A 72,089-nucleotide genomic window follows, 5' to 3' on the forward strand; every position below is an offset into this window, starting at 1 on the left:
CATCAATTAACGTCATGAAATATTTCTTTCCACCTTTTGTCAAACACCATTCATTTCACATAGAACTGAATGTATGAGCTCTAGTGGTGCAAGATTTCTCGTTTTCGCAGTCGTGTGAGACTTACGAGGTTGCTTAGCTTGCACACAAACTTGACACGTAGATCCCTTGACAGTGGTGAAACTAGGGATTAAGTTCAACTTCGCTAGTCGCGACATGCAACCAAAATTAACATGACAGAGACGTGAATGCCACACATTGGATTCACTATTGTTGCAAATATGATTAACAACTTTATTGCAAACGTCTGATAAGGATAAACGAAACAGACCTCCTGACTCATAGCCTTTACCAACAAAGGTCCATACTTGGATATTACAAATTTATTCGACTCAAAGACAAGCTCGTAGCCATCTCTACACAAAAGAGATCCCCTAACAAGATTTTTATTGACGGAGGGGACATAATGCACGTTCTTCAGCCGCACGATCTTCCCCGAAGTAAACTTCAGATCGACCGTGCCAACACCACGAACAGAAGCACTTGAACCGTTGCCCATCAGCACGGTTGAAGTCCCTGCAGTCTGATAAGACGAAAACATGGAAATATCACCGCATACATGCACATTAGCACCCGTGTTAATCAACCAATCAGGAGAATGACATACTGAAAGAATAGTGGGAAATATACCATACCCATCATCCTTCATGTCAGTGTCTCCAATGACAACATTAGCGGTCTTGCCACCTTTCCCAGGGTGACGCTTGTCATAGCGATTAGGGCAACTAGGAGCCCAATGATCAGGATCGCCACACACATGACAAGCACCTTTCTTCATGTCATTCTTCTTCTTGAAGTTCGTGTGCTTCACAGCCTTGTTCTTCCCATCAAACTTTGCTTTACCATCAAACTTGCCCTTGTTCTTGAACTTGTGGGGCTGGAAGTTCTTCTTTTGTACCAGACTGGCACTAGATCCTCCCTCAATACCTCGAGCACGTGTATCCTTTGCTCTCGCCTTTTCTTCCACATCAAGAGTGCCAATGAGATCCAGGACGAAAAACTCCTGTCTCTTATGCTTCAGTAAGGTAGCAAAGTTCCTCCACGAAGGAGGAAGCTTAGTGATGATACCTCCGGCAACAAACTTGTCCGGTAGCATACAACTGAAGTGCTCAAGTTCTCTAGCAAATGACTGTATCTCATGAGCTTGCTCAACCACGGAGCGCTCTTCAGTCATCCTGTAATCATAGAATTGCTCCATGATGTACAGCTCAGTGCCAGCATCCGAGACCCCAAACTTGGCCTTGAGTGCATCCCACATATCTTTTCCATTATCAATTGACGCATAAGCATCAACTATGTTCTCACCAGGAACACTCAAGAGAGCAGCCTTAAATAGAGTATCCATTTTCTGAAAAGCTTGTGCCTGTTGAGCATCAAGCTCTCCTTCAGGTTTGCCGAGAGTGGCGTCATAGCAACTCATGGTTTGAAACCATAAGACTGCTCTCACGCGCCACCTCTTATAGTGGATACCCTCAAACATAGGAGGTCTCATGGAAGCAGCAAAACCACTCGGGGTAAATTACCTATAATAAGGTTCTTGGATTGTTGGAAATATGAGCAATTTACCGAATGATTTTATTAACAGAAATACTAGATAAAGCATGACCAGAATAGTAGAGATAAAACAAGCCATGCGATTTGACAAAGAGAAGGTAAAACAGCATCTTCATATATGAACTATAACTAAACATATCTAGAGCAGACAATATAGCAAGTTGCATATATGAAATAGTCTAACATATCTAGGGAAAATACTAGAACAAGGAACTGTAGCAGGACCTCTAATAGAAAGGAGAAGAACACGTACGGGACAGCAGCAGCAGAAGCGCTGGACTTGGGGTCGATGTCCTCGCCTACCATGTCGTCGAGGAGGTCGTGGACGCCGGGGAAGAAGTCGTCGTCGGGGAAGTAGTCGTCAGCGACCGGATCATCCGTGATGAAGCAGCCAGTAGTCGCGCTGAGCGCTCCCCAAAAACCATATCACCCTTCTCCCGTACGTGACTCAAAAGGTGCGGTTTCGGAGGCCTACTGTCCGAACGCGCGGTGCACGCCGCAAGCCGGGATGAGGAAGACCGCAGCAGCTCAGAGATGGAACCGATGGCGAGAGAAGGAGTAGTTCTGGTGCGTCTCACTGGGAGGAGGGACCTCCCTTTTATAGGCGCAAGAGAAGGAGGCGAGAGGGCATCGACGGGAGGCGCAATGAAGAGACGAAGATGAAGCAAACAGCCAGCAGCCGAAGGGCTGCACCGTTCGCATTCGAACTCCACTTTCACAAAAATCTTTTCAGCTTCCGTGTGACCTTTCGTTTACCCGTAGTGCGTGGCAAAAATTTAGACATCGGCTCGGCTCATTCCCGCAGCCCGCGGCGTGGCACGTCGTGACGAGGCGTGGCGTGGCGAGGCGGGCGGCGGAGGAGGAGCGCGCGTGGATGTCCCTCTTGTTCTCATGCTCATACAAGTGGGGAAAGAACCTCCCTTATAAAGACGTCCAACTCCCTCTAAACTAGCAATGTGGGACTAAACTTTAGTACCACCTCTTGCCTTGCACGAATGGGCTGCGTGGGCCTCTAGGATTTATTAAGAATTTCTGAAACTGCTATTGGGCTAGGCCCAAAATAGACAAAATTCCAGCAATCCCCCACCAGATCCCAGAGGCACACAAAAATTGCCTTTGGTTCCAAAACACTGTTTTATATACCGGTACTGCAGTGGAGACTGTTAAGTTGAACTTCCACCTAGAACTCTATGCTACACTTGTAAGCAACTTGAACAGTGGACTGGGCCTTGAACTGCAAGTTTTCTACGAATCTAGCTTCACATAAAGCCTTGACCGATACGTGGCTACCGTGGGTCTTCCCCGCAGGTGGAGCTTATGCGTCATACTCCTTGACCTTTCATGAGTTTACTAGAGAGAACCCTACTGTCATAGAATTCGACGTTTGACAATCAGACTCATATAGGTGTGTTCTTCAGAAGATGTTCTGCAGGATAACATCTCTGCTTAAATGAGCCATTTAGAACACATTAAGATATACATCAACCTGCCATGCAGATTAGGAGAGTATTGCATCAAATGGAGTGGTATTGTGAATAGTAAGGATACTCTCCTCTCAGTTGACCAACAGATTGTCTTCCACATCTAATTCACGGGATCTCCGATCACAAAGAATAGGTTACCACTGTGAACAACTCATATATTGGGTCTCATACTCATCTCCCTCGATGCATTATCTATCACATTACGTGATAGACCCTTAGTAAACGGATCTGCCAGATTTTTAGACGTTTGGATATAATCCAATGCAATAACTCCGGAGTTTTTCATTTTCCTGACAGACTTTAACCTTCTCTGAACGTGTCTTGATGACTTCATGTTATCCTTTGAGCTGCTCACTTTCATGATCACAGTTTGATTGTCGCAGTTCATAAGGATACCCGGTACAGGTTTCTCAACAACCGGCAAGTCATTCAAGAGCCGACGAAGCCAATCAGCTTCGACCGTAGCTGTATCTAGTGATGTGAGTTCTGCTTCCATTGTTGACCTCGTTAAGATGGTCTACTTGCAAGACTTCCAAGAAACAACGCCACCTCCATGAGTGAATACATATCCGCTCGTGGCCTTTATCTCATCAGCATCTGAGATCCAGTTTGAGTCACTATACCCTTCAAGCACCTTTGGGTGCCCGGTGTAGTGAATTCCGTAATTTGCAGTGCCTTTCAAATAACGCAAAACTCTCTCTAGAGCTTTCCAGTGCACATCTCCTGGTTTTGAGACAAACCGACTCAGTTTGCTAACAGCAAAAGAGATGTCAGGTCTTGTAGCACTTGCAAAGTACATAAGCGAGCCAATAATCTGAGAATATTTCAATTGATCTCTAGCAATTCTTCGATTCATTCGAAGTAACACACTTGCATCATAAGGTGTTGGAGAGGGCTTGCAGTCACTATAGCCAAAGCGACTCAAGATCTTTTCCACATAGTGAGATTGAAGCAATGTAATCCCACCATCATCGTCTCTCAACAACTTGATGTTCAGAATGAAATCAGCCACTCCTAAATCCTTCATCTCAAAATAGCGAGATAGGAAGTTCTTGACCTCCTTAATAACATTCAGATTTGTTCCGAAAATCAGTATGTCATCAACATACAAGCAAAGAATAACTCCCTCGCCCCCACCATGGCGATAGTACACACATTTGTCAGCTTCGTTCACAACAAAGCCTGCAGGTGTTAAAGTTCTTTCAAACTTCTCATGCCACTGTTTGGGTGCTTGCTTGAGTCCATACAAAGACTTCAGCAACTTGCACACTTTTCCTTCCCGACCATCTAGTACAAACCCATCTGGTTGTTCCATATATATTTCCTCATCCAACTCTCCATTTAGGAAACCGTCTTAACATCCATTTGATGAACGAGAAGACCATGCGAGGCAGCTAGTGAAAGTAGAACTTGAATAGTGGTCAGTCGAGCCACAGGTGAGTAAGTATCAAAGAAGTCTTCACCTTCCTTTTGGGTATAACCCTTAGCCACGAGCCGAGCCTTGTACTTTTCAATAGTACGATCAGGCCTAAGCTTCTTCTTGAATACCCATTTGCATCCTATAGGTTTGCACCCATAAGGAAGATCAGTTATCTCCCAAGTTTCATTCGCCAAGATGGAATCCATCTCGCTACGAACTGCTTCCTTCCAATAGTCATCATCTTCAGATGCATAGGCCTCTGAAATAGAACTGGGAGTGTCATCTATGAGATACACAAGAAAATCATCACCAAAGGACTTTGCAGTCCTCTGTCTCTTGCTCCTAGTAGGAACTTCATTGTTCTCCTCCACAGGACTTTCAAAGTGTTCCATCAAAATGGAAGGTTTGGTAATTGTAACTGGTTCCTGATTCGATGAACTAGGCATCTCCTGATTAGATGAGGTAGCCATATCCTTCATGGGAAAGATATCTTCGAAGAAAGTCGCATCATTCGACTCCATGATCGTACCGACATGCATGTCAGGTACCTCAGATTTTACAACCAAGAATCTATAGCCAATGCTATGAAAAGCATATCCCAGGAAAACACAATCCACAGTCTTTGGTCCAAGCTTCCGCTTCTTTGGAATTGGAACATTGACTTTCGCCAAACAACCCCATGTTCGTAGATAAGAGAGTTTTAACCTTTTCTTCTCCCATTCCTCGAATGGAGTTATCTCTTTGTTCTTTATGGGAACTCGGTTTAGGACATGACATGCCGTCAGTATCGCCTCCCCCCCACCATGCCTTGGAGAGACCCGATGTGTCTAACATGGCGTTAACCAAATCAGTTAGAGTACGGTTCTTTCTTTCGGCCACCCCATTTGACTGAGGTGAATAGGGAGGCGTCCTCTCATGGATTATACCATGTTCCACACAAAAAGCATCAAATTCATTGGAAAAGTACTCTCCACCACAGTCGGACCTAAGCCTCTTGATTTTCCGATCAAGTTGATTTTCCACTTCAGCTTTATAGATCTTGAAAAAGTTCAAAGCCTCATCCTTAGATTTCAGAAGATACACATGGTAGTATCTAGTGGAGTCATCAATTAACGTCGTGAAATATTTCTTCCCACCTTTTGTCAAAACACCATTCATTTCACATAGATCCGAGTGGTGCAAGATTTCTCGTTTCCGCAGTCGTGTGAGACTTACGAGGTTGCTTAGCTTGCACACAAACTTGACACTTAGATCCCTTGATAGTGGTGAAACTAGGGATTAAGTTCAACTTTGCTAGTCGCGACATGCAACCAAAATTAACATGACGGAGACGTAAATGCCACACATTGGATTCACAATTGTTGCAAATATCATTAACAACTTTATTGCAAACGTCTGATAAGGATAAACGAAACAGACCTCCTGACTCATAGCCTTTACCAACAAAGGTCCATACTTGGATATTACAAATTTATTCGACTCAAAGACAAGCTTGTAGCCATCTCTACACAAAAGAGATCCGCTAACAAGATTTTTATTGACGGAGGGGACATAATGCACGTTCTTCAGCCGCACGATCTTCCCCGAAGTAAACTTCAGATCGACTGTGCCAACACCACGAACAGAAGCACTTGAACCGTTGCCCATCAGCACGGTTGAAGTCCCTGCGGTATGATAAGACGAAAACATGGAAATATCACCGCATACATGCACATTAGCACCCGTGTCAATCAAGCAATCAGGAGAATGACATACTGAAAGAATAGTGGGAAATATACCATACCCATCATCCTTCATGTCAGTGTCTCCAATGACAACATTAGCGGTCTTGCCGCCTTTCCCAGGGTGACGCTTGTCATAGCGATTAGGGCAACTAGGAGCCCAATGATCAGGATCGCCACACACATGACAAGCACCTTTCTTCTTGGCATTCTTCGTCTTGAAGTTCGTGTGCTGCACAGCCTTGTTCTTCCCATCAAACTTGCCCTTGTTCTTGAACTTGTGGGGCTGGAAATTCTTCTTTTGTACCAGATTGGCACTAGATCCTCCCTCAATACCTCGAGCACGTGTATCCTTTGCTCTCGCCTTTTCTTCCACATCAAGAGTGCCAATGAGATCCGGGATGGAAAACTCATGTCTCTTATGCTTCAGTAAGGTAGCAAAGTTCCTCCACGAAGGAGGAAGCTTAGTGATGATACCTCCGGCAACAAACTTGTCCGGTAGCATACAAATGAAGTGCTCAAGTTCTCTAGCAAATGACAGTATCTCATGAGCTTGCTCAACCACGGAGCACTCTTCAGTCATCCTGTAATCATAGAATTGCTCCATGATGTACAGCTCAGTGTCAGCATCCGAGACCCCAAACTTGGCCTTGAGTGCATCCCACATATCTTTTCCATTATCAATTGACGCATAAGCATCAACTATGTTCTCACCAGGAACACTCAAGAGAGCAGCCTTAAACAGAGTATCCATTTTCTGAAAAGCTTGTGCCTGTTGAGCATCAAGCTCTCCTTCAGGTTTGCCGAGAGTGGCGTCATAGCAACTCATGGTTTGAAACCATAAGACTGCTCTCACGTGCCACCTCTTATAGTCGATACCCTCAAACATAGGAGGTCTCATGGAAGCAGCAAAACCACTCGGGGTAAATTGCCTAGAATAAGGTTTTTGGATTGTTGGAAATATGAGCAATTTACCGAATGATTTTATTAACAGAAATACTAGATAAAGCATGACCAGAATAGTAGAGATAAAACAAGCCATGCGATTTGACAAAGAGAAGGTAAAACAACATCTTCATATATGAACTATAACTAAACATATCTAGAGCAGACAATATAGCAAGTTGCATATATGAAATAGTCTAACATATCTAGGGAAGATACTAGAACAAGGAACTGTAGCAGGACCTCTAATAGAAAGGAGAAGAACACGTACGGGACAGCAGCAGCAGAAGCGCTGGACTTGGGGTCGATGTCCTCGCCTGCCATGTCGTCGAGGAGGTCGTGGACGCCGGGGAAGAAGTCGTCGTCGGGGAAGTAGTCATCAGCGACCGGATCGTCCGTGATGAAGCAGCCAGTAGTCGCGCTGAGCGCTCCCCAAAAACCATATCACCCTTCTCCCGTACGTGACTCAAAAGGTGCGGTTTCGGAGGCCTACTGTCCCGACGTGCGGTGCACGCCGTAAGCCGGGATGAGGAAGACCGCAGCAGCTCAGAGATGGAACCGATGGCGAGAGAAGGAGTAGTTCTGGTGCGTCTCACTGGGAGGAGGGACCTCCCTTCTATAGGCGCAAGAGAAGGAGGCGAGAGGGCATCGACGGGAGGCGCAATGAAGAGATGAAGATGAAGCAAACAGCCAGCAGCCGAAGGGCTGCACCGTTTGCATTTGAACTCCACTTTCACAAAAATCTTTTCAGCTTCCGTGTGACCTTTCGTTTACCCGTAGTGCGTGGCAAAAATTTAGACATCGGCTCGGCTCATTCCCGCAGCCCGCGGCGTGGCACGTCGTGACGAGGCGTGGCGTGGCGAGGCGGGCGGCGGAGGAGGAGCGTGCGTGGATGTCCCTCTTGTTCTCATGCTCATACAAGTGGGGAAAGAACCTCCCTTATAAAGACGTCCAACTCCCTCTAAACTAGCAATGTGGGACTAAACTTTAGTACCACCTCTTGCCTTGCACGAATGGGCTGCGTGGGCCTCTAGGATTTATTAAGAATTTCTGAAACTGCTATTGGGCTAGGCCCAAAATAGACAAAATTCCAGCAATCCCCCACCAGATCCCAGAGGCACACAAAAATTGCCTTTGGTTCCAAAACACTGTTTTATATACCGGTACTGCAGTGGAGACTGTTAAGTTGAACTTCCACCTAGAACTCTATGCTACACTAGTAAGCAACTTGAACAGTGGACTGGGCCTTGAACTGCAAGTTTTCTACGAATCTAGCTTCACATAAAGCCTTGACCGATACGTGGCTACCGTGGGTCTTCCCCGCAGGTGGAGCTTATGCGTCATACTCCTTGACCTTTCATGAGTTTACTAGAGAGAACCCTACTGTCATAGAATTCGACGTTTGACAATCAGACTCATATAGGTGTGTTCTTCAGAAGATGTTCTGCAGGATAACATCTCTGCTTAAATGAGCCATTTAGAACACATTAAGATATACATCAACCTGCCATGCAGATTAGGAGAGTATTGCATCAAATGGAGTGGTATTGTGAATAGTAAGGATACTCTCCTCTCAGTTGACCAACAGATTGTCTTCCACATCTAATTCACGGGATCTCCGATCACAAAGAATAGGTTACCACTGTGGGGCTGGAAGTTCTTCTTTTGTACCAGATTGGCACTAGATCCTCCCTCAATACCTCGAGCATGTGTATCCTTTGCTCTCGCCTTTTCTTCCACATCAAGAGTGCCAATGAGATCCGGGATGGAAAACTCATGTCTCTTATGCTTCAGTAAGGTAGCAAAGTTCCTCCACGAAGGAGGAAGCTTAGTGATGATACCTCCGGCAACAAACTTGTCCGGTAGCATACAACTGAAGTGCTCAAGTTCTCTAGCAAATGACTGTATCTCATGAGCTTGCTCAACCACGGAGCGCCCTTCAGTCATCCTGTAATCATAGAATTGCTCCATGATGTACAGCTCAGTGCCAGCATCCGAGACCCCAAACTTGGCCTCGAGTGCATCCCACATATCTTTTCCATTATCAATTGACGCATAAGCATCAACTATGTTCTCACCAAGAACACTCAAGAGAGCAGCTTTAAACAGAGTATCCATTTTCTGAAAAGCTTGTGCCTTTTGAGCATCAAGCTCTCCTTCAGGTTTGCCGAGAGTGGCGTCATAGCAACTCATGGTTTGAAACCATAAGACTGCTCTCACGCGCCACCTCTTATAGTGGATACCCTCAAACATAGGAGGTCTCATGGAAGCAGCAAAACCACTCGGGGTAAATTGCCTATAATAAGGTTTTTGAATTGTTGGAAATATGAGCAATTTACCGAATGATTTTATTAACAGAAATAGTAGATAAAGCATGACCAGAATAGTAGAGATAAAACAAGCCATGTGATTTGACAAAGAGAAGGTAAACAGCATCTTCATATATGAACTGTAACTAAACATATCTAGAGCAGACAATATAGCAAGTTGCATATATGAAATAGAGTCTAACATATCTAGGGCAAATACTAGAACAAGGAACTGTAGAAGCACCTCTAATAGAAAGGAGAAGAACACGTACGGGACAGTAGCAGCAGAAGCGCTGGACTTGGGGTCGGTGTCCTCTCCTGCCATGTCGTCGATGAGGTCGTGGACGTCGGGGAAGAAGTCGTCGTCGGGGAAGTAGTCGTCAGCGACCGGATCATCCGTGATGAAGCAGCCAGTAGTCGCGCTGAGCGCTCCCCAAAAACCTCATCACCCTTCTCCCGTACAGGACTCAAAAGGTGCGATTTCGGAGGCCTACTGTCCCGACGTGCGGTGCACGCTGCAAGCCGGGATGAGGAAGACAGCAGCAGCTCAGAGATGGAACCGATGGCAATGGAAGGAGTAGTTCTGGTGCGTCTCTCTGGGAGGAACGACCTCCCTTTTATAGGCGCAAGAGAAGGAGGCGAGAGGGCAGCGACGGGAGGCGAAACGAAGAGATGAAGATGAAGCAAACAGCCAGCAGCCGAAGGGCTGCACCGTTCGCATTCGAACTCCACTTTCGCAAAAATCTTTTCAGCTTCCGTGTGACCTTTCGTATACCCATAGTGTGTGGCAAAAATTTAGACATCGGCTCGGCTCATTCCCGCAACCCGCGGCGCGGCGCGTCGTGACGAGGCGTGGCGGGCAGCGGAGGAGGAGCGCGCGTGGATGTCCCTCTTGTTCTCATGCTCATACAAGTGGGGAAAGAACCTCGCTTATAAAGAGGTCCAACTCCCTCTAAACTAGCAATGTGGGACTAAACTTTAGTACCACCTCTTGCCTTGCACGAATGGGCTGCGTGGGCCTCTAGGATTTATTAAGAATTTCTGAAACTGCTATTGGGCTAGGCCCAAAATAGACAAAATTCCAGCAATAATGAGCTAGGATATTCTCTCGAGTGTAGGATCACAAGGTTCTGTCAAAAGAATGCTTATAATGATGAATTGGTTGTGCAATACGAAGGGCCAAAGGAGGAACCTATACCTCCTAAAATTGATCTTGGGGACTTTTGTCCCATTAAATTTAGCCCTTTTGATTACTTTTGCTTGCCTCAAAGGAAACTTGCTGCTGAACGTAGAGAATATGAAATGAGTTTTAATGATCTATCCTATTACTATGGCACTACCTAGATCTATCCTTGCTTTTATGCCTAGCTAGGGGCGTTAAACGATAGCGCTTGTTGGGAGGCAACCCAATTTATATTTTTTGTTTTTTGTTTTTTGCTTCTGTTTAGGAATAAATCTTTGATCTAGCCTCTGGTTAGATGTGTTTTTATGTTTTAGTTAGTGTTTGTGCCAAGTTAAACCTATAGGATCTTCTTGGATGATAGTTATTTGATCTTGCAGAAAATTCCAGAAACTTTCTGTTCACGAAAATAATTGTTAAAAATCACCAGAACGTGATAAAATATTGATTCCAATTGCTTCTGATCAATAAACAAATTGTCTAGGTAGTCCTATTTTTTCTGCATTTTTGGAGTTCCATAAGTTTGGGTTAGTTATAGATTACTACAGACTGTTCTGTTTTTGACAGATTCTGTTTTTCGTGTGTTGTTTGCTTATTTTGATGAATCTATGGCTAGTAAAATAGTTTATAAACCATAGAGAATTTGGAATACAGTAGGTTTAACACCAATATAAATAAATAATGAGTTCATTACAGTACCTTGAAGTGGTCTTTTGTTTTGTTTCGCTAACGGAGCTTACGAGATTTTCTGCTGAGTTTTGTGTTGTGAAGTTTTCAAGTTTTGGGTCAAAGATTTGATGGATTATGGAACAAGGAGTGGCAAGAGCCTAAGCTTGGGGATGCCCACGGCACCCCAAGATAATCTAAGGACACCAAAAAGCCAAAGCTTGGGGATGCCCCGGAAGGCATCCCCTCTTTCGTGTACTTCCATTGGTAACTTTACTTGGAGCTATATTTTTATTCACCACATGATATGTGTTTTGCTTGGAGCGTCTTGCATTATTTGAGTCTTTGCTTTTTAGTTTACCACAATCATCCTTGCTGTACACACCTTTTTAGAGAGTCACACTTGATTCGGAATTTATTAGAATACTCTATGTGCTTCACTTATATTTTTTGAGCTAAATAGTTTTGCTCTAGTGCTTCACTTATATCTTTTAGAGCACGGTGGTGGATTTTTTTTATAGAAACTATTGATCTCTCATGCTTCACTTATATTATTTTGAGAGTCTTAAAATAGCATGGCAATTTGCTTTAACTAATATCATGAGAAATTTGATGCTTGATAATTGTTTTGAGATATAAAGATAGTAATATCATAGTTGTGCTAATTGAGTAATTGTGGAATTGAAAAATACATGTGTTGGAGTTTGTGATTCCCGTAGCATGCACGTATGGTGAACCGTTATGTAACGAAGTCAGAGCATGAAGTATTTGTTGATTGTCTTCCTTTGTGTGGCGGTCTGGATCGTGCGATGGTTAACTCCTACCAACCCTTCCCCTAGGAGCATGCGTAGTAGTACTTTGCTTCGAGGGCTAATAAATTTTTGCAATAAGTATATGAGTTCTTTATGACTAATGTGAGTGCATGGATTATACGCACACTAGCCTCTTCGGTACCGCGCATTGCCCTTTCTCACCTTGAGAGTTGGTGAAAACTTCGCCGGTGCATCCAAACCCCGTGATATGATACGCTCTTTCACACATAAACCTCCTTATATCTTCCTCAAACAGCCACCATACCTACCTATCATGGCATTTCCATAGCCATTCCGAGATATATTGCCATGCAACTTTCCACCGTTTCATTTATCATGACATACTCCATCATTGTCATATTGCTTTGCATGATCATGTAGTTGACATTGTATTTGTGGCAAAGCCACCGTTCATAATTCTTTCATACATGTCGCTCTTGATTCATTGCATATCCCGGTACACCGCCGAAGGCATTCATATTGAGTCATATTTTGCTCTAAGTATTGAGTTGTAATTCATGAGTTGTAAGTAAATAAAAGTGTGATGATCATCATTATTAGAGCATTGTCCCAAGTGAGGAAAGGATGATGGAGACTATGATTCCCCCACAAGTCGGGATGAGACTCCGGACTAAATAAAAAAATAGGCCAAAAAAAAGAGAAAAGGCCAAAAAAATGATGAGAGAAAAAGAGAGAAGGGACAATGTTACTATCCTTTTACCACACTTGTGCTTCAAAGTAGCACCGTGATCTTCATAATAGAGAGTCTCTCATTTTGTCACTTTCATATACTAGTGGGAAATTTCATTATAAGAACTTGGCTTGTATATTCCAATGATGGGCTTCCCCAAATGCCCGAGGTCTTCGTGAGCAAGCAAGTTGGATGCACACCCACTTAGTTTCTTTTGTTGAGCTTTCATACACTTATAGCTCTAGTGCATCCGTTGCATGGTAATCCCTACTCCTCGCATTAACATCAATTGATGGGCATCTCCATAGCCCGTTGATTAGCCTCGTTGATGTGAGACTTTCTCCTTTTTTGTCTTCCCACGTAACCCCTACCATTATACCTTATTCCACCATAGTGCTATATCCATGGTTTGCGCTCATGTATTGCGTGAAAGTTGAAAAGGCTGAAGCGCGTTAAAAGTATGAACCAATTGCTTGGCTAAAACTGGGGTCGTACATGATATGAATATTTTGTGTGGGGAAGATGGAGCATAGCCAGACTATATGATTTTGTAGGGATAACTTGCTTTGGCCATGTTATTTTGATAAGACATAATTGCTTAGTTAGTATGCTTGAAGTATTATTGTTTTTATGTCAACATTAAACTTTTATCTTGAATCATATCAAATCTGAAAATTCATGCCACAATTAAGAAGAATTACATTGAAATTATGCCAAGTAGCACTCCGCATCAAATATTCTGTTTTTATCATTTACCTACTCGAGGATGAGCAGGAATTAAGCTTGGGGATGCTTGATACGTCTCCAACGTATCTATAATTTTTGATTGCTCCATGCTATATTATATTCTGTTTTGGACATTATTGGGCTTTATTATACACTTTTATATTATTTTTGGGACTAACCTATTAACCGGAGGCCCAGCCCAGAATTGTTGTTTTTTGCCTATTTCAGAGTTTCGCAGAAAAAGAATATCAAACGGAGTCCAAACGGAATGAAACCTTCCGGAACGTGATTTTCGGAACGAACGTGATCTAGAGGACTTGGACCCTACGTCAAGAAAGCTACCAGGAGGCCACGAGGTAGGGGGCGCGCCTAGCCCCCTGGGCGCGCCCTCCACCCTCGTGGGCCCCACGTTGCTCCACCGACGTACTTCTTCCTCCTATATATACCTACGTACCCCCAAACTACCAGATACAGAGCCAAAAACCTAATTCCACCGCCGCAACCTTCTGTACCCGTGAGATCCCATCTTGGGGCCTTTTCCGAAGCTCCGCCGGAGGGGGCATCGATCACGGAGAGCTTCTACATCAACACCATAGCCTCTCCGATGATGTGTGAGTAGTTTACCTCAGACCTTCGCGTCCATAGTTATTAGCTAGATGGCTTCTTCTCTCTTTTTGGATCTCAATACAATGTTCTCCCCCTCTCTCGTGGAGATCTATTCGATGTAATCTTCTTCTGCGGTGTGTTTGTTGAGACCGATGAATTGTGGGTTTATGATCAAGTTTATCTATGAACAATATTTGAATCTTCTTCGAATTCTTTTATGTATGATTGGTTATCTTTGCAAGTCTCTTCGAATTATCAGTTTGGTTTGGCCTACTAGATTGATCTTTCTTGCAATGGGAGAAGTGCTTAGCTTTGGGTTCAACCTTGCGGTGTCCTTTCCCAGTGACAGTAGGGGCAGCAAGGCACGTATTGTATTGTTGCCATCGAGGATAACAAGATGGGGTTTGTATCATATTGCATGAATTTATCCCTCTACATCATGTCATCTTGCTTAAAGCGTTACTCTGTTCTTTCGAACTTAATACTCTAGATGCATGCTGGATAGCGGTCGATGTGTGGAGTAATAGTAGTAGATGTAGGCAGGAGTCGGTCTACTTGTCTCGGACGTGATGCCTATATACATGATCATACCTAGATATTCTCATAACTATGCTCAATTCTGTCAATTGCTCAACAGTAATTTGTTCACCCACCGTAATACTTATGCTCATGAGAGAAGCCACTAGTGAAACCTATGGCCCCCGGGTCTATTTTCCATCATATTAATCTTCCAACAACAAGCTATTTCCATTGCTTTTTATTTTGCTTTTATTTTACTATGCATCTTTATCATAAAAATACCAAAAATATTATCTTATCATATCTATCAGATCTCACTCTCGTAAGTGACAGTGTAGGGATTGACAACCCCTTATCGCATTGGTTGCGAGGATTTATTTGTTTGTGTAGGTGCTAGGGACTTGTGCGTGACCTCCTACTGGATTGATACCTTGGTTCTCAAAAACTGAGGAAAATACTTACGCTACTTTGCTGCATGACCCTTTCCTCTTCAAGGGAAAACCAACGCAGTGCTCAAGAGGTAGCAGGCCCCGCCCCTCCCCCTAGTCCAATTCGGACTAAGCCTTGGGGGCGCGCAGCCTCCCCTCTCTCTTTCCCTGAAGCCCAATAAGGCCCATATACTCCCCGGCGAATTGCCGTAACTCTCCGGTACTCCGAAAAATACCCGAATCACTCGGAACCTTTCCGATATCTGAATATAGTCGTCCAATATATCGATCTTTACGTCTCGACCATTTAGAGACTCCTCGTCATTTCCCCGATCTCATCCGGGACTCCGAACTACCTTAGGTACATCAAAGCACATAAACTCATAATACAAATCGTCACAGAACTTTAAGCGTGCGGACCCTACGGGTTCGAGAACTATGTAGACATGACCGAGACACGTCTCCGGTCAATAAACAATAGCGGAATCTGGATACTCATATTGGCTCCTACATATTCTACGAAGATCTTTATCGGTCAAACCGCATAACAGCATACGTTGTTCCCTTTGTCATCGGTATGTTACTTGCCCGAGATTCGATCGTCGGTATCTCAATACCTAGTTCAATCTCATTACCGGCAAGTCTCTTTAGTCGTTCCGTGATGCATCATCCCGCAACTAACTCATTAGTCACATTGATTGCAAGGCTTATAGTGATGTGCATTACCGAGAGGGCCCAGAAATACCTCTCCGACAATCGGAGTGACAAATCCTAATCTCGATCTATGCCAACTCAACAAGTACCATCAGAGACACCTGTAGAGCACCTTTATAATCACCCAATTACGTTGTGACATTTGGTAGCACACAAAGTGTTCTTCTGGTATTCGGGAGTTGCATAATCTCATAGTCACAGGAACATGTATAAGTCATGAAGAAAGGAATAGCAATATACTAAACGATCAAATGCTAAGCTAACGGATTGGGTCAAGTCAATCACATCATTCTCGAATGATGTGATCCCGTTAATCAAATGACAACTCATGTCTATGGCTGGAAACTTAACCATCTTTGATTCAACGAGCTAGTCAAGTAGAGGCATACTAGTGACACTCTATTTGTCTATGTATTCACACATGTACTAAGTTTCCAGTTAATACAATTCTAGCATGAATAATAAACATTTATCATGAAATAAGGAAATATAAATAACAACTTTATTAATGCCTCTAGGGCATATTTCCTTCATTAATGGCTGTAGGAGGTGCCGTGCAGACAGCTGCTTGACCTTGACTGAACAAGAGGCGTGCGAGCGCCGTCCGGTGCGCAGGCTGACCGAGAGGCGTGCCAGCTGTCCTCGAGTGCGCAGGCTCACTAGGAAGCGTGCCCTTTGACTTCCATGGCCGCCCGCCTTGCTTGCATCCTCTCCATTAATGGCGCCCAAGCCGCAGTTTAATTCGCTTTTTAAATATAAAACACTCATCACAAACGTTTTAGTTAGAACACCCGTATGCGAACCGACAGCTTCCCCAGGAAGCTAAGAGAAAATGTGCCGAGCAGGATTTCTGCAGCTCTTGATCGCAAATGTTTTAGATAGAACACCCGTATGCAAAGTGATAGCAGCGCAGGATTTGTGCATCCCTTCAACGCAAATAGTTGTTTTGGATGACCCGTGTGCAACCACGTACAAACAATTTGGTAAGATTTATCAATCCTTGTAACACTGCGATTTGTCAAAAATATGAAGCTAAAAATCACTAGCAGTATCTAATTTTTGCAACTAAAATTCAGTAATTAAGCATAGATTTCATTCATAGATTAAGTAGTCGTTCTTAATTTATACAAACAGTTCAACTCGACAGCTGAACCGGCCAAACTTTTCCCCAATTGTTGCCAACCAAGTACTGAAATAGCTAGTTCAACTATATATACTAGCTAATTTTAAGTACGTTGTACAGTTCCACCACATCTATAGTCAGATGAACTGAACGAAATAGCCCCTAAATACTGTTAGTACTACTATTACTACTGCGGAGGGGCTTTGTACTACTTCCGGCTGCCTCTCCTCTGCCGAGCGCGCTCAGTAAGAGGTGGAGGAGGAGGAGCCTACCGAAGAGCTGGGCAACCGCAATGCGGTTCCTACCGCTAATGCAGCTTCAGCGACGCTCACCTCGAACACCCTCTGCCGCTCCAGACGACCCCTCTCGAAACGGTGGTTCTCCTTGTAGATCTCCTGATTCCTCGCCTCTGAGGCGGCGTGTGCCGCGGCCACGGCGGCGGTAAGGCTCTTTGTGTGCTCGACGAGGCGCTCCTCCTCTCGCAGGAACTCAGTGTAGCGCGCAAGGTCGCTGACGCACGTGCGGGCATCCACCTCTGCCTCCCGCCTTCGGGCGGTGGTGGCGGAGCGGGTGATGATCCCGGCGGTCGACGGTGGTCTGGCGGCCACGGTGGCCGACGACAGGGTGGCGGCCATGACCACCACCTCCCGCCTTCGGGGCGTGGTGGCAGAGCGGGTGATGGCCATAGTGGCTGGCGGTGGGGTGGCGGCCACGACGGCCACCTCCCTCCTTCGGGCCGCGGCGGCGGAGCGGGCGATGGCCCTGGCTTTTGACGGTGGTGTGGCTGCAACGACGGCCGGCAATAGCTGCCGACGAGAACCGGCGGCGGAGCGTGTGGTGGGTGTTCCGTGCACACCCAACAGGGACGCCACGCGCACTACACTACGCCGGGGACTGCGCCGCCGCCGTGATGTAGCCTCCCAGCTGGAGCTGTCCTCTGATGACGGCGGAGTGGCTGAGCGACGACGACGGACCGGTGCCATTGGTGATTGTGGGAGAAGCAGACGAGATAAGCTATAGGGATGGAGGGGATAATGTGACGCGGGACTCGCCGGCCATGAGGGTTTTTATAGCAGGCCGGTAAGCATTGGGATTTTGGGGGATTTCACCGAGTCGGGCGGGAAGCTTGCGCGGGAACCTGCGAGGTTGCGTGGGAACGGACTCACTGACGATTCATTAGCGCCACCGTTTGGCAAAAAGAACGCCCCTGCGCGCTGTGCAAGCTTGCGCTGTAAGCCGTCTGTGGCTGCGGGGTGACAAGACGTGCAAGAGGAGGACGAAAGGCCACGTACACATATGGTTAAGAAAAAAAGTTTGCGATTTAATTACCTACTATACCACCGTCCTAGTTTATAAGTATGATTTAACTAATAAAATACGAATGCATGTCGCCAAAGATTATATAGTTGGATTTGTATTAGAACATAGTTTCCAATTATATAATTTTTTAAACATGCATTAATATTTTGTTGGTTAAATTTGAGGACAAAGTATGGCACGGAATATAAAGGAGACTATAGACTAGACGGAGGTGGTACCACACGACCGCTCTCTACGCAGCGACGCAATTGTCGGTCGGCTTGCAGGCGACCATTTCCTGCGTGTTCAACTACTCTATGTGTCTGGTTGCTTGCGGTTCAGGCGGCCGCAGCGCGCTCTGCTCGCGTCCCGCCGCGCGTGCTCTGCTCTCGCGTCCCTCTGGGTGCTCTGCCCTTGTCCCTCCACGCGCACTGCCAGTGTTTGGGGCCGGCGCACAATCACGCACGTGTGCAAGCGGTTGCGCCAGGCACGGCGCGACGATGCAGTTACCCGCTACAAAAACTGCCATGCGGACGCACCGAGAATCCACGCCGCCCGGCCCCCTTTTATTCCTGTGGCCATTTACCTTCATCTCTTGTCTCACACGACACAATAAGCACACCCACGAGGACACATATAGAGAGGACATCCAGCGGTTCCAATGGCGCTCCCAGCGGCCGACGACGACAACGGCGGGCAGTTCACCACGCACCACGTAGTGGACACCCACGTGAGGGGGAAGGCCCTCTCGGTGGTGTACACGAACAATCCAGTCTCGGTGGAGAGCTCCATCCAAACTATGGAGCAGTTCCTTGCCGAGGACAAGTACCAAGTGGTCGGCTTCGACCTCGAGTACACCATCGGTCGTGCCGGGCACGATCAGAAGGTTGTCGTCGCCCAGTTGTGCGTGCGACGTGACGTCCTCGTCTACCACTTCCATCTTGCCACAAGGCCTTGCGAGCGTTTCTCCAGGTTTACCAACAGCTCCGACTACAGTTTTGCTATGGTGGACACCACCAACGATCTAAAAGCGCTCAAGGTTTCGGACTTGAAATGCCCGAGTCTTGTCAACATCCAGCACCACTACAAGGTCTGGGGCAGCGACAAAAAACAAACTGAACTCCCTGGTTGACCTCGCCTCGGCCATCATCGACCCCTACTACGCGAAGATGAAGGATGAGAGCAATAAGGACAAGAACGCCCGGCACAGTGTGTGGCATAAGAGACTGGATGAACAACATGTCAAGTACGCGGCCATGGACGCGTACACAAGCTACGAGATGTACAGGCGGATCATTGACATGAGGAAGTGTCTTCTTCCTGATAAAGATGAGGGGTTGAGCCACATAGCAGTGCGGGAGCGTCACAAGAAGTAGATGACTAGATGATCGTTTCTCCTACTTTAGAGTGCATGCAATTGTTTATTGAGGTGTGTGCGAATGATCTGTATAGTCACTTATGTAATTGGATGTTTATTTCAGTTATATATATACATGTTATTCTACTATAGACAGAGCAATTCGCATGGCTTATTAGCAGCAATCGTCTGTGTTATTATTGGTCTTCGCACACATTTCATATTACGAACATGTTTGCCGCGTATCACACACATCTTGTTCAGTTGAAACGTTTCCATTGTGTTGCCTAATCACACACAGTTCATCCCAGTGAACCGTATGTTGTATGTCGCACACGCCTTCATCTGGCTGCCCGTTTCTTTTGTTCCTCCTCATCCCAAACAGTTAATTGAGCTGAACCGTATGCCTTGCATCGCACACACAACTAAAATCTGAACCGTGTTTGATGCATCCGTCATTGCAAACATTTTGCACCTTTTTTGACGGGTTTTTTACACCACCGTTTGCGATTATGGCATCGCACACTATTTCGTCGAAGGGTCTCTGACCGTAGTGTCGCGTTTGGACCATCCTGCAGTAGTGGATAGAGATGATCTAGAGAAATTATTATGCAAGTATAAAGAAAAATCTTGGAATGCTAGAATGAAATGTGATCCTAAGTTTGCTACTTCACCTATCTTTATTGCTGATAAGGATTATGAATTCTCTGTCGACCCAGAGTTAATTACTTTGGTTGAATCCGATCCTTTCTGTAGCGACCAGACCTCAAATGGCCTGTGCTGCTGTCCACCAGTGTCATCCCTGGATCAGTAATGCTGACACGCACAGTACAAATGGAGGATTTATAACAGAGTAGCAATCACACACTTATTACATCGAATACCTCCGAAGAGATTAAGTATAAACATGGCTTAAGGCCATCTAAAATCGATAACAGCGGAAGACTTGGAAGATAAGTGAGTCCATCAACTCCAGCGGCATCACTGAGTATAAGACCACGACCTAAGGCACCTTACTCGTCGTCTGAAAAGTCTGCAACATGAAACGTTGCAGCCCGAAACGGGTCAGCACATAGAATATGCTGGCAATGTAACACATAGAGAGCAATGAACAATAATAAGGCTATACTACATGCATATATGGCTGGTGGAAAGGCTCTATGGTTACAGTTTTGCAAAAAGCCAATTTTATCCTACTACAAAGGAATAAATTTTATTTAACTATCATGGTGGTTGAAACATTGAGAAGGTACCTCCAACTCAATCCCAATTAAGTAACATCATTAACCCAACAAAATTAATTATAAGTATCACGGTGATGAGATTCAAACGATAATCCAGGTACTAGATACTCAAGTTGTCCATAACCGGGGACACGGCTAATCATGATCAGTTTGTACACTCTGCAGAGGTTTGTGCACTTTTCCCCACAAGACTCGATCGCCTCCGCTTGATTCTCGCACTGCATGATGTTTGGGAAACGGATGACCGAGACACAGTCTTTCAGAAACAATCACTCTCTACTCTGGATGGACCGGTACACCTACTTTCCCCTACATCTGCTAGTCCACCTCTTCAAGAGATCCTGTAACCTACTCAACTATGCTAGAGCCCATAATAGCTTGCGGCTGCACACGGAAGTTTCTAGCATGAATAATCTTATGGTCCCTTTGAGCCTGGGTGGCGGACCTTATACATACAGACAACACTGGGTTCTCCAGGTGCCTCAATCCACCCAGATGTGAGTTTTAGTTGCCACCTTAAGTTTGAACCATTATTAAACATCTCACATCTGTCATGAATGTCACTCAAACCCAATCCACGTCTACGAGCATAGCATGGCAATATAAAAGCAACGTAGAAGTAACTCCCAAGGGTTTGATAAGAAAAACAGGTAATAGGTACTACCTCAACTACTTCCCAATACCCACAATTTAATTAGATCCTAATAATGCAATGTGTTTGAGGAAAACAGATCTAATGCAATAAAACTGGGTATGAACGGGGTATGATCAAAGTGTTACTTGCCTTGCTGATGATCCGCAAAACCTAGCGAGTCGAAGTAACAAGCGGCACACTCCGGGTACTCTATCGCAAACAAACAAGCATACAATCAGTACTCATCTAATGCACAGGTAAAACTCGAATGAAAGATCCAACCAGAAAGTTCAACTTAAGAACTCCGGTTTGCAAAAAGAATCAACTCGAAAGAAGCAACGAAAGTCAAACGGCGAAAGAAAGAAAAACTTCGTTTGCTAATCTGGATCTAGGTCAAATTTTACTGTAGCAAAAACTTGTTTGAGTAGGTTAAATGGAAAAAGAATTTCGAGACGAAACTCTAGGCGCTTGAATCACCTGATTCCGATAAACGAGCGAAAAGTTAAACAGGTTCGAAAATTCGATCAGAAATCGAATCTGAGAAAACAACGAGAAAATCCGACGAAAAAGAAAAACGGACGAACGGTTAAATAACGGACGTTCGTTAACAGAGAAAAACCGACGAACGGGTTCGTTAAAACGAACGGTTCGGTGAACGCTCGCGAAATAAGAAAACCGAAAAAAAACCGATCTAGGGTTTTTTTTAAACAAAAGGTTTTTTTTACAGAAAACCGGTCAACACGAGACGACCGGCGGCAGTACCTCGGCGGCGGGCTCGGCGAGGGCTCCGGCGGGCGGGGCTCGGCGGCGAGGGGCGGCGGGGCTCGGGGGGGTGCTCCGGCGGGCGGCGGCGGCGGCGGCGAGGCGAAAAGGCGGCGGCGGCGGGGCTAGATGCGGGCGGCGGCGGCGGGCTTCTCCGGCGGCGGTGGCGAGGAAAACGGAGGGGGGGTATATATGGAGGGGGGTGCGGGCGGCTTGGGGGAGGGGCAAACCCGAGGCGGCGGCGACTCCCGTGGTGAGCTCGGACTCCTGCGGCGGCGCGTGCGGGAAGAGGAGAGGCCGCGGGCGGGCCGTCGGCTGGGCTCGGCCCAGTCGGCGCGGGCGTGTATTTTTTATTTTTTTTAAATAAGTTCCGCGGGAAAAATTGCGTAGAAAAATAAATAAAAATCAGAAAAATATGAAATAAATTTTCCCCGTCTAGTTAGAAAAAATCTAGAATAGGGTGAACATTTTTAAAATCAAAAATAAATATTTTGAAAACATGCATATTTTTAAATGTAATAAAAATTGCAAATAAAATCCAAATAATTCCAAATAATGATTTTAACATTTTTCCTCCAGTATTTCAATGTTTTGGAGAAGTCATATTTTCTCCTCTCATTTATTTAAAATGAAATATATTTTTTCCGGAGAGAAAAAAATTAAAATCCCAATCCTCGTTTGAAAAATCAAATTTGAAAATACTAGAAAATCCCCAACTCTCTCCGAGGGTCCTTGAGTTGCTTAGGATTTATCGAGGATCTGTCAAAATGCAATAAAACATGATATGCAAATGATGGTCTATGTATAACATTCCAGATTGAAAATTTGGGATGTTACAAACCTACCCCCCTTAAGATGAATCTCGCCCTCGAGATTCGGGTTGGCTAGAAAACAGGTGGGAGTGGTTTTTCCGTAGATCTTCCTCTTGCTCCCAGGTGGCCTCATCTTCTGTGTGGTGACTCCACTGGACTTTGCAAAACCTGATAACCTTGCTGCGGGTAACTCGGCTGGCATACTCGAGAATCTTAACTGGCTTCTCCTCATAGGTCAAATCACTTTCCAACTGAATCGCTTCCAGTGGCACAGTATCTCTCAGCGGTATCTCAGCCATTTCTGCGTGGCACTTCTTCAACTGGGAAACATGAAATACATCATGTACTTCAGACAATCCTTCGGGCAATTCCAGCTTGTAGGCAACTTCTCCCATACGTTCCAACACTCTGTATAGTCCGATAAAACGAGGCGCTAACTTTCCCTTAACTCCAAAGCGCTTTACTCCTCGAAGTGGTGATACTCGAAGATACACTCTGTCTCCGACTTCGTGAACTGTCTCCTTGCGTTTAGAATCAGCATAACTCTTCTGCCTGGACTGGGCTACCTTGAGCCTATCGCGAATCAACTTTACTTTCTGTTCAGACTCCTTAATCAAATCTGGTCCAAACAACTGACGATCTCCAACTTCGTCCCATAACAACGGTGTTCTACACCTCCTTCCGTACAAGGCTTCGAAAGGGGCCATCTTCAAACTGGTTTGATAACTGTTGTTATATGAAAACTCTGCATATGGCAAATTGTCGTCCCAACTAGATCCATAATCTAGTGCACATGCTCTCAACATGTCCTCCAAAATCTGGTTGACTCTCTCGGTCTGTCCATCTGTCTGTGGGTGAAATGATGTACTGAATTCCAGCCTGGTTCCCAACGTTTCATGTAGCTGCTTCCAAAACTTCGAGGTAAATTGGGTTCCTCTGTCTGATACAATGGTCCTCGGAACTCCATGCAAACATACTATCCTGGTCATGTATATCTTTGCCAACTTAGCACTGGTGTAAGTGGTCTTCACTGGAATGAAATGAGCCACTTTCGTCAAACGGTCGACTACAACCCATATCGAGTCATAGCCTGAACGAGTCCTGGGTAATCCTGTGATAAAATCCATGCCTATTTTATCCCACTTCCATTCGGGTATCGGCAATGGTTGTAGCAATCCTGCTGGCTTCTGATGCTCTGCCTTCACTCTCTGACATACATCACAAACTGCTACAAACTCCGCAATATCCTTCTTCATTCCGGTCCACCAGAAAGTATTCTTCAAATCCAAATACATCTTGGTATTCCCTGGTTGAATCGAGTACGGTGAATCATGGGCTTCTTGCAAAATCAACTTCCTGATCTCCGGATCATTTGGCACATATACGCGGTCCTCAAATCATAAGGTATCGTGCTCATCCTCACGAAATCCCTTGGCTTTTCCTTTCCTCATCTTCTCCTTTATCTCTTCAATCTCCTTGTCTGTCTTCTGAGCTTCTCTGACCCTTTCCATCAAGGTGGACTGAATCTCCAATGTCGCTAAATAGCCTCTAGGGACTATCTCCAAACATAGCTCGCGTAGGTCCTCGGCTAACTCCTGAGGTAACTCTCCTGTCATGAGGGTGTTGACATGACTCTTGCGGCTCAACGCATCTGCTACTACGTTAGCCTTTCCAGGGTGATAATGCAATCTCATATCATAGTCTTTGATGAGCTCCAACCATCTCCTCTGTCTGAGGTTTAACTCCTTCTGCGTGAAAATGTACTTCAAACTCTTGTGATCCGTGTACACCTCACAATGGTTTCCGATGAGAAAATGTCTCCATGTCTTCAATGCATGCACCACGGCTGCTAATTCCAAATCATGCGTAGCATAATTCTTCTCATGGGGTTTAAGTTATCGTGAAGCATAGGAACCAACTCTTCCTTCCTGCATAAGCACTGCTCCAAGTCCTTGACGAGAAGCGTCGCAGTAAACTTCATAGTCCTTGCGTTGATCTGGCAGAATCAACACTGGTGATGTAACCAATCGTTTCTTCAACTCTTGGAAACTAGCTTCACACTCCTCAGTCCAATTAAATTTGGTGTCTTTCTTCAATAGCTCAGTCATGGGCTTAGCAATCCTTGAGAAATTCTCAATAAATCTCCGGTAGTATCCTGCAAGTCCAAGAAAACTCCGGATTTCTCCAACTGTAGTGGGCGATTCCCAACTTGTCACTGTGTCAACCTTGACCGGGTCTACTGCTATTCCTTCTCCAGAAATAACATGTCCAAGGAATCCAACTTCCTTCAACCAAAACTCACATTTGCTGAACTTGGCATATAACTGATGTTCTCTGAGCTTCTCAAGTACCAATCGCAAATGCTCCTCATGCTCTTCTTCATCCTTGGAAAAGATTAAAATATCATCAATGAACACCACGACGAACTTATCCAGAAACTCCATAAACACTTTGTTCATCAGGTTCATGAAATAGGCCGGTGCGTTAGTCAGTCCAAATGACATAACGGTATACTCATACAATCCATATCTAGTGGTAAATGCCGTCTTGGGTATATCCTGCTCTCGAATCTTTAACTGATGGTATCCCGATCGTAGATCGATCTTGGAAAATACTTTAGCTCCTTGCAGGCGGTCAAACAAATCATTGATCATCGGCAGTGGGTACTTGTTTTTGATGGTCACTTCATTCAATCCTCGGTAATCAACAACCATCCTTAGTGATCCATCTTTCTTCTCCACTAGAAGTACTGGTGATCCCCAAGGTGACGAACTTGGGCGAATATAGCCTTTATCCAGTAACTCCTTGATCTGCTTCTTAATTTCCTCCAAATCCTTTGTGGGCATCCTGTACGGTCTCTTAGATATCGGCCCTGTGCCTGGCAAAAGTTCAATCAAGAACTCAATGTCTCTATCTGGTGGCATGCCTGGCAACTCTTCTGGAAATACATCCGGATAGTCCTTCACCACTTGTACTTCCTCCTGTACAACTCCTGATAAGGAATTCACTTGAGTCCTCTTCGGCATATGCCGGGATACATACTTGATCCTTTTTCCTTCTGGGGTGGTAAGCAAAATCGTCTTGCTGGCACAATCGATGTTTCCTCCATACAACGATAGCCAATCCATTCCCAAAATCACATCCAAACCTTGCGATTCCAAAACAATGAGGTCTGAGGGGAAAACATGCCTTCCAATGGCCAACGGTATCTGAAAACATCCTTGGGTGGCCATATACTCTGCTCCTGGCGAGGTTACTAACATGGGGCTTTTGAGGACTTGGGTGGACATCTTAAACTTGTTTACGAATCCCCTTGATATGTATGAATGCGATGCACCAGTATCGAAAAGAACGGTTGCAGTAAATCACTTAACCAAAAACTTACCTATTACTGCATCAGGCTGAGCTTCAATCTCCTCCACGCTCACGTGGTTCACATGTCCTTTGTTGAACGGGTTCGGCTTCTTCCCAGAGCTTCCATTTCCATTTTGGGCTTCGGGACAATCAGTAGCGTAATGTCCCGTCTTCTGGCACTTGAAACAGGTAATGTGACTTAGATCTCTCTTGGTTGGGGTAGATGGGTTGGTGCGGTTCTGTCCGTTTCCTCCTCCATTCCCATTACCATTCTTGGAGCCATTATGGTTATGCGAACTACCTCCTCCATGGGTATGCTGAAACTGTCCTCCCGGCTTCGGGGTAAATCGTGGCTTTGGCTGGGCTCCAGAATTGTACTTTCCTTGTCCATACTTCCTCTTGCGGTTTTCAATCTGCTGTTGCTTCCCTTCAATCATGAGAGCTCTATCTACCAGCTCCTGGTAGTTGTTGAAAGTTGCTACCATCAACTGCATACTCAGCTCATCATTCAATCCTTCCAGAAATTTCTCCTGCTTGGCTGCATCCGTAGCAACGTCATCTGGTGCATAACGTGCTAACTTACTGAAATCCTCCACATACTGGCCTACGGTGTGTCCTCCTTGGCGTAGGTTGCGAAACTCACGCTTCTTCATAGCCATAGCTCCTGCTGAAACATGAGCTGTACGGAAAGCTTGCTGAAACTGGTCCCATGTGACAGTGTCAATAGGGTGCGTGGCTGTATAATTCTCCCACCATGATGCTGCGTGTCCATCAAGCTGATGTGCGGCAAAACGCACTCTTTCCGCATCTGTGCATCCTGCAGTGGTCAACTCCCTTCCAACTTTGCGGAGCCAATCATCTGCTACAATCGGCTCGGTGCTACTGGAAAACACCGGCGGGTTTAGCCTCAAGAAACGGGCTAAGTGATCAACAGGTGGTGGTGGCGGTGGGTTGTTGTTGTTGCCTTGGTTCTGAACTAACACTTGCATCAAGGCATTCTGTTGCTGAATCAACTGGGTGATCTCTGGCGGGAAAACAAATCCGGTGTCGCGTCTCGGAGGCATCTGATAGGTTTAGAAAAGAAGAGAATTAAGAATAGAATGAGGTCTAGAGAGAAAACACTACCCATATGCTCATGAGACAAATTCAATCAATATCACTCAATCAATCCAAACAAGGCAAAACAATCGATCTAACTAGCGTTACAAAGTGCTTGAACTATACTACTAAATGGGGGAAAACTACTACTGATATGGTAGTCTACTAAAAATTCTGATCCGTTGAAGACTCCATGATGTCTGCTCCAGCTTCATCAATCCATTCGTCTTCACTTGGTTCCGAGTCGGTGTCGTCGATGATGATGTAGTTATCCGGACAAGTGCATTCGTCGACTTCTGCTTTTGGCACTGGATTTCCCACGAATGCTCCAATTTTATTCTCCAGGTCGTTAATCTTCCCGACTAGTGCGTTGATTTCCTCCAAGTAATCTTCGCGTGTAGTCTTGAGTTCTTCTTGGAGTTCCTTGATCTTCGTGAATGCCTTCTTCAGTTCTTCCTTGTCCGTGCATATCTGATTCTCCTGGCGTCGAATATGTTGGTTCTGCTCCTGGATGAAAGCTGCAATTGATCCATCCTTCTTGGTCTTAATCATCTCCCATTGCGCGTCTCGACGTCCACAAATCTGGTAAATCGTATCCTTAAGCTCCTGGTGATAGACTTCTCCAATGCGTCCCATGGCGATGTGTGCGGCCATGCTCTTCCCTAAGCTCCAAGTTGGTGCTTCAAAAACCAATCTCATGGCACTAAACATCCTTCCTGGAATGATAACTTGAATTTTCCAGCTCTCCTCTTCAGGTAAGGTGGCGTTGTAGGTTCCGGTGACGCTTGGTATTCCTATGTTCAAGTTCTTGGTGACTTCCTTCAGATGTCGTCCAAACGGCGTGTCTTCATCTGGTTGCATGAACTTGCTCCTTGCATTCGCCATTCCTAAAAGAGTAGAAAGTGGAGAGGGGTCAGAAATGAGAAGAGAGAAGTTTTCTAGGGCTTCAGCTTAGTGGTCGTGTCCTATAGTCAGCGTGTGCTCTGATACCAACTTTGTAGCGACCAGACCTCAAATGGCATGTGCTGCTGTGCACCAGTGTCATCCCTGGATCAGTAATGCTGACACGCACAGTACAAATGGAGGATTTATAACAGAGTAGCAATCACACACTTATTACATCGAATACCTCCGAAGAGATTAAGTATAAACATGGCTTAAGGCCATCTAAAATCGATAACAGCGGAAGACTTGGAAGATAAGTGAGTCCATCAACTCCAGCGGCATCACTGAGTATAAGACCACGACCTAAGGCACCTTACTCGTCGTCTGAAAAGTCTGCAACATGAAACGTTGCAGCCCGAAACGGGTCAGCACATAGAATATGCTGGCAATGTAACACATAGAGAGCAATGAACAATAATAAGGCTATACTACATGCATATATGGCTGGTGGAAAGGCTCTATGGTTACAGCTTTGCGAAAAGCCAATTTTATCCTACTACAAAGGAATAAATTTTATTTAACTATCATGGTGGTTGAAACATTGAGAAGGTACCTCCAACTCAATCCCAATTAAGTAACATCATTAACCCAACAAAATTAATTATAAGTATCACGGTGATGAGATTCAAATGATAATCCAGGTACTAGATACTCAAGTTGTCCATAACCGGGGACACGGCTAATCATGATCAGTTTGTACACTCTGCAGAGGTTTGTGCACTTTTCCCCACAAGACTCGATCGCCTCCGCTTGATTCTCGCACTGCATGATGTTTGAGAAACGGATGACCGAGACACAGTCTTTCAGAAACAATCACTCTCTACTCTGGATGGACCGGTACACCTACTTTCCCCTACATCTGCTAGTCCACCTCTTCAAGAGATCCTGTAACCTACTCAACTATGCTAGAGCCCATAATAGTTTGCGGCTGCACACGGAAGTTTCTAGCATGAATAATCTTATGATCCCTTTGAGCCTGGGTGGCGGACCTTATACATACAGACAACACTGGGTTCTCCAGGTGCCTCAATCCACCCAGATGTGAGTTTTAGTTGCCACCTTAAGTTTGAACCATTATTAAACATCTCACATCTGTCATGAATGTCACTCAAACCCAATCCACGTCTACGAGCATAGCATGGCAATATAAAAGCAACGTAGAAGTAACTCCCAAGGGTTTGATAAGAAAAACAGGAAATAGGTACTACCTCAACTACTTCCCAATACCCACAATTTAATTAGATCCTAATCATGCAATGTGTTTGAGGAAAACAGATCTAATGCAATAAAACTGGGTATGAACGGGGTATGATCAAAGTGTTACTTGCCTTGCTGATGATCCGCAAAACCTAGCGAGTCGAAGTAACAAGCGGCACACTCCGGGTACTCTATCGCAAACAAACAAGCATACAATCAGTACTCATTTAATGCACAAGTAAAAATCGAATGAAAGATCCAACCAGAAAGTTCAACTTAAGAACTCCGGTTTGCAAAAAGAATCAACTCGAAAGAAGCAACGAAAGTCAAACGGCGAAAGAAAGAAACTTCGTTTGCTAATCTGGATCTAGGTCAAATTTTACTGTAGCAAAAACTTGTTTGAGTAGGTTAAGCGGAAAAAGAATTTCGAGACGAAACTCTAGGCGCTTGACTCACCTGATTCCGATAAACGAGCGAAAAGTTAAACAGGTTCAAAAATTCGATCAGAAATCGAATCTGAGAAAACAACGAGAAAATCCGACGAAAAAGAAAAACGGACGAACGGTTAAATAACGGACGTTCGTTAACAGAGAAAAACCGACGAACGCGTTCGTTAAAACGAACGTTTCGGTGAACGCTCGCGAAATAAGAAAACCGAAAAAAAACCGATCTAGGGTTTTTTTTAAACAAAAGGTTTTTTTTACAGAAAACCGGTCAACACGAGACGACCGGCGGCAGTACCTCGGCGGCGGGCTCGGCGAGGGCTCTAGCGGGCGGGGCTCGGCGGCGAGGGGCGGCGGGGCTCGGGGGGGTGCTCCGGCGGGCGGGGGCGGCGGCTCCAGCGACTCCCGGCGGCGGCGGCGAGGCAAAAAGGCGGCGGCGGCGGGGCTAGATGCGGGCGGCGGCGGCGGGCTTCTCCGGCGGCGGTGGCGAGGAAAACGGAGGGGGGTATATATGGAGGGGGGTGCGGGCGGCTTGGGGGAGGGGCAAACCCGAGGCGGCGGCGGCTCCCGTGGCGAGCTCGGACTCCGGCGGCGGCGGTCGTGCGGGAAGAGGAGAGACCGCGTGCGGGCCGTCGGCTGGGCTCGGCCCAGTCGGCGCGGGCGCGTATTTTTTTTAATAAGTTCCGCGGGAAAAATTGCGTAGAAAAATAAATAAAAATCAGAAAAATATGAAATAAATTTTCCCCGTCTAGTTAGAAAATCTAGAATAGGGTGAACATTTTTAAAATCAACAATAAATATTTTGAAAACATGCATATTTTTAAATGCAATAAAAATTGCAAATAAAATCCAAATAATTCCAAATAATGATTTTAACATTTTTCCTCCAGTATTTCAATGTTTTGGAGAAGTCATATTTTCTCCTCTCGTTTATTTAAAATGAAATATTTTTTTCCGGAGAGAAAAATAATTAAAATCCCAATCCTCGTTTGAAAAATCAAATTTGAAAATACTAGAAAATCCCCAACTCTCTCCGAGGGTCCTTGAGTTGCTTAGGATTTATCGAGGATCTGTCAAAATGCAATAAAACATGATATGCAAATGATGGTCTATGTATAACATTCCAAATTGAAAATTTGGGATGTTACACTTTCCATGGTTATGAAACTGAAACTGTTGTGGCACATCTTAGTAAGTTGAATGATATAGCCACCCATTTTACTCATGATGAGAAAACTTGCTATTACTTTATTCTCAAATTATTTCCTTTCTCGTTAAAGGGTGATGCTAAAGCTTGGTACAATACTCTTACTCCTGGTTGTGTGCGTAGTCCCCAGGATATGATTTATTACTTCTCTGAAAAATATTTTCCTACTCATAAGAAACAAGCTGCCTTACATGAAATACTTAACTTTGTGCAAACTAAAGAAGAGAGTCTCCCACAAGCTTGGGGGAGGCTTTGCCAGTTACTTAATGCTTTGCCTGATCATCCTCTTAAGAAAATTGAAATACTTGATATCTTCTATAATGGACTAACCGACGCTTCTAGGGACTTCCTAGATAGTTGTGATGGTTGTTTTTTCAGGAAACGAACTATTGCTCAAGCTAAAGAATTATTGAATAACATATTGAAAAATTGTGATGATTGGACTATTCCTGAACCACCGCCTAAACCCACTCCAAACAAGAGGGTTATATTATATCTTAGTCCTGAAGATATGCAAGAGGCAAAGAAATCTATGAAGGAAAAGGTATTAAAGCTGAGGATGTTAAAAATTTACCTCCTATTGAAGAAATACATGGGCTTAATACACCACCACTGCCTAAGGTGGTAGAGGTTAATTCTCTAATGAAGTTCAATAAAAATGATAATCCTCACAATATGCATCCTAGTCAATGCCTTTATGAGTTTGAAAACTACATTAGAAAACCAGATCACTTCAATGCAAATGTTATGAAATAGTTGAAATACAATTCTGATATGATTGCTCGCTTGAGTGACTTGTTATTTAGAATCTCAAATGATGTTAGAGGTGTTGGAAAACATGCTTCTATGGTACAAACTTAGTTAGAACAAGTTGCTAAATCTCAAAGAGAATTACTTGATGAAATGAATCATAATATGCATGACTTTGCTGTTAGAGTTGCAACTAGGGGAGGTAAAATGACTCAGGAACCACTTTATTCTGAGGGACACCCAAAAAGAATTGAACAAGACTCACAAATAAATAACACTAGTGCACCTAGTCATTCTAAAAAGAAAAATAAGAAGAAAAATGATAGGACTTTGCATACTTCTCGTGAACCTGAAATAGAGAAACCTCCTGATAATGAAAATGGAACTTCTATCTCTGATGCTGAAACTCAATCTGGTAATGAACATCCACCTAGTGACAATGAAAAATATAATGTTGATGTTCATGAAGACACTCAACCAAATGAAAAAGAACTAGATAATGATGTTGAGATAGAACCACATGTTGATCTTGATAACCCACAACCTAAGAATAAAAGATATGATAAAAGAGACTTCATGGCTAGGAAACACGGTAAAGAAAGAGAACCGTGGGTTCAAAAACCTATGCCTTTTCCACCCAAGTCAACTAAAAAGAATGATGATGAAGAATTTGAACGCTTTGCTGAAATGCTGAGGCCATTCTTTTTGCGTACTCGCTTGACTGATATCTTGAAAATGCCTCCTTATGCAAAGTATATGAAAGACATCATCACTAATAAGAGAAAAATATCGGAAGCTGAAATCTCCACTATGCTTGCTAATTATACTTTCAAGGAGTACCTAAAAAACTTGGAGATCCGGGTATACCAACTATACGTTGCTCCATCAAAAAGAATTATGTGAAAACTGCTTTGTGTGATTTAGGAGCTGGTGTTAGTGTTATGCCTTTCTCTTTATATAAAAGACTTGATTTGAATAAACTCACACCTACTGAAATATCTTTGCAAATGGCTGACAAGTCAACTGCCATACCTATCGGTATCTGTGAGGATGTGCCCGTTGTTGTTGCTAATGTTACTATTTTGACTCACTTTGTTATACTTGAGATGCCCGAGGACGACAACATGTCGATTATCCTTGGTAGACGCTTCTTGAACACTGCAGGGGTTGTTATTGATTGCAACAAAAGCAATGTCACTTTTCATATTAATGGTAATGAGCATACGGTGCACTTTCCGAAGAAACAATTCCAAGTGAATGGTATTAATGTTATTGAAAAATCTTCGACAATCACTATTGGAAGTTTTCAAATACCTCTACCTATTGTCAAAAATAAATATGAAATGCTTATTGTTGGGGACATGCATATCCCCATTGAGGTAACTTAGTGATTTACGAAAGTTTTCCGGTTTCATGCTAATCGAAAGTGGTTGTTAATAAGACCTGATCAACCTTATTAATGAATCATTTTTGAGCGGTATGAAGCTGATGAATTTAGTAAGCACTACCTTCTATCCTTACTTTAAGTTTTCTGTTTTTATTAGTTAAATAAAGTAAAGTGCCATGTTTTGTCAGTTTTCTGAATTTCCCGTGCAGTAAAAAAATGACCAAAAAATAAAAGTTCTCAGAATGCTCTGAAAATTTAATACGATTTTTTCTGAATATTTCTGAATTTCTGGTGCAAATAATATTAGAGGGAGGTGCACCAGGTGGGCACAACCCACCTGGGAGCGCCAGGACCCCCAAGCGCGCCCTGGTGGGTTGTGGTCCCCACGTGGCCCCCCTCACTTATCTCTTTAGCCCACATCATCACTTACCTCCAGAAAACAATCTCCATTGCTCTCTCTCCCGTGTTCTTGCTCTCAAACCCACGAATTTCGATCTCTTTGCTCGAAGCTCCGTTTCTGAAACTGCATCGGGGGGTTGTTGCTTGGTATGTGACTCCACCGTTTTTCCAATTAATTTTTTTTAGTGGTTTATATTTTGAATAATTAACTACTCTTGGTGCTGCTGTAGATGAGCTTGCATGTTGAATTTTTAGTGTTCTAAGTAGTTTGAATGCTTGCTATGGCCTCTATGTATCCCTATGAGTAGTTGCTATCAATTTAATAAAGTTTTGTTAACAAATTTTTGTCACCCAAAATTTTTCAGAAAATTGTACGCGGACATGAACATCTTTAGGAAGTTTGGATCTAAGAAGAACTCCAAGGGTGTTATTGGGGAATCATCTGATAGTGATCTCCATCCTCGGAGGTTGGCGGAGGTACGGCCGTGTGAATGGCCGCACACCCCGTTCCTGGAAGAGGCTGGAATTCTTCAGGAGTTCACACAATATGCTGCTAATGCCGGCCTCACCGACTTCATCGCAGATGAGTGTGACGAGCACCAAATCCTCACAAACATATTTGTTCAGAGTTTTACTTTCCTGCCTAGAAATAATCCTCCGGAAGTGAGCTTTGATTTATATGCTGAAAACCATCAGATACCACTTACTGAATTTTGTGACATATGCATGATCCCTTCTGATGGGAGCTTAGCTGAGCCTAGGCCGGCTGGGTCTGAGGCATTTTATCGCACCTTGACAGTGGGAGATGAGAGAGGAGTGTCAGCTACCACTGCTGCTAGCATACACTTTCCTGCTATACACTATTTTGCTTTATTTGTTGCTAAGTGCTTGCTTGCTAGAAAGAAAGTAGGTGCGCTCGGCGCACCAGATTTTGCTATTTTACGCCGAGCACTAGAGGGTGACAACACTTATAGCTTGGGAGCTATTGTGGCTCATCGCCTCCATCTTAATAAATCATAGGGGGGAATACATGGTGGGATTTTTGCTACTCGTTTGGCGGCTCACTTCAATGTTGAGATACGCCCTCATGATTACCCTCTGACCAAGGTTTACCTAGACCGTGTAGCAATGGAACACCATCATTTTATTGCACGAGATTATCCTAACATCCCCATTCCTTATAACCTGGTCTTTAGCGTTAAAAATCGTGATATTATTCCTTTGCCTGCACCTGCTTTGTTTGACTCTATTGCCAGGGGCGGATACCGGATTATGCATGCGGACATCATTGCCTACCGGAACGCTCAGGCTGCTGCAGAGGCTGAGGAGGAGCCTCAGCAGTGGGATGAGTGGATGCCTGCTCCTTAGGATCCTTACTACCATCCAGGCTACTGATTGATTACCAATTTAGGCCAAAAGCCTAAGCTTGGGGGAGTACGTGTTTCTCACCTACATTACATTCATGTTCACATGTCATTCTATATGTCGGTGTTCACACTTTTTAATTGTATCATCCATGCTTAAATATATTTTCTTGCTTTCTTCTTGTGTGTTTGAAAAAAACTTAAAAAAAACAAAAAAATTAGTTGTAGTAATTTACTTTCCATGCATGCTTAGTAGTAGCACTAAAAAGAAAATCCAAAAAGATTTCCTTGTTCTTCTTTTGCTTGTTGGGAGCTTTCCCGTGTAAATAGTTTTTCTTGTTTTTGCTTTTCCCTTTTATTTGCTTGTTCAAGAAAACCAAAAACTCCAAAAATATTTCAGTGTGTTTCTCTGAATTTCTTTTCTTTTTATTCGAGTCCTACCGAGGAGAAGACCACGATGGAAATGTTGAGTGGCTCTCATATAAATAATTGTTGAACTAATAAAGAGCCTATTTTACCTTGTCTTCTCCTGTTGAATAAAATGCTTTGCAGATTCCAGCTTAGTCCACGACACTCTTGCACTATTATTATTTTCATATCATTCAGTCGTGCAAGTGAAAGGCAATAATGACAATATTCGATGAACTGGCCGTGTCAAAGAGAAACTGGTATGAACTTGACTTGTTCTGTTTGTGTAAATATGTTTAACCTAGTGTCCATGCTTCAACGCGTTATGATTAAACATGTTTGCAATGACAATTAGAGATTATAGTTTCTCATGCCATGCATAAGTAGCTAGGAGTGGATAATGATTTATCTTGGATATCAACATAGCGTTAAAATGATTGTGATGTAGTATGATGATATGGTATCCTCCTCTGAATGTTCGAGTGGCTTGACTTGCACATGTTCATGCATGTAGTCGAATCAAAACGAACATAGCCTCTATGATATTTATGTTCATGGTGTTCATATCCTACTCATGCTAGTGTCCAATGTTACTTATGCATAATGCCTGGTTATGATCGTTGTTGCTCTCTAGCTGGCCGCTTCTCAATATAATTGCTAGCCTTCGCTTGTACTAAGTGGGAACTCTGCTTGTACATCAAAAACCTTGAACCCAAAGTTATTCCAGATGAGTCCACCATACCTACCTATATACGGTATTACCCTGCCGTCCTAAGTAAATTTGCATGTGCCATCTCTAAAAACTTCTAAAAATTATCCTTTTTGTGTGCCTGGATCATTCATGGAACGACAGGAGGTGGTCGATATCTTCCATGCTAAGCGGGTTATTCTCAGGTCGAGTGTTTATTCACTCGCCATCGCACGAGAAAAAGGGCGGTAATAGGGATTCCCAGTCCCGAACTCAAAAATGTAAATAATTAAACAAAACTCCCCCGGGACTGATGTTGGTATGGATGGCACCTGTTGTTTCGAACAAGCCATGGAGTGTGATTGATGGTGGAGGGGGAGTAAACCTTTACTTTTATCGCTTGGGAACCGCCACTAGCGTGCTTAGCATGGAAGATGTTGATAACTGATGGTCGTGAAATGAATGAGATGGGTGCATGTCTCAAAATATCATTTACCTCTGTTTTAAAAAACTGAGCTCTGCACCTGTGCAAATCACTGCTTCCCTCTGCGAAGGGACTTTCTATTTACTTTTATATTGTGTCACCACCTTCTAAAACAAGCGCTAGAAACTGAGAGAGCACAGATGTCATGATTTATGCATTGTGTATAGCTAATGTTGGGTGCATCATGACTGGATCTTTTCTACCATGAATTACAATGTTTAGTCACTGCTTGAACTTTGGAGGTGCTCTGCATTTATGTTTTGTGGTCTCAGAAAGGGCTAGTGAGATACCACTATTGTCATATTATATCATGGTTGTTTTGACAACGTGTTGCTGTTTGAGATATCTTATTATTGCTCGCTAGCTGATTATGTCATTGATATGAGTTAATATAATCTTTAAGTGTTATTGTAGACATGGTTAGTTATAGTACTGGTTGAAAACCTGGGTGCTGTTTAAGCCTATTTATGCAAACAAGAGCAAAAGAGTTCGTAAAAGTTTTTCTTTCTCACTTTCAGTTTATCAACTGAATTGCTTGAGGACAAGCAAAGGTTTAAGCTTGGGGGAGTTGATACATCTCCAACGTATCTACTTTTTCCCACGCTTTTCCTCTTGTTTTGGACTCTAATTTGCATGATTTGAATGAAACTAACCCCGGACTGACGCTGTTTTCAGCAGAACTACCATGGTGTTGTTTTTGTGCAGAAATAGAAGTTCTCGGAATGGAACGAAACTTCACGTGGATTTTTTATGGAATAAATGAGAATTTCTGGAGCCAAGACCTGCCGGAGAGGGGGCCCTGGGTGGGCACAACCCACCAGGGCGCGCCCCCCTCTCCTAGCGTGCCCAGGTGGGTTGTACCCACCTAGTGGCCCCGCAGTCCTCAACCCTGACACTATAAATTCCTATTTTTGGAAAAAAAATCAGGGAGAAAGAATTATCGCGTTCCACGAGATGGAGCCGCCGCCAATGTTGGGGAACGTAGTATTTCAAAAAAAATTCCTACGATCACGCAAGATCTATCTAGGTGATGCATAGCAACGAGACGGGAGAGTGTTGTCTACGTACCCTCGTAGACCGAAAGCGGAAGCATTATGACAACGCGGTTGATGTAGTCAAATATCTTTGCGATCCAACCGATCCAAGTACCAAACGCACGGCACCTCCGTGATCTGCACACGTTCAGCTCGGTGACGTCCCTCGTACTCTTGATCCAGCTGAGGCCAAGGGAGAGTTTCGTCAGCACGACGGCGTGCTGACGATGATGATGAAGCTACCGGCGCAGGGCTTCACCTAAGCACTGCAACGATATGACCGAGGTGGAAATCTGTGGAGGGGGGCACCACACACGGCTAAGACAACTGTCAACTTGTGTGTTCTAGGGGTGGCCCCCTCCCCCGTATATAAAGGAGCAAGGGGAGGGGGCCGACGGTCTCATGGGGTGCGCCCCAAGGGGGGAATCCTACTCCTACTAGGAGTAGGTTCCCCCTTTCCTAGTCCAACTAGGAGGGGGAGGTGTTGGGGAACGTAGTAATTTCAAAATTTTCCTACGCACACGCAAGATCATGGTGATGCATAGCAACGAGAGGGGAGAGTGTTGTCCACGTACCCTCGTAGACCGATAGCGGAAGCGTTATCACAACGCGGTTGATGTAGTCGTACGTCTTCACGATCCGACCGATCAAGTACCGAACGCACGGCACCTCCGAGTTCTACACACGTTCAGCTCGATGACGTCCCTCGAACTCCGATCCAGCCGAGTGATGAGGGAGAGTTTCGTCAGCACGATGGCGTGGTGACGATGATGATGTTCCACCGACGCAGGGCTTCGCCTAAGCTCCGCAACGGTATTATCGAGGTGTAATTTGGTGGAGGGGGGCACCGCACACGGCTAAGAGATCAATAGATCAATTGTTGTGTCTATGGGGTGCCCCCTGCCCCCGTATATAAAGGAGCAAGGGGGAGAGGGCCGGCCAAGGGGAGGTGGCGCGCCCAAGGGGGCGGGAGTAGGACTCCTCCTTTCCTTGTGGGAGTTGGAGAAGGGAAGGGGGAAGGAGAAAGAAGGAAGGGGGCGCCCCCCCTCCCTAGTCCAATTCGGACTAGCCCATGGGGAGGGGTGCGGCCACCCTTTGGGGTCTTTCTCTCCTTTCCCGTATGGCCCATTAAGGCCCAATACGAATTCCCGTAACTCTCCGGTACTCCGAAAAATACCCGAATCACTCGGAACCTTTCCGAAGTCCGAATATAGTCGTCCAATATATCGATCTTTACGTCTCGACCATTTCGAGACTCCTCGTCATGTCCCCGATCTCATCCGGGACTCCGAACTCCTTCGGTACATCAACATACATAAACTCATAATAAAACTGTCATCGTAACGTTAAGCGTGCGGACCCTACGGGTTCGAGAACTATGTAGACATGACCGAGACACCTCTCCGGTCAATAACCAATAGCGGGACCTGGATGCCCATATTGGCTCCCACATATTCTACGAAGATCTTTATCGGTCAAACCGCATAACAACATACGTTGTTCCCTTTGTCATCGGTATGTTACTTGCCCGAGATTCGATCGTCGGTATCTCGATACCTAGTTCAATCTTGTTACCGGCAAGTCTCTTTACTCGTTCCGTAATACATCATCCCGCAACTAACTCATTAGTCACAATGCTTGCAAGGATTATAGTGATGTGCATTACCGAGTGGGCCCAGAGATACCTCTCCGACAATCGGAGTGACAAATCCTAATCTCGAAATACGCCAACCCAACAAGTACCTTTGGAGACACCTGTAGAGCACCTTTATAATCACCCATTTACGTTGTGACGTTTGGTAGCACACAAAGTGTTCCTCCGGTAAACGGGAGTTGCATAATCTCATAGTCATAGGAACATGTATAAGTCATGAAGAAAGCAATAGCAACATACTAAACGATCGGGTGCTAAGCTAACTAAATGGGTCAAGTCAATCACGTCATTCTCCTAATGAGGTGATCCCGTTAATCAAATGACAACTCATGTCTGTGGCTAGGAAACATAACCATCTTTGATTAACGAGCTAGTCAAGTAGAGGCATACTAGTGACACTCTGTTTGTCTATGTATTCACACATGTATTATGTTTCTGGTTAATACAATTTCTAGCATGAATAATAAACATTTATCATGATATAAGGAAATATATAATACTTTATTATTGCCTCTAGGGCATATTTCCTTCAGTCTCCCACTTGCATTAGAGTCAATAATCTAGTTCACATCGCCATGTGATTTAACATCAATAATTCACATCACCATGTGATTAACACCCATAGTTCACATCTCTATGTGACCAACACTCAAAGGGTTTACTAGAGTCAATAATCTAGTTCACATCGCTATGTGATTAACACCCAAAGAGTACTAAGGTGTGATCATGTTTTGATTGTGAGATAATTTTAGTCAACGGGTCTGTCATATTCAGATCCGTAAGTATTTTGCAAATTTCTATGTCTACAATGCTCTGCACGGAGCTACTCTTAGCTAATTGCTCCCACTTTCAATATGTATCTAGACCGAGACTTAGAGTCATCTAGATTAGTGTCAAAAACTTGCATCGACGTAACCCTTTACGACAAACCTTTTTGTCACTTCCATAATCGAGAAACATATCCTTATTCTACCAAGGATAATTTTGACCGCTGTCCAGTGATCTACTCCTAGATCACTATTGTACTCCCTTGCCAAAATCAGTGTAGGGTATACAATAGATCTGGTACACAGCATGGCATACTTTATAGAACCTATGGCCAAGGCATAGGGAATGACTTTCACTCTCTTTCTATCTTCTGCCGTGGTCGGGCTTTGAGTCTTACTCAATTTCACACCTTGTAACACAGGCAAGAACTCTTTCTTTGACTATTCTATTTTGAACTACTTCAAAATCTTGTTAAGGTATGTACTCATTGAAAAAACTTATCAAGCGTCTTGATCTATCTCTATAGATCTTGATGCTCAATATGTAAGCAGCTTCACCGAGGTCTTTCTTTGAAAAACTCATTTCAAAATACTCCTTTATGCTTTGCAGAATAATTCTACATTATTTCCGATCAACAATATTTCATTCACATATACTTATCAGAAATGCTGTAGTGCTCCCACTCACTTTCTTGTAAATACAGGCTTCACCGCAAGTCTGTATAAAACTATATCCTTTGATCAACTTATCAAAGTGTATATTCCAACTCCGAGATGCTTGCACCAGTCCATAGATGGATCGTTGGAGCTTGCATATTTTGTTAGCACCTTTAGGATTAACAAAACCTCCTGGTTGCATCATATACAACTCTTCTTTAATAAATCCATTAAGGAATGCAGTTTTGTTTATCCATTTGCCATATTTCATAAAATGCGGCAATTGCTAACATGATTCAGACAGACTTAAGCATAGATACGAGTGAGAAACTCTCATCGTAGTCAACATCTTGAACTTGTCGAATACCTTTTTGCGACAATTCTAGGTTTGTAGATAGTGACACTACTATCAGCATCCGTCTTCCTCTTGAAGATCCATTTAATCTCAATGGCTCGCCGATCATTGGGCAAGTCAATCAAAGTCCATACTTTGTTCTCATATATGGATCTTATCTCAGATTTCATGGCCTCAAGCCATTTTGCGGAATCTGGGCTCACCATCGCTTCTTCATAGTTCGTAGGTTCGTCATGGTCTAGTAACATAACCTCCAGAATAGGATTACCGTACCACTCTGATGCGGATCTTACTCTGGTTGACTTACGAGGTTCAGTAATAACTTGATCTGAAGTTCCATGATCATCATCATTAACTTCCTCACTAATTGGTGTAGGAGTCACAGGAACAGATTTCTGTGATGAACTACTTTCCAATAAGGGAGCAGGTATAGTTACCTCATCAAGTTCTACTTTCCTCCCACTCACTTCTTTCGAGAGAAACTCCTTCTCTAGAAAGGATCCATACTAAGCAACGAATGTCTTGCCTTCGGATCTGTGATAGAAGGTGTACCCAACTGTCTCCTTTGGGTATCCTATGAAGACACATTTCTCCGATTTGGGTTTGAGCTTATCAGGATGAAACTTTTTTCACATAAGCATCGCAACCCCAAACTTTAAGAAACGACAACTTTGGTTTCTTGCCAAACCACAGTTCATAAGGCGTCGTCTCAACGGATTTTGATGGTGCCCTATTTAACGTGAATGTAGCTGTCTCTAATGCGTAACCCCAAAACGATAGTGGTAAATTGGTAAGAGAGATCATAGATTGCACTATATCCAATAAAGTACAGTTATGACGTTCGGACACACCATTATGCTGTGGTGTTCCAGGTGGCACGAATTTGTGAAACTATTCCACATTGTTTTAATTGAAGACCAAACTCGTAACTCAAATATTTTCCTCCACAATCAGATCGTAGGAATTTTATTTTCTTGTTACGATGATTTTCAACTTCACTCTGAAATTCTTTGAACTTTTCAAATGTTTCAGACTTACGTTTCATTAAGTAGATATACCCATATCTGCTCAACTCATCTGTGAAGGTGAGAAAATAACGATATCCGCCACGAGCCTCAATATTTATCGGACCACACACATCTGTATGTATGATTTCCAACAAATCTGTTGCTCTCTCCATAGTTCCGGAGAACGGTGTTTTAGTCATCTTGCCCGTGAGGCACGGATCGCAAGCATCAAGTGATTCATAATCAAGTGATTCCAAAATCCCATCAGTATGGAGTTTCTTCATGCACTTTACACCAATATGACCTAAACGGCAGTGCCACAAATAAGTTGCACTATCATTATTAACTTTGCATCTTTTGGCTTCAATATTATGATTATGTGTATCACTACGATCGAGATCCAACAAACCATTTTCGTTGGTGTGTATGACCATAGAAGGTTTTTTTCATGTAAACAGAACAACAATTGTTCTCTAACTTAAATGAATAACCGTATTGCAAAAAACATGATCAAATCATATTCATGCTCAACGCAAACACCAAATAACACTTATTTAGTTTCAACACTAATCCCGAAAGTACAGGGAGTGTGCGATGATGATCATATCAATCTTGGAACTACTTCCAACACACATCGTCACCTCGCCTTTTACTAGTCTCTGTTTATTCTGCAACTCCCGTTTCGAGTTACTACTCTTAGCAACTGAACCAGTATCAAATACCGAGGGGTTGCTATAAACAATAGTAAAGTACACATCAATAACATGTATATCCAATATACCTTTGTTCATTTTGCCATCCTTCTTATCCACCAAATAGTTGGGGTAGTTCCGCTTCCAGTGACCAGTCCCTTTGCAGTAGAAGCACTTAGTCTCAGGCTTAGGTACAGACTTGGGCTTCTTCACTTGAGTAGCAACTTGCTTGCCGTTCTTTTGAAGTTCCCCTTCTATCCCTTTGCCCTTTTCTTGAAACTAGTGGTCTCGTCAACCATCAACACTTGCTGTTTTTCTTGATTTCTACCTTCGTCCATTTCAGCATCACGAAGAGCTCGGAATTACTTTCGTCATCCCTTGCATACTATAGTTCATCATGAAGTTCTACTAACTTGGTGATGGTGACTAGAGAATTCTGTCAATCACTATTTTATCTGGAAGATTAACTCCCACTTGATTCAAGCGATTGTAGTACCCAGACAATCTGAGCACATGCTCACTAGTTGAGCGATTCTCCTCCATCTTTTAGCTATAGAACTTGTTGGAGACTTCATATCTCTCAACTCGGGTATTTGCTTGAAATATTAACTTCAACTCCTGGAACATCTTATATGGTCCATGACGTTCAAAACGTCTTTGAAGTCCCGATTCTAAGCCGTTAAGCATGGTGCACTAAACTATCAAGTAGTCATCATATTGAGCCAAACGTTCATAACGTCTGCATCTGCTCCTGCAATAGGTCTGTCACCTAGCGGTGCATCAAGGACATAATTTTTTCTGTGCAGCAATGAGGATAATCCTCAGATCACAGATCCAATCTGCATCTTTGCTACTAACATCTTTCAACATAATTTTTCTCTAGGAACATATCAAAAAATAAACACAGGGAAGCAACAACGCGAGCTATTGATCTACAACATAATTTGCAAAATACTATCAGGACTAAGTTCATGATAAATTTAAGTTCAATTAATCATATTACTTAAGAACTCCCACTTAGATAGACATCCCTCTCATCATCTAAGTGATTACGTGATCCAAATCAACTAAACCATGTCCGATCATCACGTGAGATGGAGTAGTTTCAATGGTGAACATCACTATGCTGATCATATCTACTATATGATTCACGCTCGACCTTTCGGTCTCCGTGTTCCGAGGCCATATCTGCATATGCTAGGCTCGTCAAGTTTAACCTGAGTATTCCGCGTGTGCAACTGTTTTGCACCCGTTGTATTTGAACGTAGAGCCTATCACACCCGATCATCACGTGGTGTCTCAGCACGAAGAACTTTCGCAACGGTGCATACTCAGGGAGAACACTTTTATCTTGAAATTTTAGTGAGAGATCATCTTATAATGCTACCGTCAATCAAAGCAAGATAAGATGCATAAAGGATTAACATCACATGCAATCAATATAAGTGATATGATATGGCCATCATCATCTTGTGCTTGTGATCTCCATCTCCGAAGCACCGTGTTCGTGATCTCCATCTCCGAAGTACCGTGTTCGTGATCTTCATCTCTGAAGCACCGTGTTCGTGATCTCCATCTCCGAAGCACCGTCATGATCACCATCGTTACCGGCGCGACACCTTGATCTCCATCGTAGTATCGTTGTCGTCTCGCCAACTAATTGCTTTTACGACTATCGCTACCGCTTAGTGATAAAGTAAAACTATTACATGGTGATTGCATCTCATACAATAAAGCGACAACCATATGGCTCCTGCCAGTTGCCGATAACTCGGTTACAAAACATGATCATCTCATACAACAAATTATATCACATCATGTCTTGACCATATCACATCACAACATGCCCTGCAAAAACAAGTTAGACGTCCTCTACTTTGTTGTTGCAAGTTTTACGTGGCTGCTACGGGCTTAGCAAGAACCGTTCTTACCTACACATCAAAACCACAACGATAGTTTGTCAAGTTGGTGCTGTTTTAACCTTCGCAATGACCGGGCGTAGCCACACTCGGTTCAACTAAAGTGAGAGAGACAGACACCCGCCAGTCACCTTTAAGCAACGAGTGCTCCGAACGGTGAAACCAGTCTCGCGTAAGCGTACGCGTAATGTCGGTCCGGGCCGCTTCATCTCACAATACCGCTGAACCAAAGTATGACATGCTGGTAAGCAGTATGACGTATATCGCCCACAACTCACTTGTGTTCTACTCGTGCATAGCATCAACGCATAAATCCTGGCTCGGATGCCACTGTTGGGGAACGTAGTAATTTCAAAATTTTCCTACGCACACGCAAGATCATGGTGATGCATAGCAACGAGAGGGGAGAGTGTTGTCCACGTACCCTCGTAGACCGATAGCGGAAGCGTTATCACAACGCGGTTGATGTAGTCGTACGTCTTCACGATCCGACTGATCAAGTACCGAACGCACGGCACCTCCGAGTTCTACACACGTTCAGCTCGATGACGTCCCTCGAACTCCGATCCAGCCGAGTGATGAGGGAGAGTTTCGTCAGCACGACGGCGTGGTGACGATGATGATGTTCCACCGACGCAGGGCTTCGCCTAAGCTCCGCAACGGTATTATCGAGGTGTAATTTGGTGGAGGGGGGCACCGCACACGGCTAAGAGATCAATAGATCAATTGTTGTGTCTATGGGGTGCCCCCTGCCCCCGTATATAAAGGAGCAAGGGGGAGAGGGCCGGCCAAGGGGAGGTGGCGCGCCCAAGGGGGCGGGAGTAGGACTCCTCCTTTCCTTGTGGGAGTTGGAGAAGGGAAGGGGGAAGGAGAAAGAAGGAAGGGGGCGCCCCCCCTCCCTAGTCCAATTCGGACTAGCCCATGGGGAGGGGTGCGGCCACCCTTTGGGGTCTTTCTCTCCTTTCCCGTATGGCCCATTAAGGCCCAATACGAATTCCCGTAACTCTCCGGTACTCCGAAAAATACCCGAATCACTCGGAACCTTTCCGAAGTCCGAATATAGTCGTCCAATATATCGATCTTTACATCTCGACCATTTCGAGACTCCTCGTCATGTCCCCGATCTCATCCGGGACTCCGAACTCCTTCAGTACATCAACATACATAAACTCATAATAAAACTGTCATCGTAACGTTAAGCGTGCGGACCCTACGGGTTCGAGAACTATGTAGACATGACCGAGACACCTCTCCGGTCAATAACCAATAGCGGGACCTGGATGCCCATATTGGCTCCCACATATTCTACGAAGATCTTTATCGGTCAAACCGCATAACAACATACGTTGTTCCCTTTGTCATCGGTATGTTACTTGCCCGAGATTCGATCGTCGGTATCTCGATACCTAGTTCAATCTTGTTACCGGCAAGTCTCTTTACTCGTTCCGTAATACATCATCCCGCAACTAACTCATTAGTCACAATGCTTGCAAGGCTTATAGTGATGTGCATTACCGAGTGGGCCCAGAGATACCTCTCCGACAATCGGAGTGACAAATCCTAATCTCGAAATACGCCAACCCAACAAGTACCTTTGGAGACACCTGTAGAGCACCTTTATAATCACCCATTTACGTTGTGACGTTTGGTAGCACACAAAGTGTTCCTCCGGTAAACGGGAGTTGCATAATCTCATAGTCATAGGAACATGTATAAGTCATGAAGAAAGCAATAGAAACATACTAAACGATTGGGTGCTAAGCTAACTGAATGGGTCAAGTCAATCACGTCATTCTCCTAATGAGGTGATCCCGTTAATCAAATGACAACTCATGTCTATGGCTAGGAAACATAACCATCTTTGATTAACGAGCTAGTCAAGTAGAGGCATACTAGTGACACTCTGTTTGTCTATGTATTCACACATGTATTATGTTTCCGGTTAATACAATTCTAGCATGAATAATAAACATTTATCATGATATAAGGAAATATATAATAATTTATTATTGCCTCTAGGGCATATTTCCTTCAGGAGGAAAGAGGAGGAGGGGAGAAGGAAAGAGGGGGGCGGCCCCCCAAGCCCTATATTTCCACTAAGGCCCATGAAGGCCCATTGAGCCCGCGGGGGCTTCCGGTAACTCCCCGGTACTCCGGTATTTATCCGGTGTCCCCCGGAACCTTTCCGGTGTCCGAATATAACCTTCCAATATATCAATCTTTATGTCTCGACCATTTCGAGACTCCTCGTCATGTCCGTGATCTCATCCGGGACTCCAAACAACCTTCCGTACATCAAAACACATAAACTCATAATACCGATCGTCATCGAACTTTAAGCGTGCGGACCCTACGGGTTCGAGAACTATGTAGACATGACAGAGACACATCTCCGGTCAATAACCAATAGCGGAACCTGGATGCTCATATTGGCTCCTACATATTCTACGAAGATCTTTATCGGTCAAACCGCATAACAACATACGTTGTTCCCTTTGTCATCGGTATGTTACTTGGACGAGATTCGATCGTCGGTATCACCATACCTAGTTCAATCTCGTTATCGGCAAGTCTCTTTACTCGTTCCGTAATGCATCATCCCGTGACTAACTCATTATTCATATTGCTTGCAAGGCTTGTAGTGATGTGCATTACCGGGAGGGCCCAGAGATACCTCTCCGAAACACGGAGTGACAAATCCTACTCTCGATCTATGCCAACCTAACAAACACCATCAGAGACACCTGTAGAGCATCTTTATAATCACCCAGTTACATTGTGATGTTTGATAGCACACTAAGTGTTCCTCCTGTATTCGGGAGTTGCATAATCTCATAGTCATAGGAACATGTATAAGTCATGAAGAAAGCAATAGCAATAAACTAAACGATCATAGTGCTAAGCTAACGGATGGGTCTTGTCCATCACATCATTCTCTAATTATGTGATCCCGTTCATAAAATGGCAACACATGTCTATGGCTAGGAAACTTAACCATCTTTGATTAATGAGCTAGTCAAGTAGAAGCATACTAGGGACACTCTGTTTGTCTATGTATTCACACATGTACTAAGTTTCCGGTTAATACAATTCTAGCATGAATAATAAACATTTATCATGATATAAGGAAATAAATAATAACTTTATTATTGCCTCTAGGGCATATTTCCTTCAGTCTCCCACTTGCACTAGAGTCAATAATCTAGTTCACATCGCCATGTGATTTAACACCGACAGTTCACATCGTCATGTGATTTAACACTCTATAGTTCACATCGCCATGTGAAAATACCCAAAGGGTTTACTAGAGTCAATAATCTAGTTCACATCGCCATGTGACCAATACCCAAAGGGTTTACTAGAGTCAATAATCTAGTTCACATCGCCATGTGATTAACACCCAAAGAGTACTAAGGTGTGATCATGTTTTTCTTGTGAGAGAAGTTTTGAGTCTATGGGTCTGTCACATACAGATCCGTATGTATTTTGCAAATTTCTATGTCTACAATGCTCTAGACGGAGCTACTCTAGCTAATTGCTCCCACTTTCAATATGTATCTAAATCGAGACTCAGAGTCATCCAGATCGGTGTCAAAGCTTGCATCGACGTAGCTCTTTACGACGAACTCTTTATCACCTCCATAACCGAGAAACATGTCCTTATTCCATTAAGGATAATTTTGACCGTTGTCCAGTGATCCACTCCTGGATCACTATTGTACCCTCTTGCCAAACTTATAGCGAGGTACACGATAGGTCTGGCACACAACATAGCATACTTTATAGAACCTATGACTGAGGCATAGGGAATGACTTTCATTCTCTTTCTATTTTCTGCGGTGGTCGGGTTTTGAGTCTTACTCAACTTCACACCTTACAACACAGGCAAGAACTCCTTCTTTGACTGTTCCATTTTGAACTACTTCAAAATCTTTTCAAGGTATGTATTCATTGAAATTTTTTATCAAGCGTTTTGATCTATCTCTATAGATCTTGATGCTCAATCTGTAAGCAGCTTCACCGAGGTCTTTCTTTGAAAAACTCCTTTCAAACACTCCTTTATGCTTTCCAGAAAATTCTACATCATTTCTGATCAACAATATGTTATTCACATATACTTATCAGAAAGGTTGTAGTGCTCCCACTCACTTGTTGGGGAACGTAGCAATAATTCAAAAATTTCCTACGTGTCACCAAGATCAATCTAGGAGATGCTAGCAACGAGAGAGAGGGAGTGCATCTTCATACCCTTGAAGATCGCTAAGCGGAAGCGTTACAAGAACGCGGTTGATGGAGTCGTACTCGCGGCGATTCAAATCGCGGAAGATCCGATCTAGCAACGAACGGACGGCGCCTCCGTGTTCAACACACATACAGCCCGGGGACGTCTCCTCCTTCTTGATCCAGCAAGGGGAGAGGAGAAGTTGAGGGAGAACTGCAGCAGCACGACGGCGTGGTGGCAATGGAGCTCGTGGTTCTCCGGCAGAGCTTCGCTAAGCTCACGCGGAGGAGGAGAGGTGTTGAGGAGGGGAGGGGCTGCGCCTTGGATGTGGTGCTGCAGCCCTCCCTCCACCCCTCTATTTATAGGGAGAAGGGGGAAGGGGGCCGGCCCCTCTAGATGAGATCTAGAGGGGGGGCAGCCAAGGGGGAGGGGGCTTGCCCCCCAAGCAAGGGGGGCGCCCCCTTTAGGGTTCCCCCAACCCTAGGCGCATGGGCCCTAGGGGGGATGGCCCCAGCCCACTTAGGGGCTGGTTCCCTTCCACCTACAGCCCATAAGGCCCACCGGGGCAGGTGGACCCTCCCGGTGGACCCCCGGAACCCCTCCGGTGGTCCCGGTACAATACCGGTATACCCCCGAATATTTCCGGTGACCGTATGATGACTTCCCATATATAAATCTTCACCTCCGGACCAATCTGGAACTCCTCGTGACGTCCGAGATCTCATCCGGGACTCCGAACAACCTTCGGTAACCACATACTATTTCCCATAACAACTCTAGCGTCACCGAACCTTAAGTGTGTAGACCCTACGGGTTCGGGAACCATGTAGACATGACTGAGACACCTCTCCGGCAAATAACCAATAGCGGGATCTGGATACCCATATTGGCTCCCACATGTTCCACGATGATCTCATCGGATGAACCACAATGTCGAGGATTCAATCAATCCCGTATTCAATTCCCTTGGTCTATCGGTATGTCACTTGCCCGAGATTCGATCGTTGGTATCCCAATACCTCATTCAATCTCGTTACCAGCAAGTCTCTTTACTCGTTCTGTAACGCATTATCCTGTGGCTAACTCCTTAGTCACATTGAGCTCATTATGATGATGCATTACCGAGTGGGCCCAGAGATACCTCTCCGTCATACGGAGTGACAAATCCCAGTCTCGATTCGTGCCAACCCAACAGACACTTTCGGAGATACCTGTAGTGCACCTTTATAGCCACCCAGTTACGTTGTGACGTTTGGTACACCCAAAGCATTCCTACGGTATCCGGGAGGTGCACAGTCTCATGGTCTAAGGAAACGATACTTGACATTAGAAAAGCTCTTAGTAAACGAACTACACGATCTTGTGCTATGCTTAGGATTGGGTCTTGTCCATCACATCATTCTCCTAATGATGTGATCCCGTCATCAACGACATCCAATGTCCATGGTCAGGAAACCGTAACCATCTATTGATCAATGAGCTAGTCAACTAGAGGCTTGCTAGGGACATGTTGTGGTCTATGTATTCACACATTTATTACGGTTTCCATTTAATACAATTATAGCATGAACAATAGACAATTATCATGAACAAGGAAATACAATAATAACCATTTTATTATTGCCTCTAGGGCATATTTCCAACAGTCTCCCACTTGCACTAGAGTCAATAATCTAGTTCACATCACCATGTGATTAACACTCAAAGTTCAAATCGCCATGTGACTAATACCCAAGAGTTTACTAGAGTCAATAATCTAGTTCACATCACCATGTGATTAACACTCAATGAGTTCTAGGGTTTGATCATGTTATGCTTACGAGAGAGGTTTTAGTCAACGGGTCTGCAACATTCAGATCCGTGTGTGCTTTACAAATCTCTATGTCATCTTGTAGATGCACCTACCACGCGCTACTTGGAGCTATTCCAAATAACTGCTCTACTCTACGAATCCGGTTTACTACTCAGAGTCATCCGGATTAGTGTCAAAGTTTGCATCGACGTAACCCTTTACGACGAACTCCTTTTCCACCTCCGTAATCGAGAAAATTCCTTAGTCCACTAGATACTAAGGATAAGTTCGACCGCTGTCATGTGATCCATTCCTGGATCACTATTGTACCCCTTGACTAACTCATGGCAAGGCACACTTCAGGTGCGGTACACAACATAGCATACTGTAGAGCCTACGTCTAAAGCACACGGGACGACCTTCGTCCTTTCTCTCTCTTCTGCCGTGGTCAGGTCTTGAGTCTTACTCAATACTCACACCTTGTAACACAGCCAAGAACTCCTTCTTTGCTGATCTATTTTGAACTCCCTCAAAATCTTGTCACGGTATGTATTCATTTGAAAGTACTATTAAGCGTTTTTGATCTATCCTCATAGATCTTGATGCTCAATGTTCAAGTAGCTTAATCCAGGTTCTCCATTGAAAAACACTTTTCAAATAACCCTGTATGCTTTCTAGAAATTCTACATCATTTCTGATCAACAATATGTTAACAACATATACTCATCAAAAATTCTATAGTGCTCCCACTCACTTCTTTGGAAATACAAGTTTCTCATAAACTTTGTAAAAAAACCCAAAATCTTTGATCATCTCATCAAAGCGTACATTCCATCTCCGAGATGCTTACTCCAGTCCTTAGAAGGATTGCTGGAGCTTTGCATACTTGTTAGCATATTTCAGGATTGACAAAACCTTCTGGTTGTATCACATACATCCTTTCCTCAAGAAAATCATCGAGGAAACAATGTTTTGACATCCTATCTGCAAGATTTCATAAATAATGCAGTAACTGCTAATATAATTCCAACAGACTCTTAGCATCGCTACGAGTGAGAAAGTCTCATCGCAGTCAACTCCTTGAACTTGTCGGAAAACATCTTAACGACAAGCCGAGCTTTCTTAATGGTGACACTTACCACCATTGTCCGTCTTCCTCTTAAAATCCATCTGCACCCAACAGCATTACGACCATCAAGTAGTTCTTCCAGAGTCTATACTTTGTTTTTATACATGGATCCTCTCTCGGATTTTATGGCCTCGAGCCGTTCGTTGTAATCTGGGCCCACCATCGCTTCTCCATAGCTCGTAGGTTCATTGTTGTCTAGCAACATGACTTCCAAGACAGGATTATGTACCACTCTGAAGTAGTACGCATCCTTGTCGACCTACGAGGTTTGGTAGTGACTTGGTCCGAAGTTTCATGGTCACTATCATAAGCTTCCACTTCAATTGGTGTAGGTGCCACAGGAACAACTTCCTGTGCCCTGTTACACACTAGTTGAAGTCATGGTTCAATAACCTCATCAAGTCTCCACCATCCTCCCACTCAATTCTTTCGAGAGAAACTTTTCCTCGAGAAAGGACCCGTTTCTAGAAACAATCACTTTTGCTTCCAGATCTGAAATAGGAGGTATACCCAACTGTTTTGGGTATTCTATGAAGATGCATTTATCCGCTTTGGGTTCGAGCTTATCAGCCTAAAACTTTTTCACATTAGTGTCGCAGCCCCAAACTTTTAAGAAACGACAGCTTAGGTTTCTCTAAACCATAGTTCATACGGTGTCGTCTCAACGGAATTGCATGGTGCCCTATTTAAAGTGAATGCGGTTGTCTCTAATGCCTAACCCATAAACGATAGTGGTAATTTGATAAGACACATCATGGTATGCACCATATCCAATAGGGTGCAGTTATGATGTTCGGACACACCATCACACTATGGTGTTCCAGGCGGTATTAGTTGTGAAACAATTTCCACAATGTCTTAATTGTGTGCCAAACACGTAACTCAGATATTCATCTCTATGATCACATCATAGAAATTTTATCCCCTTGTCACGACGATCTTCAACTTCACTCTGAAATTACTTGAACCTCTCAATAATTCAGACTTGTGTTTCATCAAGTAAATATTCTTAGCATCTACTCAAATCATCTGTGAAGTAAGAACATAATGATATCCACAGCGTGCCTCAACACTCATTGGACTGCACACATCAAAATGTATTACATCCAACAAGTTGCTTTCTTGTTCCATCTTACTGAAAACGAGGCCTTTCAGTCATCTTGCCCATGTGGTATGATTTGCATGTCTCAAGTGATTCAAAATCAAGTGAGTCCAAACGATCCATCTGTATGCATATATACCAAGAGACATGGTTCGCATGTCTCAATCTTTTCAAAAACGAGTAAGTCCAAAGATCCATCAACATGGAGCTTCTTCATGCGTTTTATACCAATATGACTCAAATGGCAGTGCCACAAGTATGTGGTACTATCATTACTATTTTATATCTCTTGGCATGAACATGTGTATCACTACGATCGAGATTCAATAAACCATTCATTTTAGGTGCAAGACCATTGAAGGTATTATTCAAATAAACAGAGTAACCATTATTCTCCTTAAATGAATAACCGTATTGCGATCAACATAATCCAATCATGTCTATGCTCAATGCAAACACCAAATAACAATTATTTATGTTTAATACCAATCCCGATGGTAGAGGGAGCATACAATGTTTGATTACATCAACCTTGGAAACACTTCCAACACATATCGTCATCTCACCTTTAGCTAGTCTCCGTTAATTCCGTAGCCTTTTATTTCGAGTTACCAACACTTAGCAACCGAACCGGTATCTAATACCCTGGTGCTACTAGGAGTACTAGTAAAGTACACATTAATATAATGTATATCCAATATACGTCTGTCGACCTTGCCTGCCTTCTCATCTACTAAGTATCTAGGGTAGTTCTGCTTCAGTGACCGTTCCCCTCATTACAGAAGCACTTAGTCTCGGGTTTGGGTTCAACCTTGGGTTTCTTCACTAGAGCAGCAACTGATTTGCTATTTCATGAAGTATCCCTTCTTTCCCTTGCCCTTCTTGAAACTAGTGGTTTTACTAACCATCAACAATTGATGCTCCTACTTGATTTCTACTTTCGCGGTGTCAAACGTCGCGAGTTGCTCAAGGATCATCATGTCTATCCCTGATATGTTATAGTTCATCACGAAGCTCTAATAGCTTGGTGGCAGTGACTATGGAGAACCATCACTATCTCATCTGGAAGATTAACTCCCACTCGATTCAAGTGATTGTAGTACTCAGACAATCTGAGCACATGCTCAACGATTGAGCTTTTCTCCCTTAGTTTGCAGGCTTAAGAAACTTGTTAGAGGTCTCATACCTCTTGACGTGGGCACTAGTCTGAAATCCCAATTTCAGTCTTTGGAACATCTCATATGTTCTGCGACGTTTCAAAAACGTCTTTGGCGCCTCAATTCTAAACCGTTAGCATTACGCACTGAACTATCACGTAGTCATCAAAACGTGTATGTCAGATGTTCGCAACATCCACAGACGACACTCGAGGTTCACACACCGAGCGGTGCATTAAGGACATAAGCCTTCTGCGCGGCAATGAGGATATCCTCAGTTTACGGACCCAGTCCGCATAATTTCTACTATCAACTTTCAACTAAATTTTCTCTAGGAACATATCTTAAACAGTAGAACCAAAGCGTAAGCTACGACATAATTTGCAAAGACCTTTTTTGACTATGTTCATGATAATTAAGTTCATCTGATTATTTAATGAATTCCCACTTAGATAGACATCCCTCTAGTCATCTAAGTGATACATGATCCGAATCGACTAGACCGTGTCCGATCATCACGTGAGACGGACTAGTCATCAACGGTGAACATCTCCATGTTGATGGTATCTACTATACGACTCATGTTCGACCTTTCGGTCTCTTGTGTTCCGAGGCCATGTCTGTACATGCTAGGCTCGTCAAGTCAACCTAAGTGTTTCGCATGTGTAAATCTGGCTTACACCCGTTGTATGCGAACGTTAGAATCTATCACACCCGATCATCACGTGGTGCTTCGAAACAACGAACCTTCGCAACGGTGCACAGTTAGGGGGAACACATCTCTTGAAATTTTAGTGAGGGATCATCTTATTTATGCTACCGTCGTTCTAAGCAAATAAGATGTAAACATGACAAACATCACATGCAAATCATAAAGTGACATGATATGGCCAATATCATCTTGCGCCTTTGATCTCCATCTTGGAGGCGCGGCATGATCACCTTCGTCACCGGCATGACACCATGATCTCCATCATCGTGTCTTCATGAAGTTGTCTCGCCAATATTACTTCTACTACTATGGCTAACGGTTAGCAATAAAGTAAAGTAATTACATGGCGTTTTTCATTGACACGCAGGTCATACAATAAATTAAGACAAATCCTATGGCTCCTGCCGGTTGTCATACTCATCGACATGTAAGTCGTGATTCCTATTACAAGAACATGATCAATCTCATACATCACACATATATAATTCATCACATCCTTTTGGCCATATCACATCACATAGCATACCCTGCAAAAACAAGTTAGACGTCCTCTAATTGTTGTTGCATGTTTTACATGGCTGCTATGGGTTTCTAGCAAGAACGTTTCTTACCTACGTAAAAGCCACAATGGTGATATGCCAATTGCTATTTACCCTTCATAAGGACCCTCTTCATCGAATCCGATCCGACTAAAGTGGGAGAGACAGACACCCGCTAGCCACCTTATGCATCAAGTGCATGTCAGTCGGTGGAACCTGTCTCACGTAAGAGTACGTGTAAGGTCGGTCCGGGCTGCTACATCCCACAATGCCGCCGAATCAAGATAAGACTAGTAACGGTAAGCAAATTGAACAAATCATCGCCCACAACTACTTTGTGTTCTACTCGTGCATAGAATCTACGCATAGACCTAGCTCTCATACCACTGTTGGGGAACGTAGCAATAATTCAAAATTTTCCTACGTGTCACCAAGATCAATCTAGGAGATGCTAGCAACGAGAGAGAGAGGGAGTGCATCTTCATACCCTTGAAGATTGCTAAGCGGAAGCATTACAAGAACGCGGTTGATGGAGTCGTACTCGCGTCGATTCAAATCGCGGAAGATCCGATCTAGCGCCGAACGGACGGCGCCTCCGCGTTCAACACACGTACAGCCCGGGGACGTCTCCTCCTTCTTGATCCAGCAAGGGGAGAGGAGAAGTTGAGGGAGAACTCCAGCAGCACGACAGCGTGGTGGCAATGGAGCTCGTGGTTCTCCGGCAGAGCTTCGCTAAGCTCACGCGGAGGAGGAGAGGTGTTGGGGAGGGGAGGGGCTGCGCCTTGGATGTGGTGTTGAAGCCCTCCCTCCACCCCTCTATTTATAGGGAGAAGGGGGAAGGGGGCCGACCCCTCTAGATGAGATATAGAGGGGGGCGGCGGCCAAGGGGGAGGGGGCTTGCCCCCCAAGCAAGGGGGGCGCCCCCTTTTGGGTTCCCCCCAACCCTAGGCGCATGGGCCCTAGGGGGGATGGCGCCCAGCCCACTTAGGGGCTGGTTCCCTTCCACCTACAGCCCATAAGGCCCTCCGGGGTAGGTGGACCCTCCCGGTGGACCCCCGGAACCCCTCCGTTGGTCCCGGTACAATACCGGTATACCCCCGAATATTTCCGGTGACCGTATGATGACTTCCCATATATAAATCTTCACCTCCGGACCAATCCGGAACTCCTAGTGACGTCCGGGATCTCATCCGGGACTCCGAACAACCTTCGGTAACCACATACTATTTCCCATAACAACTCTAGCGTCACCGAACCTTAAGTGTGTAGACCCTACGGGTTCGGGAACCATGCAGACATGAGTGAGACACCTCTCCGGCCAATAACCAATAGCGGGATCTGGATACCCATATTGGCTCCCACATGTTCCACGATGATCTCATCGGATGAACCATGATGTCGAGGATTCAATCAATCCCGTATTCAATTCCCTTTGTCTATCGGTATGTCACTTGCCCGAGATTCGATCGTCGGTATCCCAATACCTCGTTCAATCTCGTTACCGGCAAGTCTCTTTACTCGTTCCGTAACACATGATCCCGTGGCTAACTCCTTAGTCACATTGAGCTCATTATGATGATGCATTACCGAGTGGGCCCGCAGATACCTCTCCGTCATACGGAGTGACAAATCCCAGTCTCGATTCGTGCCAACCCAACAGACACTTTCGGAGATACCTGTAATGCACCTTTATAGCCACCCAGTTACGTTGTGACGTTTGGTACACCCAAAGCATTCCTACGGTATCCGGGAGTTGCACAGTCTCATGGTCTAAGGAAACGATACTTGACATTAGAAAAGCTCTTAGCAAACGAACTACACGATCTTGTGCTATGCTTAGGATTGGGTCTTGTCCATCACATCATTCTCCTAATGATGTGATCCCGTCATCAACGACATCCAATGTCCATGGTCAGGAAACCGTAACAATCTATTGATCAACGAGCTAGTCAACTAGAGGCTTACTAGAGACATGTTGTGGTCTATGTATTCACACATGTATTACGGTTTCCAGTTAATACAATTATAGCATGAACAATAGACAATTATCATGAACAAGGAAATACAATAATAACTATTTTATTATTGCCTCTAGGGCATATTTCCAACAGTCTCCCACTTGCACTAGAGTCAATAATCTAGTTCACATCACCATGTGATTAACACTCAAAGTTCACATCACCATGTGACTAATACCCAAGAGTTTACTAGAGTCAATAATCTAGTTCACATCACCATGTGATTAACACTCAATGAGTTCTAGGGTTTGATCATGTTATGCTTACGAGAGAGGTTTTAGTCAACGGGTCTGCAACATTCAGATCCGTGTGTGCTTTACAAATCTCTATGTCATCTTGTAGATGCAGCTACCACGCGCTACTTGGAGCTATTCCAAATAACTGCTCTACTATACGAATCCGGTTTACTACTCAGAGTCATCCGGATTTGTGTCAAAGTTTGCATCGACGTAACCCTTTACGACGAACTCCTTTTGCACCTCCATAATCGAGAAAATTCCTTAGTCCACTAGATACTAAGGATAAGTTCGACCGCTGTCATGTGATCCATTCCTGGATCACTATTGTACCCCTTGACTAACTCATGGCAAGGCACACTTCAGGTGCGGTACACAGCATAGCATACTGTAGAGCCTACGTCTAAAGCACAGGGGACGACCTTCGTCCTTTCTCTCTCTTCTGTCGTGGTCAGGTCTTGAGTCCTACTCAATACTCACACCTTGTAACACAGCCAAGAACTCCTTCTTTGCTGATCTATTTTGAACTCCCTCAAAATCTTGTCACGGTATGTATTCATTTGAAAGTACTATTAAGCGTTTTTGATCTATCCTCATAGATCTTGATGCTCAATGTTCAAGTAGCTTAATCCAGGTTTTCCATTGAAAAACACTTTTCAAGTAACCCTGTATGCTTTCCAGAAATTCTACATCATTTCTGATCAACAATATGTTAACAACATATACTCATCAAAAATTCTATAGTGCTCCCACTCACTTCTTTGGAAGTACAACTTTCTCATAAACTTTGTAAAAAACCCAAAATCTTTGATCATCTCATCAAAGCGTACATTCCATCTCCGAGATGCTTACTCCAGTCCTTAGAAGGATTGCTGGAGCTTTGCATACTTGTTAGCATATTTCAGGATTGACAAAACCTTCTGGTTGTATCACATACATCCTTTCCTCACGAAAATCATCGAGGAAACAATGTTTTGACATCCTATCTGCAAGATTTCATAAATAATGCAGTAACTGCTAATATAATTCCAACAGACTCTTAGCATCACTACGAGTGAGAAAGTCTCATCGCAGTCAACTCCTTGAACTTGTCGGCAAACATCTTAACGACAAGTCGAGCTTTCTTAATGGTGAAACTTACCATCATTGTCCGTCTTCCTTTTAAAATCCATCTGCACCCAACAGCCTTATGACCATCAAGTAGTTCTTCCAAAGTCTATACTTTGTTTTTTATACATGGATCCTCTCTTGGATTTTATGGCCTCGAGCCATTCGTCGGAATCTGGGCCCACCATCGCTTCTCCATAGCTCGTAGGTTCATTGTTGTCTAGCAACATGACTTCCAAGACAGGATTATGTACCACTCTGAAGTAGTACGCATCCTTGTCGACCTACGAGGTTTGGTAGTGACTTGGTCCGAAGTTTCATGGTCACTATCATAAGCTTCCACTTCAATTGGTGTAGGTGCCACAGGAACAACTTCCTGTGCCCTGTTACACACTAGTTGAAGTCATGGTTCAATAACCTCATCAAGTCTCCACCATCCTCCCACTCAATTCTTTCGAGAGAAACTTTTCCTCGAGAAAGGACCCGTTTCTAGAAACAATCACTTTTGCTTCCAGATCTGAAATAGGAGGTATACCCAACTGTTTTGGGTATTCTATGAAGATGCATTTATCCGCTTTGGATTCGAGCTTATAAGCCTGAAACTTTTTCACATAAGCGTCGCAGCCCCAAACTTTTAAGAAACGACAGCTTAGGTTTCTCTAAACCATAGTTCATACGGTGTCGTCTCAACGGAATTGCGTGGTGCCCTATTTAAAGTGAATGCGGTTGTCTCTAATGCCTAACCCATAAACGATAGTGGTAATTCGATAAGACACATCATGGTATGCACCATATCCAATAGGGTGCAGTTATGATGTTTGGACACACCATCACACTATGGTGTTCCAGGCGGTATTAGTTGTGAAACAATTTCCACAATGTCTTAATTGTGTGCCAAACGCGTAACCCAGATATTCATCTCTATGATCACATCATAGACATTTTATCCCCTTGTCACGACGATCTTCAACTTCACTCTGAAATTACTTGAACCTCTCAATAATTCAGACTTGTGTTTCATCAAGTAAATATTCTTAGCATCTACTCAAATCATCTATGAAGTAAGAACACAACGATATCCACAGCGTGCCTCAGCACTCATTGGACTGCACACATCAAAATGTATTACATCCAACAAGTTGCTTTCTTGTTCCATCTTACTGAAAACGAGGCCTTTCAGTCATCTTGCCCATGTGGTATGATTTGCATGTCTCAAGTGATTCAAAATCAAGTGAGTCCAAAGGATCCATCTGTATGCATATATACCAATAGACATGGTTCGCATGTCTCAATCTTTTAAAAAACGAGTGAGTCCAAAGATCCATCAACTTGGAGCTTCTTCATGCGTTTTATACCAATATGACTCAAATGGCAGTGCCACAAGTATGTGGTACTATCATTACTATTTTATATCTTTTGGCATGTGCATGTGTATCACTACGATCGAGATTCAATAAACCATTCATTTTAGGTGCAAGACCATTGAAGGTATTATTCAAATAAACAGAGTAACCATTATTCTCCTTAAATGAATAACCGTATTGCGATAAACATAATCCAATCATTTCTATGGTCAACGCAAACACCAAATAACAATTATTTAGGCTTAATACCAATCCCGATGGTAGAGGGAGCGTACGATGTTTGATTACATCAACCTTGGAAACACTTCCAACACATATCGTCATCTCACCTTTAGCTAGTCTCCGTTTATTCCGTAGTCTTTTATTTCGAGTTACCAACACTTAGCAACCGAACCGGTATCTAATACCCTGGTGCTACTAGGAGTACTAATAAAGTACACATTAATATAATGTATATCCAATATACTTCTGTCGACCTTGCCTGCCTTCTCATCTACTAAGTATCTAGGGTAGTTCTGCTTCAGTGACCGTTCCCCTCATTACAGAAGCACTTAGTCTCGGGTTTGGGTTCAACCTTGGGTTTCTTCACTAGAGCATCAACTGATTTGCTGATTCATGAAGTATCCCTTCTTTCCCTTGCCCTTCTTGAAACTAGTGGTTTTACTAACCATCAACAATTGATGCTCCAACTTGATTTCTACTTTCGCGGTGTCAAACGTCGCGAGTTGCTCAAGGATCATCATGTCTATCCCTGATATGTTATAGTTCATCACGAAGCTCTAATAGCTTGGTGGCAGTGACTATGGAGAACCATCACTATCTCATCTGGAAGATTAACTCCCACTCGATTCAAGTGATTGTAGTACTCAGACAATCTGAGCACATGCTCAACGATTGAGCTTTTCTCCCTTAGTTTGCAGGCTTAAGAAACTTGTTAGAGGTCTCATACCTCTTGACGTGGGCACTAGTCTGAAATCCCAATTTCAGTCTTTGGAACATCTCATATGTTCTGCGACGTTTCAAAAACGTCTTTGGCGCCTCAATTCTAAACCGTTAGCATTACGCACTGAACTATCACGTAGTCATCAAAACGTGTATGTCAGATGTTCGCAACATCCACAGACGACACTCGAGGTTCACACACCGAGCGGTGCATTAAGGACATAAGCCTTCTGCGCGGCAATGAGGATATCCTCAGTTTACGGACCCAGACCGCATAATTTCTACTATCAACTTTCAACTAAATTTTCTCTAGGAACATACTTAAACAGTAGAACCAAAGCGTAAGCTACGACATAATTTGCAAAGACCTTTTTTGACTATGTTCATGATAATTAAGTTCATCTGATTATTTAATGAACTCCCACTTAGATAGACATCCCTCTAGTCATCTAAGTGATACATGATCCGAATCGACTAGATCGTGTCCGATCATCACGTGAGATGGACTAGTCATCAACGGTGAACATCTCCATGTTGATCGTATCTACTATACGACTCATGTTCGACCTTTCGGTCTCTTGTGTTCCGAGGCCATGTCTGTACATGCTAGGCTCGTCAAGTCAACCTGAGTGTTTCGCATGTGTAAATCTGGCTTACACCCGTTGTATGCGAATGTTAGAATCTATCACACCCGATCATCACGTGGTGCTTCGAAACAACGAACCTTCGCAACGGTGCACAGTTAGGGGGAACACATCTCTTGAAATATTAGTGAGGGATTATCTTATTTATGCTACCGTCGTTCTAAGCAAATAAGATGTAAACATGACAAACATCACATGCAAAATATAAAGTGACATGATATGGCCAATATCATCTTGCGCCTTTGATCTCCATCTTTGAGGCGCGGCATGATCACCTTCGTCACCGGCATGACACCATGATCTCCATCATCGTGTCTTCATGAAGTTGTCTCGCCAACTGTTACTTCTACTACTATGGCTAACGGTTAGCAATAAAGTAAAGTAATTACATGGCGTTTTTCATTGACACGCAGGTCATACAATAAATTAAGACAAATCCTATGGCTCCTGCCGGTTGTCATACTCATTGACATGTAAGTCGTGATTCCTATTACAAGAACATGATCAATCTCATACATCACACATATATAATTCATCACATCCTTTTGGCCATATCACATCACATAGCATACCCTGCAAAAACAAGTTAGACGTCCTCTAATTGTTGTTGCATGTTTTACGTGGCTGTTGTGGGTTTCTAGCAAGAACGTTTCCTACCTACAAAAGCCACAACGGTGATATGCCAATTGCTATTTACCCTTCATAAGGACCCTCTTCATCGAATCCGATCCGACTAAAGTGGGAGAGACAGACACCCGCTAGCCACCTTATGCATCAAGTGCATGTCAGTCGGTGGAACTTGTCTCACGTAAGAGTACGTGTAAGGTCGGTCCGGGCCGCTTCATCCCACAATGCCGCTGAATCAAGATAAGACTAGTAACGGTAAGCAAATTGAACAAATCATCGCCCACAACTACTTTGTGTTCTACTCATGCATAGAATCTACGCATAGACCTAGCTCTGATACCACTGTTGGGGAACGTAGCAATAATTCAAAATTTTCCTACGTGTCACCAAGATCAATCTAGGAGATGCTAGCAACGAGAGAGAGGGAGTGCATCTTCATACTCTTGAAGATCGCTAAGCAGAAGCGTTACAGGAACGCGGTTGATGGAGTCGTACTCGCGGCGATTCAAATCGCGGAAGATCCGATCTAGCGCCGAACGGACGGCGCCTCCGCGTTCAACACACGTACAGCCCGGGGACGTCTCCTCCTTCTTGATCCAGCAAGGGGGGATGAGAAGTTGAGGGAGAACTCCAGTAGCACGACGGCGTGGTGGCAATGGAGCTCGTGGTTCTCCGGCAGAGCTTCGCTAAGCTCACGCGGAGGAGGAGAGGTGTTGGGGAGGGGAGGGGTTGCGCCTTGGATGTGGTGCTGCAGCCCTCCCTCCACCCCTCTATTTATGGGGAGAAGGGAGAAGGGGGCCGGCCCCTCTAGATGAGATCTAGAGGGGGCGGCGGCCAAGGGGGAGGGGGCTTGCCCCCCAAGCAAGGGGGGCGCCCCCCTTTAGGGTTCCCCCCAACCCTAGGCGCATGGGCCCTAGGGGGAATGGCGCCCAGCCCACTTAGGGGCTGGTTCCCTTCCACCTACAGCCCATAAGGCCCTCCGGGGCAGGGGGACCCTCCCGGTGGACCCCCGGAACCCCTCCGGTGGTCCCGGTACAATACCGGTATACCCTCGAATATTTCCGGTGACCGTATGATGACTTCCCATATATAACTCTTCACCTACGGACCAATCCAGAACTCCTCGTGACATCCGGGATCTCATCCGGGACTCCGAACAACCTTCGGTAACCACATACTATTTCCCATAACAACTCTAGCGTCACCGAACCTTAAGTGTGTAGACCCTATGGGTTCGGGAACCATGCAGACATGACTGAGACACCTCTCCGGCCAATAACCAATAGCGGGATCTGGATACCCATATTGGCTCCCACATGTTCCACGATGATCTCATCGGATGAACCATGATGTCGGGGATTCAATCAATCCCGTATACAATTCCCTTTGTCCATCGGCATGTTACTTGCCCGAGATTCGATCGTCGGTATCCCAATACCTCGTTCAATCTCGTTACTGGCAAGTCTCTTTACTCGTTCCGTAACGCATGATCCCGTGGCTAGCTCCTTAGTCACATTGAACTCATTATGATGATGCATTACCGAGTGGGCCCAGAGATACCTCTCCGTCATACGGAGTGACAAATCCCAATCTCGATTTGTGCCAACCCAACAGACACTTTCGGAGATACCTGTAGTGCACCTTTATAGCCACCCAGTTACGTTGTGACGTTTGGTACACCCAAAGCATTCCTACGGTATCCAGGAGTTGCACAATCTCATGGTCTAAGGAAACGATACTTGACATTAGAAAAGCTCTTAGCAAACGAACTACACGATCTTGTGCTATGCTTAGGATTGGGTCTTGTCCATCACATCATTCTCCTAATGATGTGATCCCGTCATCAATGGCATCCAATGTCCATGGTCAGGAAACCGTAACCATCTATTGATCAACGAGCTAGTCAACTAGAGGCTTACTAGGGACATGTTGTGGTCTATGTATTCACACATGTATTACGGTTTCCAGTTAATACAATTATAGCATGAACAATAGACAATTATCATGAACAAGGAAATACAATAATAACCATTTTATTATTGCCTCTAGGGCATATTTCCAACATCACTTTCTTGTAAATACAGGCTTCACCGCAAGTCTGTATAAAACTATATGCTTTCATCAACTCATTAAAGCGTATATTCCAACTCCGAGATGCTTGCACCAGTCCATAGATGGATTGCTGGAGCTTGCACATTTTATTAGCACCTTTAGGATTGACAAAACCTTCTGGTTGCATCATATACAACTCTTCTTTAATAAATCCATTAAGGAGTGCAGTTTTGTTATCCATTTGCCAGATTCATAAAATGCGGCAATTGCTAACATGATTCGGACAGACTCTAAGCATCGATACGAGTGAGAAAATCTCATCGTAGTCAACACCTTGAACTTGTCGAAAACCTTTTGCGACAATTCGAGCTTTGTAGATAGTAACACTACTATCAGCGTCCGTCTTCCTCTTGAAGATCCATTTATTCTCAATGGCTCACCGATCATTGGGCAAGTCAATCAAAGTCCATACTTTGTTCTCACACATGGATCCCATCTCAGATTTCATGGCCTTAAACCATTTCGTGGAATCTGGGCTCATCATCGCTTCCTCATAGTTCGTAGGTTCGTCATGGTCTAGTAGCTTCCAGAATAGGATTCCCGTACCACTCTGGCGCGGAATGTATTCTGTTTGACCTACGAGGTTTGGTGTAACTTGATCTGAAGTTTCATGATCATCATCATTAACTTCCTCACTAATTGGTGTAGGCATCACTCGAACTGATTTCTGTGATGAACTTCTTTCCAATTCGGGAGCAGGTACAATTACCTCATCAAGTTCTACTTTCCTCCCACTCAATTCTTTCGAGAGAAACTCCTTCTCTAGAAAGGATCCATTCTTAGCAACGAAAATCTTGCCTTCGGATCTGTGATAGAAGGTGTACCCAGTAGTCTCCTTTGGGTATCCTATGAAGATGCATTTCTCCGATTTGGGTTCGAGCTTATCAGGTTGAAGTTTTTTTCACATAAGTATCATAGCCCCAAACTTTAAGAAACGATTTGGTTTCTTGCCAAACCACAGTTCATACGGTGCCATCTCAACGGATTTAGATGGTGCCCTATTTAACGTGAATGCAGCTGTCTCTAATGCATAACCCCAAAACGATAGTGGTAAATCAGTAAGAGACATCATAGATCACACCATATCTAATGAAGTACAGTTATGACGTTCGGACACACCATTACGCTGTGGTGTTCCAGGTGGCGTGAGTTGTGAAACTATCCACATTCTTTTAAATGAAGACCAAAACTCATAACTCAAATATTCGCCTCTACGATCAGATCGTAGAAACTTTATTTTCTTGTTACGATGATTTTCTACTTCACTCTGAAATTCTTTGAACTTTTCAAATGTTTCAGACTTATGTTTCATCAAGTAGATATACCCATATCAGCTCAAATCATCTGTGAAGTTCAGAAATTAACAATACCTGCCGCAAGCCTTAACACTCATCGGACCGTATACATCAGTATGTATTATTTCCAATAAGTCTGTTGCTTGCTCCATTGTTTCAGAGAACGGAGTCTTAGTCATCTTGCCCATGAGGCATGGTTCGCAAGCATCAAGTGATTCCAAAAGCCCATCAGCATGGAGTTTCTTCATGCGCTTTACACCAATATGACCTAAACGGCAGTGCCACAAATAAGTTGCACTATCATTATTAACTTTGCATCTTTTGGCATCAATATTATGAATATGTGTATCACTACGATCGAGATCCAAGAAACCATTTTCATTGCGTGTATGACCATAGAAGGTTTTATTCATGTAAACAGAACAACAATTATTCTCTGACTTAAATGAATAACCATATTGCAATAAACATGATCAAATCATATTCATGCTCAACGCAAACACCAAATAACATTTATTTAGATTCAACACTAATCCCGAAAGTATAGGGAGTGTGCGATGATGATCATATCAATCTTGGAACCACTTCCAACACACATCGTCACTTCACCCTTAACTAGTCTCTGTTCATTTTGCAACTCCCGTTTCGAGTTACTACTCTTAGCAACTGAACCAGTTCAAATGCTGAGGGGTTGCTATAAACACTAGTAAAGTATACATGTATATCAAATATACCTTTGTTCACTTTGCCATCCTTCTTATCCGCCAAGTATCTAGGGCAGTTCCACTTCCAGTGACCATTTCCATTGCAGTAGAAGCACTCAGTCTCATGCTTAGGTCCAGACTTGGGCTTCTTCACTTGAGCAGCAACTTGCTTGCCGTTCTTCTTGAAGTTCCCCTTCTATCCCTTTGCCGTTTTCTTGAAACTAGTGGTCTTGTTAACCATCAACACTTGATGCTCTTTCTTGATTTCTACCTTTGTCGATTTCGGCATCACGAAGAGCTTGGGAATTACTTTCGTCATCCCTTGCATATTATAGTTCATCACGAAGTTCTAGTAACTTGGAGATAGTGACTAGAGAACTTTGTCAATTACTATCTTATCTGGAAGATTAACTCCCACTTGATTCAAGCAATTGTAGTACTCACACATTCTGAGCACATGCTCACTTGCTGAGCTATTCTCCTCCATCTTGTAGGCAAAGTACTTTGTCAGAGGTCTCATACCTCTTAACACGGGCATGAGTCTGAAATACCAATTTCAACTCTTGGAACATCTCATATGCTCCATGTCGTTCAAAACATTTTTGAAGTCCCGGTTCTAAGCCGTAAAGCATGGTGCACTAAACTATCAAGTAGTCATCATACCGAGCTTATCAAACGTTCATAATATCTGCATGTGCTCCTGCAATAGTTCTGTCACCTAGCGGTGCATCAAGGACATAATACTTATGTGCAGCAATGAGGATAATCCTCACATCACGGAGGTAGTCCGCATCATTGCTACTAACATCTTAACTTATTTTTCTCTAGGAACATATCAAAAATAAACGGGGAACTACATCACGAGCTATTGATCTACAACATAGATATACAAATACTATCAGGACTAAGTTCATGATAAATTAAAGTTTAATTAATCATATTACTTAAGAACTCCCACTTAGATAGACATCCCTCTAATCATCTAAGTGATCACGTGATCCAAATCAACTAAACCATGTCTGATCATCACGTGAGATGGAGTAGTTTTCAATGGTGAACATCACTATGTTAATCATATCTACTATATGATTCATGCTCGACCTTTCGGTCTCAGTGTTCCGAGGCCATATCTGCATATGCTAGGCTCGTCAAGTTTAACCCAAGTATTATGTGTGTGCAAAATTGGCTTGCACCAGTTGTATGTGAACGTAGAGCTTATCACACCCGATCATCACGTGGTGTCTCGGCACGACGAACTTTTGCAACGGTGCATACTCAGGGAGAACACTTGTACCTTGAAATTTAGTGAGAGATCGTCTTATAATGCTACCACCGAACTAAGCAAAATAAGATGCATAAAGGATAAACATCACATGCAATCCACATAAATGATATGATGTGGCCATCATCATCTTGTGCCATTGATCTCCATCTTCAAAGCACCATCATGATCACCATCGTCACCGGTGCGACACATTGATCTCCATCGTAGCATCGTTGTCGTCTCGCCAACCATTGCTTCTACGGCTACCGCTTAGTGATAAAGTAAAAACAATTACGGGGCGATTGCATTGCATACAATAAAGTGACAACCATATGGCTCCTGCCAGTTGCTGATAACTCTGTTACAAAACATGATCATCTGATACAATAAAATTTAGCATCATGTCTTGACCATATCACATCACAACATGCCCTGCAAAAACAAGTTAGACGTCCTCTACTTTGTTGTTGCAAGTTTTATGTGGCTGCTACGGGCTGAGCAAGAACCGTTCTTACCTACGCATCAAAACCACAACAATTTTTCGTCAAGTGTGCTGTTTTAACCTTCAACAAGGACCGGGCGTAGTCACACTCGATTCAACTAAAGTTGGAGAAACTGACACCCGCCAGCCACCTGTGTGCAAAGCACGTCGGTAGAAGCAGTCTCGCGTAAGCGTACGCGTAATGTCGGTCCAAGCCGCTTCATCCAACAATACCACCGAATCAAATTATGACATGCTGGTAAGCAGTATGACTATTATCGCCCACAACTCTTTGTGTTCTACTCGTGCATATAACATCTACGCATAGACCTGGCTTAGATACCACTGTTGGGGAACGTAGTATTTCAAAAAAATTCCTACGATTGCGCAAGATCTATCTAGGTGATGCATAACAACGAGAGGGGAGAGTGTTGTCTACGTACCCTCGTAGACCGAAAGCGGAAGCGTTATGACAACGCGGTTGATGTAGTCGAACGTCTTCGCGATCCAACCGAGATCTGCACACGTTCAACTCGGTGACGTCCCTCGTACTCTTTATCCAGTTGAGGCCGAGGGAGAGTTTCGTCAGCACGATGGCGTGGTGACGGTGATGATGAAGCTACCGGCGCAGGGCTTCGCCTAAGCACTGGAAAGATATGACCGAGGTGGAAATCTGTGGAGGGGGCACCGCACACGGCTAAGACAACTGTCAACTTATGTGTTCTAGGGGTGCCCCCTCCCCTGTATATAAAGGAGCAAGTGGAGGGGGCCGGTGGTCTCATAGGGTGCGCCCCAAGGGGGGAATCCTACTCCTACTAGGAGTAGGTTCCCCCTTTCCTAGTCCAACTAGGAGGGGAAGGAAAGAGGAGGAGGGGAGAAGGAAAGAGGGGGCCGGCCCCCCAAGCCCTAAACCAATTTGGTTTGGGCCTAGGGGGGCGCGCCCCACAGCTCCCTTGCTACCCTCTATTTCCACTAAGGCCCATGAAGGCCCATTGACCCCCCCCCCCGGGGCTCCGGTAACTCCCCGGTACTCTGGTACTTATCCGGTGTCCCCCCCGGAACCTTTTCGGTGTCCGAATATAACCTTCCAATATATCAATATTTATGTCTCGACCATTTCGAGACTCCTCGTCATGTCCGTGATCTCATCCGGACTCCGAACAACCTTCGGTACATCAAAACACATAAACTCATAATACCAATCGTCATCGAACGTTAAGCGTGCGGACCCTACGGGTTCGAGAACTATGTAGACATGACCGAGACACATCTCCGGTCAATAACCAATAGCGGAACCTAGATGCTCATATTGACTCCTAGATATTCTACGAAGATCTTTATCGGTCAAACCACATAACAACATACGTTGTTCCCTTTGTCATCGGTATGTTACTTGCCCGAGATTCGGTCGTCGGTATCACCATACCTAGTTCAATCTTGTTACTGGCAAGTCTCTTTACTTGTTCCGTAATGCATCATCCCGTGAATAACTCATTAGTCACATTGCTTGCAAGGCTTATAGTGATGTGCATTACCGAGAGGGCCCAGAGATACCTCTCCGAAACACGGAGTGATAGATCCTAATCTTGATCTATGCCAACCCAACAAACACCATCGGAGACACCTGTAGAGCATCTTTATAATAACCCAGTTACGTTGTGACGTTTGATAGCACACTAAGTTTTCCTCCAGTATTCGGGAGTTGCATAATCTCATAGTCATAGGAACATGTATAAGTCATGAAGAAAGCAATAGCAATAAACTAAGCGATCATAGTGCTAAGCTAACGGATGGGTCTTGTCAATCACATCATTCTCTAATGATGTGATCCCGTTCATCAAATGACAACACATGTCTATGGCTAGGAAACTTAACCATCTTTGATTAACGAGCTAGTCAAGTAGAGGCATACTAGGGACACTCTGTTTGTCTATGTATTCACACATGTACTAAGTTTCCGGTTAATGCAATTCTAGCATGAATAATAAACATTTATCATGATATAAGGAAATAAATAATAACTTTATTATTGCCTCTAGGGCATATTTCCTTCAGCCAAGCCCTGTTCTTCCTCGGGAGGGCAGATCTAGAGTCCGTTTGGGGCTCAGGAGAGGGGGGTCTTCGTTCTTCGTCATCACCAACCCATCTCCATCGCCAATTCCATGATGCTCCCCACCGGGAGTGAGTAATTCCTTCATAGGCTCGCTGGTTGGTGAGGAGTTAGATGAGATTCATCATGTAATCGAGTTAGTTTTGTTAGGGCCTGATCCCTATTATCCACTATGTTCTTAGATTGATGTTGCTATGACTTTGCTATACTTAATGCTTGTCACTTTGGGCCCGGGTAAGATGAACTCAGATCTGAACCGTTTATGAATTCATCATTATAACCATGTTTTAGATTCGATCTTGCAAGTTATAGTCACCTACTACGTGTTATGATCCGACAACCCCGGAGTGACAACAATCGGGCCCACTCTCGGTAATGACCGTAGTTTGAGGAGTTCATGTATTCACTATGTGTTAATGCTTTGTTCCGGTTCTTTATTAAAAGGAGGCCTTAATATCCCTTAGTTTCTAATATGGACCCCGCTGCCACGGGAGTGTAGGACAAAAGATGTCATGCAAGTTCTTTTAATAAAGCATGTATGACTATTTACGGAATACATGCCTACATTACATCGATGAACTGGAGCTAGTGCCGTATCGCCCTAGGTTATAACTGTCACATGATGAATATTATCCAACAAGTCACCGATCCAATGCCTACAAATTTATACTATATTGTTCTTGCTAAGTCACTACTGTTATCATCACTGTTACACTTGCTACAAAATTACTGCTATCACTGTTACTGTTACCGTTGCTGCTGCCACTATTATCAAAACTATCAAACTACTTTGCTACTGATCACTTTGCTGCAGATAATTAATCTCCAGGTGTGGTTGAATTGACAACTCAGCTGCTAATACCTTCAAATATTCTTTGGCTCCCCTTGTGTCGAATCTATAAATTTTGGTTGAATACTCTACCCTCGAAAACTGTTGCGATCCCCTATACTTGTGGGTTATCAGGGGGGTGCCCGGAACCTCTTCCTGCAACCCGATATGTACCCGGTACCCCCGGAACACTTCCGGTGTCCGAATACTATCGTCCTATATATGAATCTTTACCTCTCGACCATTTCGAGACTCCTCGTCATGTCCATGATCTCATCCGGGACTTCGAATAACATTCGGTCAGCAAATCACATAACTCATATAATATAAAATCGTCATCGAACGTTAAGCGTGCGGACCCTACGAGTTCGAGAACTATGTAGACATGACCGAGACACATCTCCGGTCAATAACCAACAGCGGAACCTAGATGCTCATATTGGTTCCTACATATTCTACGAAGATCTTTATCGGTCAAACCGTAACGACAAAATACGTTATTCCCTTTGTCATCGGTATGTTACTTGCCCGAGATTCGATCGTCGGTATCTTCATACCTAGTTCAATCTCGTTACCGGCAAGTCTCTTTACTCGTTCCGTAATACATCATCCCGCAACTAACTCATTAGTCACATTGCTTGCAAGGCTTATCATGATGTGTATTACCGAGAGGGCCCAGAGATACCTCTCCGATGCTCGGAGTGACAAACCCTAATCTCGATCTATGCCAACCCAACAAACACCTTCGGAGATACCTGTAGAGCATCTTTATAATCACCCATTTTACGTTGTGACGTTTGATAGCACACAAGGTATTCCTTCGGTATTCA

This window comes from Aegilops tauschii, chromosome 3, assembly GCF_002575655.3.
Source record: "Aegilops tauschii subsp. strangulata cultivar AL8/78 chromosome 3, Aet v6.0, whole genome shotgun sequence".
NCBI lineage: Eukaryota > Viridiplantae > Streptophyta > Magnoliopsida > Poales > Poaceae > Aegilops > Aegilops tauschii.